The following is a 72,089-nucleotide window of genomic DNA, read 5'->3' as shown; positions in this document are numbered from 1 at the left end:
TTCAAAATGTTAACAAGGTTGCCCAAGGTCTACTCCTTAAATGATCTGAGCTAATCATCCTGCTTGGCCACTCCCTGACATCTCGATTTCAAGAAATAAAAGTTCTAGATGAAAACACATATTGAAAACATGTGCTGAAGTGGTGATTGGAAATCAGGCATATTTCACTTCATCAGCTACACGAAGTATCAGGGATTATGTGATGTTTCTACGTACACCTTGTCCTGATAGAAATAAAGTTGCATTTTTACCTATATTGTGATTTTACGAAAGGATCACTATTTGTCTTCCTCTCTACTCTCAGCTTCATTCTAGCAACTAATACTAATTACAGGAAGGTTGAATCGCCATCACGTGTGATTAACTTCAATGGCGTCCCTTTCTCCTCTACTTCAGACATCCTCTCCTTTCATGGAGTTCTTCTCAAGGCCACTTAGGACATCGGTGACACCTACAGAGAATACTAAAACCAAACTCATTATGAAAAGTAGTAGGGAGAGCCACTGTAGACAGGAGGAGGCATCTGGGGAAACCCAACAATAACAACAAAGGTAGAGCTGGAGCAAATGAAGATTGCAGCTGTGTCCCTACATCCCTTAGCACTATGGGAAAGATGAAGTAGGAAATGCTTTAAAAAAAAATTATACCGAATTTTAAAAAATTGTTTAACACTGTTTAATCCTGTTTAAAGCATACAAGAGAGTATCATTAAAAACTTCTCGAGAAACAGCTGTGTTTTGATGCTTTGCTACTTACAAATGTAACAATGGAAGATGTAGGGTTGGAAGGGTTTAGATTTCATGTGAGCATTCAGGGTAAAGAGAGCGGAGCACTGGGATAAGGCACAAAGAGAAGCTGGAGAGAGAGACAGCAAGAAGATGGCGGACTTGGTATGACATGCCAACCTTAGTGGGCTCAGCTACCACCCTGAAGGGCAGCTTCTGAGTCAGATGACAGGAGAAGAATGAGACACAGCTCAGTCCCTACAGATTCAGTGAGGACTTGGTCTCAGTTCTGAGATTCAGAGGTAAAACCGGTACTGCTGTGCTCTCTGTGGGTGGGTTCTGGCACTTGGCTAACAGCAGAAGAACTACTGCATAGGGGAGAGAGACAAGACTTGCCCCAGGGCTGTATATAGCCAAGGTGTACTTGAAAGTAAATCTGTCTTCATAAACCAGTAAGAAAAAAAAACTTCACTCATAGTGGGCAAGTTAAAACTAGACTTATATATTTTTATTTTCACATCTTGCTTTCTTTTATTTTTAAAAGACTATTTGAGAGACAGAGAGAGAGTGAGCAGGAGGGGCAACGGGAGAGGGGGAGAAGCAGACTCCCCACCAAGCATGCAGCCTGATGTGGGGGCTCGATCCCAGGACTCAGAGATTGTGCCCGGAGCCAGTCAGATGCTTAACCAACTGCGGGGTGAGGCGCCCCTCACATTTTGCTTTAATGTCATTTTGTCTTGTAATGGAAATGTATATATGTTTTATCCATATTTGCCTTTATATTTAATAAACAGCTATTTTTATATAGGTAAAACACTTTGAATTTTAGTAAACTATGACCATATAAAGGACGCTTTCTCAGAGCACTGCTTTTGTCTGTCAAGCAGCTACGTCATTTAGTGGAAACTAAGCCAAACTGTAGCCATAAGCACAAGCATGGTACTCCAATATATATGCTCTTTGAATGCATATTAATCACATATTACACTCTCAAATGGCTACTTGGACCAAGCAAGTAATACACGAATGAAACGAGCCAAGATAAGAAAAATCATGATTGTTGAAATCTATGGTAAACTGATGTGTACTTGCCATGGCTAAAAGGACTCGACTCCAGAAGATTTCTTCCCTGTAGAAAGTGAACTCCATGTTGGCAAATCCCACAATTTTCAAAAGCCAGGTTACATGAAATTTCCCGATTTTTAAAAGTTATTCAATTAAAAAATACTACAGAGGTAAAAACAAAACAATACAACTCACAACAGTCATTGCAATAGAAATACATCTGCTGAATGAATTTGGCTTACAGGCTGCCAGTTTATGACTTCTGATCAAATTTTTGAAATTATCTTTGGGAGGGTGGGGAGGGGAAGACTCAATTTGAAAGGAGCCACATGTAGTTTTGCAAGAGAATTTGTAGACGTCAAGTATGCACTCAGAACATTGCCCAAGGGAAAACGAAAACTAAAATAAGACACATTAAGGTTAATACTCAAAGGAAGGAAAAGTCACTCCTTTGCTATCATGCAGACGTACATTCACACATGATTGCTGGCTGTAAGACCAAATCAGTCTGTGAGACTAAACCAGAAAAAGTAAAAAGAATATAAACAAGCAAAAATAAAAGAAATATAAAAATCTTTCAATTTCTCATAGACAAGGACTAGAAATCCAATGTCAATAAAAACAAACAAACAACCCCACCAAACAACTTCCCTAGGTATTACCTGGCAAACATGGGCATTAATCACAGTTTCACACTAAACTGCAGATTTTATAGCAGTATTTGCTGCAATAAAACTTGCTTAGTCTTAGCGCTAGTTGTAATTTATGTTTTGTTTAGATGAATTCATGAGTTCTCTGTACCTAAATTTAATTAAGGAATGAAAATAAATAGTTTAGCTTATGTGCTTGCTTTGAAAAATAGATATAAATAAAAGGTAATAGTACATGGGTGATGGACACTGGGAAGGGTATGTGTTGTAATGAGCACTGGGTATTATATAAGACGGATGAATCACAGACTGTATCCCTGAAACAAATAATACATTACATGTTAATTAATTGAATTTAAATTAAAAATGTTTTAATAAAAAAATAAAATGTAATAGTACATTTAAAACCACATTTTCATGGTAAGTATGTCCTATCTACTGGTGAGTTGATTACCAGAAAACATAGCAGGTGCCAATGGGGAATGTAAATATAGTTATTGACCTACTGTGTCAGTGACAAGAGATTAGTCTTTTTTTCCAGGAGGTTGTAATTAGCCTTGCAGAAAATATTCATTCCATACCAAATTAGACTACACATTGTATTTCTGTCACTGAATGTTTTCCTTGATGGTTGTCTGAGTAAAACAAATTGGATGTAGGTTGAAGGTATATCATTCAGGCACCTTCTTTCAAAAGTAATTAGGGTCTTACTCACTTGAAACCAGATAACTACATTTAATGTAATCTTAAAAGGGCCCCTAAGGATTGTTTTCCATTGGTAAATGAATGAGAAGTGGAACAAACTGACTTTCATGATCACTAAAGTTTAGAAGAACTAGGAAAAGAAAATAATGCTGAATCGAAAATTTAGTCTCATAAGACTAATAAAGGTAAAATACTTTTTTTCATTTATTCTCATGTAACCCCCAAGGGATTTTTGTCCAGTGAAAGTGGCACATGGAAGGATGTTCCACAGAGACTCATTCAGTGATCAGCTCAGCATGGTTCCACACTAGACCTCCAACCAAATGAGAGCTAGACACTCATCCCCTTGGCTTCAATTCATTTAGGAAAAAAAGTGTATCTTTGGATAGCTCACTGTACTCCATGCTAGCACACCAGGATGATAAGACTTCATTCCTGACTCAGAATATAGGTGGAGACCCATCACTGTCTGACCTAAACCAGGCCACCTGTAATTAGAAAATAAATTCACTACCAGACCAAGAACTAGGTTAGTAGATACACAAAGATTTTAGGAGTAACATCATAAAATTAGAACAGAGGAGATCTTGAAGGGAAAAAAAGGGTTTGGTAATTATTAATGGGCAGAAATGCTAATGATTTTAAAAATTCAGCAATTTTCAGAAGAAATCTTTCCCCAATTTCAAGTATTTCTAGAAAATGAATCTAGATGCAGTTTTGAATAGGTTTGTATACCAGAAAACATAATTATATTTGATTTTTCTTATTTTTCTATGTCCAGTGTAAGAAAAAAATTGTACTAAATCACTGCAGGTACTGTCTAATTAAGTCATATTCAACAATATATTTTAGTCTTCGAATGTACCCTACTAAAAGAAATACAATTTTTGAATCAAATAAAAGCTATTTTAAATTTCACTCTGCCAATTTCTAAAATGTATTCAGAAATTTATATGAAAATTATTTCAATGGCCACCGTGCTTAAATCTCTTATTTTAAAATATACATTTTCTTATTAAATCTATTTATTTGAATTTTAATTAACATTTGAATATGTTAATTTGTAAAGATACTTAAATATGCCAATGCTCCTATTTCCTTCCTCTGGGTGGGTATTTGAAACACATTTCTGTAAATTTAAAGGACCCTTTAAACTTTGAAAACATAGCTATTATTTTGTACTTTCAAAACTTGGTGTTGCCTATGACCCTTTTTAACTGAATGTCTTCTAAGCAGTAAGCCTGCCACACTTCACCCATGTAATGGACACCCTGTGGATAAAATCATGATGCTTCATCTTCCTGACAGCATTCTCTTCTCTCCTGAGGGAACTTCTAATGGGATGACTCCGGTGTCTTGAATGTTTCTTTCAATTTCCTTCATATGATACACAGCCTATTCTTATTATGCTGTTTTTTTTTTGTTTTTTTTTTTTTTTTTGTAAAAATTCTGATCTAGAATTTGGCCTACTGTAGTGTATTGCTTATAGGACTCTCTTTTCAGCAACTTTGAACAGATTATTGAGGTTTAATTGACATACAATTAACCACACATGTTGAAGGATACAATTTGATAAGTTCCGAGTATGTAAATAAACATATATTGGTCAAATTCTAAAAAGATATGTTGAAATATTTGTTTCTTCAGGATGTGAACTTATTTGGAAATAGGGTAACTGCAGATGTAATTAGTTAATATGAGGTCGTATTGGAATTCCAATATGACTAGTGTTTTTTTTTTTTATGTTAGTCACCATACAGTACACCATTAGTTTTTGATGTACTGTTCCATGATTCATTGTGTATAACACCCGGTGCTCCATGCAATACCTGCCCTCCTTAATACCCATCACCGGGCTAACCCATCCCCCACCCCCCTCCCTTCTGAAACCCTCAGATTGTTTCCCGGAATTCATAGTCTCTCATGGTTCGTCTCCCCTCTGATGCCCCCCCCTTCATTTTCCCCTTCCTTTAAGAAGTGGGAACTTTGGAAAAAGACACAGATGCAGGGAAGATGGCCATATGAAGATGGAGGCAGAGACTGCAGGGATGTTGCCCCAAAGCCAGAAACACCCAGGACTATTACAGATTGGAAGAAGCAAGGAAGGATCCTCCCGTAGAGACCTCAGAGGAAGCATGACCCTGGAACACATTGAGTTTGAACTCCTAGTCTCCAGAACTGACGTCATAAAATTCTGTTACTTCAAGCCAACCAGTTTGTGGTAATTTATTATAGTTGCCCTAGGAAACTAATAAAATTTGCAATCAGGAAACTGACAACAAAAATAGCAAACAAATGCATCACCTCAAAGAGTTACATGATCCCCTTGCCATTGACATTTCCCTAACACTCACCCCATCCCCATGAAACCACTGAACATTTTTCTGTCATCCTAGATTGCATTTTCTACAATTTTACATATATTTTACATAAATTTATAAGAATTCTAGAATTATATGAAATATAGACATATGGCATGCACTGGATACTTTCAGCGTAATTATTCTGAGACTCATTCATGGTGTTGTTCATTCACGTGCACATTCACTTGTTGCTCCTTTGTGTTAACAAACAGTATTCCATTACATGACTTTACCACCATCAGTTCATTCACTCACCTGCTGACATACATTTAGATGGTTTACAAAATCCTGGCTATCCGAAATACACCAGCTATATACATCATCCGAGTGTACAAATATCTGTATGGAGTTACACTTTCACTTCCCTTGGGTAGAGAGACCCCTAACTGTGGAATCACTGGGTCACAAAGCAGGTAAATGTTTACATTGTAAAGCAACTACCAAACTGTCTTCCCAAATGTATGAGAATTCCAGTTCCTCCACACCCTTGTCAACACTCGGTATGTGTATTAATTGTTCTTGGTTATTTTCTGTATATTATGACGTTCTGACCTCTCTTGGGAGCCTTCAGACCCGGGAAGAGACTGCCCTTCCCGGAGCTAGAGGATATCTGAAGATAATGACAACCTTCCTACAAGCACGTTTTCACGTACACACCAAGCAGTGCACTGTCCGTGCCCCAACTATGTCTTACCCAGCTCTCCCTCCCACGCCCGTACGGTCGTGTCCCCTTGCTGGGGAGCACACGTGCCAGGACCGCAGCGGTGCCGGAAACCGTGGAGAGTACCGAACCCCGTGGACATGACGCCCTTTCCTATGCCTAAGCCCCTCTGACAAAGCTTAATGCCTACAGGAGGCACTGGAAGAGACACAGCAGTACCCAGTAATAAAATAGCATCATTATAGCAATATACGTTCACAAAAGCTCATGAACGAACGTGGTCCCCCTCTCCCCAAATCCCTTATTACAACACACTCACCCTTGTCTCTGTGACGTGCTACGAAACATCCACAGCAGGACAGGAAGTGGGACGAACGAGACGGGTGCGCCCTGTGAAGCAGCTTCAGCAACCGGCTATTTACGCTCCGACCGGAAGGAGGCGGAGCCACAGCTGCTCCCTGATGCAGGTGCAAGTGCGGAGCTGAAGATGCGGAGTCCGGTGCTTTCTCTGCCCTGAATGGGTTTCAGGCAACTAGAGACCACCTCTGTGGCCCCAGACGCACCAGAGTAATTCGAACCAGCTGAGCCTAAAGTGTTGACTCCTTCTTGCCTTGTCTTTCCTGGGGGAATTCCAAGGCGGCTCTGGCACAACTGCCTTCCTGGTTGGATTTACACTCTATTATTAAAGAAAGTCTTTCGTATTGATTTGTTTTTTCAAAAGTCTTCCCTAATTCATCTGTCTGTTCTGCCTCATCATTCCTTTTTGATAGGCATCGAGCATTCTCGCATCTGCAAGGATGAAAATACGGTAGCTATTTATGAGACCGCCATGAAATTGGAAAGGTTGAAAATCAGTTTTTGATACAGATTTCCATAAATAATTTTATTGTTATATTCCTAATCTCTAACTGCTGAATGCTAGATGAATCTCTTACTTTGTTTTCTTGAAACAGAACATAATTTAAACTATTTTCGGGTTTTTTTGGTTTTGGGGTTTTTTTTGTTTTTGTTTTTTGTTTTTTTTGTAGCTGGTCTGTGATGTCTTTTAGCTTGAACGAAGTTTTGTTTAGAGAAAACATTTCTTCCTTTATCTGTATAGTCACACAGATTATAGTTTTAAGGGTGGGGGAGGGGCATATGAAGAAGGAGACCTAGAATCTCAAGCGGACTCCATGCTGAGCACAGACCTGTCACAGAGCTTGATCTCACAAGCTTCAGGTCATGACCTGAGCCCAGATTAAGAGTAGGACGCTTAACTGACCGAGCCACACAGATGCCCCTCTTAGTAGATCTTATTAGGAGTGTATCAAATCTATTAGTCTATAATTTATAGAGAAATCAACTTTTGGCTGTTTAATACTTTTATTGACTATTTAGTGTTCCATAGATTTTAAATTTTAATTTCTGCTCTTTATGTTTTTCTTCCATTTTCTTAGAATTGATATTATCTAACTCCTTTAGAATAATCATTTTTAGCCTTTCTTTTTTTGTATATATACATTTAATGTAATACCTTCTGTCTAAACAATTTTGCCTGCCTCTGCAGGCAATACTAGATTTTTAAAAAATTGTAATTCAGTTCAAAATATTGTCTGTGGATTATTTAGTAATATATAGCTTTACTGTATAAAGCTTGATCTGTGGATTATTTAGTAATATATAGCTTTATTTTCAAATATAAGGACATATTCTAGTCATCTTTTATGACTGAATTCCAGTTTAACTACATTGTGATCAAAGGACTTTCTGAATTATCTAGTACTTTAACATTTGTTGAGATTTTCTTTTTACTCCAGTCTATATAAAATTTTTTTACAATACTCTTTGATAAATGTTCATGTGAATGTCAAGAGAATCTGTGCTTTCATCTATTTTGTTCTGCAGCACTTCATATATATCAATTAGGTAAATATCTTTTTTTTTTTATTTTTTATTTTTTTAAAGATTTTATTTATTTATGTGACAGAGAGACAGCCAGCGAGAGAGGGAACACAGCAGGGGGAGTGGGAGAGGAAGAAGCAGGCTCATAGCGGAGGAGCCTGACGTGGGACTCGATCCCAGATCACCAGGATCACGCCCTGAGCCGAAGGCAGACGCTTTAACGACTGCGCTACCCAGGCGCCCCCCAATTAGGTAAATATCTTAATAACTCCTATAGATCTTCTATGTGCTTATTGAATTTTTTTCCTGCTTGGACTTAGTTATGAGAAATGTGTGTTAAAATCTTCTTCATTGTGGATTTTTGCACTCCACCTTTTACTTTTGCCACTTTGTTCTGTATATATTTGGAACTTAAATTGTTGGATGCACACAATTTTAGAATTATTAAATCTTCTTGGTAGATTGACCTTTTTCATTATGAAATGTTTTTCTTCTATTTATTTTTTTGCTCTCTCTTTATTTCTAGTGATACTTCTTCCCTTAAAATATTCCCTATTTGACATTGGCATAACTACATAAGACTTCTTTTGGATACTGCTGAAATAACATGTTTTTCCATTCTTTAGTTTTTTTAGCACTTTTACTCTTTTCTGTATTTATTTCTAGGAGTATTTTCCTTCTTCTTGAAGACTTCCTTTTAGTATCTATCTACTACTAGTGAATTCTCTTCACTATAATTTTGTGGACATGTCTTTATTTCACCTTTACTTTGAAGGATATTCTCAGTGGGCATAGAATTATATATTTTAAATTATTTTGTTTAAAATGATAATTGCCATTTTTTAAAAAAATTTCTATTAAGAATTCCACTGTCAGTCTTATTTTTAGTCTTTTGGGTTGCAGTTAAGAAATACACCCTTCCTATAACACTAACTTGACTACTAAGATAAGGAAAAACTGAAAAGTGGGAAAAGTTCATAGTGAGGAAAAAAAACAACTATAAGGGGAAGAAACACCATAGAAAATAATTTATTAGACAATTAAGTGACACTTACTTTTGACCAAAGTTTGTAGACTGGCTGGAATTTGATTATTAGCGGTCAGATGAAAACAAGTAATGCTCCACTCTTTGTCAGAATACCTTCCAGAATGTCCTTTAGTAGAACCTGGATGTTACATGAAACTAATTGCCACAAATGAGGTTATAGTTTTAGTAAAATCCAGCATGGATGTAAATTTTGACTCATACTCCAAACCTAAAATGAAAGTAGAACTATGTTAATAACAGTCATATTTGATGAAAATAATTAATTCACTTATTCATTGATCAATATCATATACCAATGAGGTGACAAAAGTTAATTTTCTTTCATTATAATTCACTTGATATATTTTGTTAAAGATATTTATAATATCAGTCAATAAAAATAAATACTGACTTTCAGTGAAGACACGATGCAGACATGGGTATTACATGAGAACATAAACCCTATGAGACTGTGAACTTTGTGTATCTTGTTCTCTGTGGTATCTCTTGCACTGAGATTAAGGTTTATTTCATAGTGCTCAAAAATATGTGTTGAGGGTGCAGGAATGCATTACACAGGTGATGGGGATTAAGACATGCCCTGGGGATAAGCACCAGGTGTTGTATGTAAGTGTTGATTCACTAAATTGTACACCTGAAACTAATATTACACCGTATGTTAACTGGAATTTCAATAAAAATTTAAAAAATATATATGTGTTGAACAAATGGATCAGTTTTTCTCTAAAAGTTGACTTAAAAACATTAAGGGTGATGATAATAAGCAGTATAATCTAGTTGGAGAGGCATCTAACAGAAGTCTGTAAACATCAATCTCTTATTCACTCTAAACACATAGTCCAGATAGTATTTACAAATGAGGCAAATCTTGAATGTCCCCTGAGATTGGCTCCGTCACTATTTTTAGGGGATACTGAAGTTACCACGTAGCGTGATCTGAGATGTCTTCAGGCCTAGTTTGCTCTAAAAATTATTAACACCTTTCAATGGTATAAACCACCTCTTGAAACTTTGAACTCTTCATCGTTTGCAGCACTTCTGGCGAGGCTACCAAGCTCTGTATATATTCAGTATGTTTTGATGGTAACAATAGTTTGAAAAGAAAAATATGGAAAATAACTACATATATTTGGGTGAGAAAGATAACTCCAAGTTTAGACATATGAGACAGGCCTACGTTTCTCACCAATAGCATTTCATGATTGTCTACAGTTCCTGCCTGGCTTGAAGATCTTTAATGTAAAATACTTATTTGTTTAGATAGTGGTGAGGCTCTTGCCTCCAGACTTATTTAGCAACTACCATAACTTTTACTCTCTTAGCATATTATTAGATTCTATGAGTGGTATAAAAAGTGCATAACACAGTCTGTTTTTATGACCATCACAATTTTGTTTTCTGCAAGGAAAAAATAAAGATATCTGCATTTGCTTGAACATGTATTAGAAATTCTGAAACCTCATATTAGAAGTCTGAAACTTCATAGTGGGATTATATATTTGAGGTCTAAATCTTGACTTAACTTTCCTAAAGATATCCATGGTTGGCAAAGCTGGGAAGTTGTGTTATGTAAAACCTTCCTGGTCTACTACTTCTGGGTTAAATTGAGAGTGTTATCACCCATCCTTGGAAAGAGAAAAGTTTCCTCCCCCCCCCCCTGGAAAAACCGGATTACTTTAACCTTTACAAATGTAAAATAATGCCACCTGAAGGAGCTCCACTGATACAAAACAGAATTAGCATGCAGAATCTACTTTCATGTGAAAAACAGAGCAAAGAAACTATAGTCTGCGTCCTTCACCACTACTTCCCTGGAATAATGGAAAGATCACAGGCTTTTGAATGAGATAAATCTGGATTTGAGTCATGTTTGTGAATTAGCACAGGTTTCTTAGTTTCTCACCTACAAAATGGCCTTAATAATGTCGCCACAGAGCATTCTTGTGAAGATTAAATAAGAGAATGCATGTGAAAGCTCTCAGCAATTAGATTTTCAGTAAAAATGAAGTCTAGTCTTCTGTTGTTCTTATAGTTGTTTCCACAGAGTTTAACAGAAATTGTCTTTCATTTCATACATTAGCGTTGTCTTTCTATTGGGTTAACATATAATTGAGGAAATGGCCAAGAGTTACGAGGAAAAAAATCACTAATCATCAGGGAAATGCAAATCAAAACCACAATGAGATATTACTTCACATCTGTTAGAATGGCTGTCATCAAAAAGAAAACAGGTAACAAGTGCTGGTAAGGATGTGGAGGAAAGGGAAGCCCCCCATACACTGTTGGCAGGAATGTAAATCGGTTCAAACACTATGGGAAACAGTTTAGAGTTTCCTCAAAAAACTAGAAATAGAACTACCATATGATCCAGCAATTCCACTTCTGGCATGCAGCCAAAGGAAATGAAATCTCTATCTTAAAGAGATATTTGCACTCCTGTGTTCATAGCATCCTTATTTACAATAACCAAGATATAGAAACAGCCTAGAGCAATGAGAGATGAATGGATAGAAAAATAGCAAATATACATATATATTTATATATTCCATATATATTCCATATAAATAGATGAATGGATAGAAAAATAGCAAATATACATATATATGGAATATATATATATATATATACACGTATATATGGAATATATATATATTCCATATAAATTGATCAATGTGGAATATTATGCAAACATAAAAAGGAAAGAAATCTGGCCATGTATGACAACCTATATGGACTTTGAGGACATTATGCTAAGTAAAATAAATCAGACAGGGAAAAACAAATACTCATATGTGTAATCTGAAAAAGCCAAATTCAGAATCAGAGAATAGAATGGTGGTTGCCACAGGATGGGAAATGGGAAGAGTTGGTCAAGGAGTACAGACTTCTAGTTATAAGATTAATAAATTCTGGGCATCTAATGATGATTACAGTTAGCAATACTGTGTTATACACTTCAAAGTTGCTAAGAGAGTAGATCTTAAGTGTTCTCACCACAAAAACAAAATGGTAATTATGTGAGATAATGGAGGTGTTAACTAACTTTATTATAGTAGTCATTTCACAAAATATGTGTTCAAATAATCACCTTGTACATCTTAACCTTATACAATGTTATATGTCAATTATATCTCAATACAGTTGGAAAAAATACAATAATAAGGTCTTAGTCTTCTCCTTAGTACCAGTTTTCAGTCAGTTATAACACTGTGGTCTGGAAATACTACTTACCAGTTTGAGAAATAGACTGGTTCTCTCATTGTTTCATTTATGCCTATCTGCCTATCTATCTATCATCTATCTATCTATCCATCCATCCCAGATCTTCTATACCTGATATGGATACAAGTGAACTTCAATATTTCTGTATTTATTGTGAAATTTGGTATTTTATTCCTTAAATACTTGAACAAAATTATCATAAGTGCTATATAAATAGTAGATGCCATTATTATAGCTCACTCAGTAAATACTTCATTTTACAATAATTCATTCAAAAAATTATAGGAGAAAAGATATAAATTTCTTCTGAAAACATGGTTAAAATCAAAATTCAAGTTCTAAGCTGATAAAATTCTTAGTAGTAACAATAAAACTGACAATACTTACTCAACCAGAAAAGTAGTTGACTTATCCCAATCTTACTCAAAGATTTCTGTTAGGTGACTTTAAATATCTCTTCTCACATACAAAAATGTGTACCTCATTTAATTGAGATAAAGATGCTTTCAATTTCCATTTATAAAATAATGGCCCTAAAGACTTTAAAACAAATAGTTAACACCAGTATGATTTATGGTGGGGATTTCAACAAAACTCCATCACAGATAAAGGTCAAAGCGATAAACTTATATTCCTAATGACAGAGAGTTCCAGAAACAGAGGTAAATCGAAGGTCTGTATACATAATCATGGAATGATAATGTACTAGAGAACACCTGCATTATAACTCTGGCAGAAACCCTGCATCCTAAATGGCTAAGCAGGGAGCAGAGAATGAAAAGATGTTGATCACAACATAGTTACCAACAGTCCCTTCACTGCCCCCCCCCCCCAAAAAAAAGGAGTAATCCAGATTTATCAGGCAGTCATGGACATTTTTTTAAAAGGAAGTTTTTTTTTTGTTTTTTGTTTTTAATTTATTTATATTGCATTTTCTTTTAATTTCTGGAAGGATGAATGCACTTACAATAAGTTTTAGCAAACGTATATGATATTTGTAATTCTGTCTTCTTTGTGTAGACCACTCATTATACACATTGGCATTGCCCAGGTGTGTCTTCTTCCCTTGACTACTTGTTTTTCCCATTCTGTGGATTTAACTATCACTTTAGCCATATGTGTGTGTGTGTGTGTGTGTGTGTGTGTGTGTGTGTGTGTCTATACATACAGATATAGAATATATCAGAATCCAGTGTCTCTGTAAGGTATCATTCACAATGTTGGATATAATCCCATATTATTAGCTATACAAAGAAACCTTAAAATGTAACTAATACTCAGAATAAAAGGCAATCAATGAACAACTCTATAAATATACTAAAAACCACTAAATTATAGACTTTAAATGATAAATTCTATCATATGAGTAATTTCTCAAACTATTTCAGCAATAACAAGCAATCACTGGGGTTTCTGAGATGATCCATATGTAATTAGCAGACAAGATTTTAAAAGCATTTATAATAACTAGGCTCAGTATGTAAATTAAAATACACACATAATGATTAAACACATAAATCTTAGCAGATAAACTGAAATGTTCATTGAAGAACCAAATGGAAATTCTAGAAAAAAGTATAGATACATAGATCTTATGTATATGTATACTCCATGTACTTATATCTACATTTATAACTATCTATAGTAAAGTTTTCAACCATAATCATTCTCTACTTGAGACTTCTGTAATAGATACAAGGGTCCAATGGCCATCTTCACTTTGTCTCATATGCACCTTGAAGTCAACACATTTAAAACTGAGCTTAACATCTTGTCTAAAACTCCACCTTCTGTATACCTCCACAGAAACAACAGATTCCACCCATCCCATCCAATATGGAAACTGAGATTTACCTTTGAACTCACATTTTTCTTCTCCACTCACATCTAAACAATCACCCAGTGAACACAGATTTTACTTTCTTAGTTTCCCTTTTCTTTCTTCTGCATCACTACTAGATCTATCATGGGTAATTGGGGGGAAAATCTCCTTTGTTCTCTTCTGCCTCTGGCCTTATTTCTTTAAATCCATTCTCTAAACAAAGCATAGTTACAAACTGAAATATAACTAGGGGCGCCTGGGTGGCGCAGTCATTAAGCGTCTGCCTTCGGCTCAGGGCGTGATCCCGGAGTTATGGGATCGAGCCCCACGTCAGGCTCCTCCGCTATGAGCCTGCTTCTTCCTCTCCCACTCCCCCTGCTTGTGTTCCCTCTCTCGCTGGCTGTCACTATCTCTGTCGAATAAATAAATAAAATAAAAAAAAAAAGAAAAGAAATATAACTATACTACGGTTATGATCAGGTATTTTCAATGACTCTACATATCCTTTGAATTAACTCCAATCTTCCTATATTATGTGCAAAAGAGAAGATACTTCCACATCCCCTTCTTCAACTGGAAGAAAAAGATGGGAAAGGGAAATTTTAACTTTAAATCAACTAGGAATCTTGACTATTTTATGGGACTGGGCATTTTAATAATTGACTGAAGGAACTGACTGGAAAAATCAGGAGGGAAACCCCATCTGAGTTTCAGCTGGAGAAAAGAGAAATGATTAGCCTCATCAAATGAATATAAAGAATAATAAGAGGAGGATCAGGGTCATGTATACTTTCATTCCAAGGAGGATGGATTTGATACACTAGTTATATGTGCAATTTTTTATACTCGATACAAGCTCTGTACTTCATGTTCATTTAAAAAAAGAGAAAGAAAAGCTTTATCCTTAGTTTAGAATGCCCTATCTCCTCCTTCTGCCTTACTTGAATAATTACTCTTCATTCTTTAAAACACAACTGGTGATTTTACTTAGCAATTCCTGATTATTCAAATCTTAGTTTGTATTCTGCATCCTTGTTCCCATCATACCCCTTGATCTACACATGCCATCATCCTTACAGTATTGGATTTTGACCATGTGTTTTGGTTCTGACTATTCCATGAATTCTTTAAAGCCAGAGAATATGGCCCATTCATCTTTGTGTTTTCAAAACTGCAAACTGGACCTGAAATATTAGGTTATCGATAAATAAATGAAATGATGTTGCAGAGAAGGAGAGACAAATGGAACTATCAACAACAATAGAGAAGTAAGTATGATTATTTTTGAGAGGGGATGAAGAACTCCATCTGGGGAAGTTCATACTGGAATGGCAAAAGGTCGTTTTTAAAAATAGAGCTTCCTACAGACCTAATAAGCACTAGTTGAAGTTAAAACAGCACAAAAAGCTAGTTAGCACAATATCATTGGGATGCTTTGAAATTTCACTCTCTTTAGATACAGGAATCTGAACTGGAAATTCTGGGAGTTACAAAAAATAGAAGGTATGGTCCCTTCACTCCTTAACATCTCTGTAACCATGCACCACCTTTGGGGAATAATCATCTTCTGAGAAGATCCATCTGATGACTGAGATACAGAGAATACAAGTGATTCTCTCAATTGCTTAATAACGAAACTAAGACAAAACAAAAAACCTATCTTCTCGAAGGAAAATAACCCAATGCTTTGTGTGAGAGAAAATAGAACTAAGGAATGATTTAGCTATAGAAAACACAAGTATGATGATTATTTCAGTTCCTCTCAGAAGAAAGGAATGTCTTATGATACCACATACAGAAAACCCAAAAGACTACCAAAAATCTATTGGACTAATAAAGGAATTCAGTAAGATCACAGGATATAAAAATCAATATACAAAAATCCATTACATTTCTATACACAATAAAGCAGCAGAAAGAGAGATTGAGAAAATAATCCCATTTACAATTGCACCAAAAATAATAAAATATCTAGAACTAGGGACCCCTGGGTGGCTCAGTCAGTTAAGCGTCTGTCTTTGGCTCAGGTCATGATCCCAGGGTCCTGGGATGGAGGCCCACATCGGGCTTCTTGCTCAGTGAGGAGCCTGCTTCTCCCTCTACTTCTGCTCCTCCCCCTTGTTTGTGCTCTCTCTCTGGCAAATAAATAAGTAAATCTTTAAAAAATATATCTAGGAATAAACTTAACCAAAGTGATGAAAGTCTATACTCTGAAAACTAGAAAACATTGATAAAAGATATCAAAGACAACACAAACGGAAAGATATTCCATGTTCATGAATTGGAAGGACAAATATTGTTTAAATGTCCATACTACCCAAAGAAATCTACACATTAAATGCAAACCCTATAAAAATACCAACAGCATTTTTTACAGAAGTAGAACAAACCAACCTAAAATTTGTATGGAACCACAAAAGACCCTGAATAGCCAAAGCAATCATGAAAAAGAAAAACAAAGAGGAAGTATCACAATCCCAGATTTCAAGTTATACTACAAAATTGTAGTAGTCAAAACAGTATGGTATCAGCATAAAAATAAACACATAGATCAATGGAACAGAATAGAGAGCCCAGAAATAAACCTGTAATTATATGGTCAATTAATCTTTGACAAAGGAGGCAAGAATATGCAAAGGGTAAAAGAGAGTCTCTTCAACAAATGATGTTGGGAAATCTCTATGCAAAAGAATGAAACTGGACCACTTTTTTACTTGGTACACAAAAATAAACTCAAAATGGGTTAAAGACCTAAATGTGAAACCTGAAACAGAAAAATTCTAGAAGAAAGCACAAGCAGTGATTTCTCTAACACTGGCCATAGCAACATTTTCTAGATATTTCTCCTAAGGCAAGGGAAATAAAAGCAAAAATAAACTATTGGAACTACATCAAAATGAAATGCAAAGGAAATGACCAACAAAACTAAAAGACAATCTAATGACTGGGAGAAGGTATTTACAAATGACATAATCAACAAAGGGCTAGTATCCAAAATATATAAAGAACTGATACAACTCAATACCAAAAAAACAAATAATCCAATTAAAAATGGGCAGAAGACATGGGAGGTTACTCAAAAAATTAAAAATAGAAGTACCATATGATGCAGTAATACAAAACCACCAATTCAGCTAGATATATGTACCCCTATGTTTATTGCAGCCTTATTTACAATAGCCAAATATCCTAAAGTGTCCAACACTAGATGAATAGATAAAGAAGTGGGATATATATACAATGGAATATTACTCAGCCATAGAAAAGAATGAAATCTTGCCATTTGCAACATGAATGGATCTAGAGAGTATAATGCTAAGTGCAATAAGTCAGACAGAGAAAGACAAATACCATATGATTTCACCCATATGTGGAATTTAAGAAACAAAACAAAGGAAAAAAGTAACTAACCAAAAACAGACTCTTAACTACAGGGAACAAACTGATGGTTATCAGAAGGGAGTTGGGTAGGGGGATGGGTGAAATAGGTGACAAGGATTAAGAGTACATTTATCACAATGAGCACTGAGTAATGTATGGAATTGTTGAATCACTATATTGTACACCTGAAACTAATATAACACTGTATGTTAACTATATTGAATTAAAATAGAATAAAATAAAAAGTCACTTTCATATTAAAAGAAAGGGGATTTCTTAACATGGGTTTTAACTATTTTTTTTACTTTATTTTTATTTTTTTAAAAGATTTTATTTATTTGAGAGAGAGTGAGAGAGAGAGAAAGAGAGAACATGAGCAGCGGGAGTGGGAGAGGGTGAAGCAGACTCCCTGATGAGCAGAGAGACTGATGCAGGGCTCGATCCTGGGACTCCAGGATCATGACCTGAGCTTAAAGCAGATGCTTAACCAACTGAGCCACCCAGGTGCCCCTTAACTATTTCTTTTGAAAAAACTCTACAAAAAAAACCTATTACCTTTTCACCTAATATAAAAAAGTGAAAAATTACCATATAAATAAAATTAGGTGCATATGTTTCTATTTTCTTTTGAAAATATATCCCAGGGTAGAAAATGTTGCTTTAATAATGTTATGACTATCTATCATCTATCTATCTATCATCTTTGTGTATGTATGCACACATTATATATCAAGGATTATCCCTTTTTTAAAAATTTTCTTATGCTACCCTTTAGTTACTTATTTTGAACATTAAGATACTAAATTTTTAAGAACTTCTTTTAATGAAAAGTTTCAAGTTTATTAATTTAGTTTTTCTAATAAAAATGAAGAAAACAAGGCATTTTACAGAACTGACTATAATCACTGTTATATAGCCAATGGAAGGGAAAGGGGATAAAAAAAAATATCTTATGGAGTTAACAATGGTTAATTAGTATTTCATGTTAAAGTAAAGGCATTCAATTTAAAATAATATTAAATGGCTCAAGTGGCATAAAAATGCTCCCAAGTTTGAGTAACAAAATCTAACAGATTGATTAGAGTTGGTTTGGGTCTTCAGAGTTCAACTCTAGAGGCCTTGTCTCTGCCACCTTACTTTTACAATGACATTTTCAGTGCACAGTGATTACTCATTGGGTTTTCCTTTCCCTCTGAATGGTTTATGGCAACAGGAGTCATCGGCCATGAAATTGCAGGAGGTCTCCGAATAAATACTATCATTGACTGAAGGGAAACAGCTGCACACATTTGTAAAGATTTCTATAACACTTAATGTAAAACAAGGCATCACACTGGACCTGGCGAGGTGGTTCTCCTCCTTCTTCTTCCCCTCCTCCTCCTTCTTCTAATGGAAATATCCTGATTTAGGCAGGCAAAGGCTGGATATGTTTTCTTAAGTGAAAAGCAATGGAGACATCCTGGAACTGCTGCAAAGATTAAGCCCCATTCATATAAACACCCATTTCCTATTCCTTAAAGTAAAAAAAAAAAAAAGCTATAAATTAACTTACTGAAGAAAACCACAGGCAAGTATATGCATATACATATATGCACATATATCTGCATATTTAATTTACCTATTGGAAATCTTTTCCCCATTTAAATTCAAACAAGTCCCTTAATGAGTCTTCATCTGTCCCTTCATTTGTTCATTTGTCATGAGTCCCCAGAAATGAAAGACTCCATTTTATGAATGAAGATAAAATGTTCCTTGAATAGTGAATCTTTCTTAATAAAAGGAGAATTCAGGTTAAAGCAAGGGGGATAATCAGTACTTGAGGGCCTTGGGTTATTTTTTCTAAAGTTTTAATTCATTTATATCTTCACTAAAAAGAAAAATGTAAATTAATCTCTGGGTTACCATTTAGCACACAAGTGAGTTCTAAGCTATTATCTGAGGGAATTAAGACAGCCGAAATTATCCTGATATAAGAGAAAATCAATAGTATTCAGTAATGTGTAATTGCATTTTATTTTAGTGAATGTTAGAATAACGACATATACGTGTTAAACCACAAGCATCTTATGGGCTTTAAAATATGTGGTTAGGGGATTTTCCAGCTGCCACATATCCTGCCAGATGCTTCGGGTTTTTGGTCTATTCCACAGATTTGGAATGAAGAAACTTGCTCTGCAGAAGTGCCAGGGCCTGCATTCAGATGCTTTCCTCCGGCCACGGAGCTGCCTGCAGTTCCCGCCCTCAGGATCTCTGCCCATCAACAACTTTGCCTCGAGTTTCAATGTGCTGATCATAATAACAAAGACGAGGAGAGCTACTTTCAGTCACATGAATTTAGAGCTGAAGAGCTCTAATTTTTTTTTTTTTGGCGTGGTTATTCAGATGAAATTGTATAACACGGTAATGAAACTTACAAGGTAAAATTAAAGGCCAAAATAACATTTAAATAGGATGTGAACCACACAGCATAATCATAAAGCGGTAGACTAGTTTCCAAAAGTCACTACAGAACACTAATCTCATAAACTTATGAGTACTATGTATATAAAGATATGTGTGCATAATAAAATCTTAGATATCTTTGACGCAAACATTTGTAATATAAATAACCTTCTCAGCAAACATGTGCACAGGGATATTTTGAAACTCACAACACTTGTCAAGGGGAAATTAATTTCCACTTGAAATAAGGTAATGTGAATGTCAAAAATGCCCTTTGGAAGTTTAATCACAAAACAAAAGATCATGCCTAAGGAGTAAATTTACATACAAAAAAAAGATCTATCACATGGCCTAAATGTTGCTTTATTGCAACCCAGTTTAGTAAGTAATCTAGCTGTGTGATCTTGGGTGAGTCAGTTTCAGTGTGCGCATATAAATAACTGACTTGTGAGGGTACAGTGAGGCATGTATTCAACAATCATAAAAATAACAAAGCAAGTCCATGATACCTTATTTTAAAAATTGTAAGATATCTTTATATCCATACATCTATACGTATAGACAGGAGTTATTTACATAACTAATGATGGCTATACTTTCCTATTTCCATCTTAAACACAAGTATACATGTACTTATAAAAAATTTAATTTTTAGATTTGATAATAGTTTATAATATTATGAAATATTCTTCATATTAAAGGAAGAAAAGTCCTATAGGATCATCTCTTCCAAGAGTAATAACAAGAGGCAGATTTGTTCAAAATTTTAAAATGACTGTTGAAAAATGTTGAAAAGCTATCAGAGAATTTTTTTAATGATTTTTTTATTATATTATGTTAGTCACCATACAGTACATCCCCGGTTTCCGATGTAAGGCTCAATGATTCATTAGTTGTGTATAACACTCAGTGCACCATGCAATACGTGCCCTCCTTATTACCCATCACCGGTCTATCCCATTCCCCCACGCCCCCTCCCCTCTGAGGCCCTCAGTTTCTTTCTCATAGTCCATAGTCTCTCATGTTTCATTCCCCCTTCTGGTTACCCCCCCCTTTCTTTATCCCTTTCTTCTCCTACCGATCTTCCTAGTTTTTATGTTCCATAGATGAGAGAAATCATATGATAGAGTCTTTCTCTGCTTGACTTATTTCACTTAGCATTATCTCCTCCAGTGCCGTCCATGTTGTAGCAAATGTTGAGAACTCGTTCTTTCTGATAGCTGAGTAATATTCCATTGTATATATGGACCACAACTTCTTAATCCAGTCGTCTGTTGAAGGGCATCTCAGCTCCTTCCACGATTTAGCTATTGTGGACATTGCTGCTATGAACATTGGGGTGCATATGGCCCTTCTCTTCACCACGTCTGTATCTTTGGGGTAAACACCCAGTAGTGCAATGGCTGGATCATAGGGTAGCTCAATTTTTAACATTTTAAGGGACCTCCACACTGTTTTCCAGAGTGGCTGTACCAACTTGCATTCCCACCAACAGTGTGGGAGGGATCCCCTTTCTCCACATCCTCTCCAACAATTGTTGTTTCTTGCCTTGTCTATTTTTGCCATTCTAACTGGCGTAAGGTGGTATCTCAGTGAAGTTTTGATTTGAATTTCCTTGATGGCTAATGATTTTGAACATTTTTTCATGTGTCTGTTAGCCATTTGTATGTCTTCATTGAAAAAGTGTCTGTTCATATCTTCTGCCCATTTTTTGATTTATTTGTTTCTCGTGTATTGAGTTTGAGAAGTTCTTTGTAGATCTTGGATACCAGTCCTTTATCTGTAGTGTCATTTGCAAATATCTTCTCCCATTCAGTGGGCTGCCTCTTAGTTTTTCTGACTGTTTCCTTGGCTGTGCAGAAACTTTTAATCTTTTTTTTTTTTAAGATTTTATTTATTTATTCGACAGAGATAGAGACAGCCAGCGAGAGAGGGAACACAAGCAGGGGGAGTGGGAGAGGAAGAAGCAGGCTCATAGCAGAGGAGCCTGATGTGGGGCTCGATCCCATAACGCCGGGATCACGCCCTGAGCTGAAGGCAGACGCTTAACCGCTGTGCCACCCAGGCGCCCCAGAAACTTTTAATCTTGATGAAGTCCCATGAATTCATTTTATCTTTTGTTTCTCTTGCCTTTGGGGATGTATCATGAAAAAGGTTGCTTTGGCCGATGTCGTAGAGGTTGCTGCCTATGTTCTCCTCTAGAATTTTGATGGATTCCTGTCTCACATCGAGGTCTTTCATCCATTTGGAGTTTATTTTTGTGTATGGTGTGAGATAGTGGTCAAGTTTCATTCTTTTGCATGTAGCTGTCCAATTTTCCCAGCACCATTTATTGAAGAGACTGTCTTTTTCCCACCGGATGTTTTTTCCTGCTTTATCAAATATTAGTTGCCCAAAGAGCCGAGGGTCCATTTCTGGGCTCTCTATTCTGTTCCATTGGTCTATGTGTCTGTTTTTGTGCCAGTACCATGCTGTCTTTGTGATCACAGCTTTGTAGTACAGCTCAAAATCTGGCATTGTGATGCCCCCAGCTTTGTTTTTCCTTTTCAACAGTTCCTTGGAGATTCGGGGCCTTTTCTGGTTCCATACAAATTTAAGGACTATTTGTTCCAGTTCTTTGAAAAATGTCCTCGGTATTTTGATCGGGATAGCATTGAAAGAGTAGATTGCTCTGGGTAGCATGGACATTTTAACTATGTTAATTCTTCCGATCCATGAGCACGGAATATCTTTCCATCTTTTTATGTCTTCCTCAATGTCTTTCAAGAGGGATTTATAGTTTCTAGAATATAGGTCCTTTACGTCTCTGGTTAAGTTAATTCCAAGGTAACGTATGGTTTTTGGTGCTATTGTAAATGGGATGGATTCCCTAATTTCTCTTTCTTCGGTCTCGCTGTTCGTGTACAGAAATGCAACTGATTTCTGAGCATTGATTTTGTATCCCGCCACGTTTCTGAATTACTCTATAACTTCTAATGGTTTGGGAGCGGCTTCTTTGGGGTTTTCCACATAGAGTAACATGTCATCTGTGAAGAGAGACATTTTGACTTCTTCTTTGCCGATTTGAATACCTTTGATCCCTTTTTGTCGTCTGATTGCTGTTGCAAGGACTTCTAGTACTATGTTGAATAATAGTGGCGAGAGTGGGCATCCTTGTCGAGTTCCTGATCTTAAAGGGAAGGCTTTCAGCTTTTCCCCATTGAGAATAATATTTGCAGTAGGCTTTTCATAGATGGCTTTTATGAGATTGAGAAATGTACCCTCTATTCCTACACTCTGAAGGGTTTTAATCAGGAAAGGATGCTGTATTTTGTCAAATGCTTTTTCGGCATTGATTGAGAGGATCATATGGTTCCTGAGTCTTTTCTTGTTGATATGATGTATCATGCTGATGGATTTGCGAATATTGAACAACGCTTGCATCCCAGGTATGAATCCCACTTGATCGGGATGGATAATCCTTTTAATGAACTGTTGGATTCTATTAGCAAGTATCTTGTTGAGGATTTTGGCGTCCATATTCATTATGGAAATCGGTCTGTAATTCTCCTTTTTGAGGGGGTCTTTGCCTGGTTTGGGGATCAAGGTAATATTGGCCTCATAGAATGAGTTTGGTAGCTTTCCTTCTGTTTCTATTTTTTGAAATAGCTTTAGGAGAATAGGTATTATTTCTTCTTTGAAAGTTTGGTAGAATTCCCCAGGAAAACCGTCCGGGCCTGGAGTTTTGTTATTTGGAAGGTTGTTTATCACTGACTCAATTTCTTCATCATTAATTGGCCTGTTTAAGAAATCAATTTCTTCCTGTTTCAATCTTGGTAGTTTATAGGTTTCCAGGAAGGATTCCATCTCTTCCGGATTGCTTAGTTTATTGGCATATAGCTGTTGATAAAAATTTCTAATAATCCTTCCAATTTCAATGGTGTTCGTCGTGACCTCTCCTTTTTCATTCATAATTTTAATAATCTGGGTCCTTTCTCTTTTGTTTTGGATAAGTGTTGCCAGTGGTCTGTCAATTTTATTGATTCTCTCAAAGAACCAGCTTCTAGTCCTGTTGATCTGCTCTACTGTACTTCTGGTTTCTGCTTGATTGATTTCAGCTCTAATTTTGGTCAACTGCTTCCTCGTGCGTGGATTAGGCCTGTCCCTCTGTTGCTGTTCCAGCTTCTTGAGGTGAGAATATAAAAACTGCATTTTAGATTTTTCTATTCTTTTGAGTGAGGCTTGGATGGCTATGTATTTCCCCATTAGGACTGCCTTTGCAGTATCCCATAGTTTTGGACTGTTGTATATTCATTCTCATTGGTCTCTATAAATTGTTTGATTTTTGATTTCCTGGTTTATCGAGTCATTCCTGAGCAGGATGGTTCTTAGTCTCCAAGTGTTTGAGTTTCTCCCAAATTTTTCCTTGTGGTTGAGTTCCAATTTCAGAGCGTTGTGGTCTGAGAATATGCACAGGATAATTTCAATCTTTTGGTATCGGTTGAGGCCTGTTTTGTGTCCCAGAACATGGTCTATTCTTGAGAATGTTCCATGGGCATTAGAATAGAATGAGTATTCTTTGATTCTGGGGTGTAGTGTTCTCTATATATCTATGGGGTCCAACTCGTCGAGTATGGCATTCAAAGCCTTTGATTCTTTGCTTAGTTTTTGCCAGGGTGTTCTGTCTATTTCTGAGAGTGGAGTGTTGAGGTCCCCTACTATTAATGTATTTTATTTGTATGTCTCTTTATTCTGGTTAAGAGTTGGCTTGTGTATCTTGCTGCTCCCCTGTTGGGGGCATATATATTTATAATTGTCATATCCACTTGTTGAATACTTCCTTTAAGAATAATATAGTGCCCTTCTGCATCTCTAACTATAGTCTGTAGTTTAAAATCCAATTTATCTGATATGAGAATTGCTACCCCAGCTTTCTTTTGAGGTCCATTTGCGTGAAAGATGGTACTCCATCCCCTTACTCTCAGTCTGAATGCATCTTTGGGTTCAAAATGAGTCTCTTGTAGACAGCAAATGGATGGGTCATTTCTTTTTATCCAATCTGCAACCCTGTGGTGTTGTAAGGGAGAATTTAAGCCATTAACATTAAGACTGAGTACTGAGAGATATGATTTTAATGATGCCATGTTGCCAGTAAAGTCTTTGTTTGTATTGGCTGTGACTTTCTGTTCTGTATCACTCTTGGGGCCTTTTTACTTTTATAGAACCCCCCGTAATATCTCCTGTAGGGCTGGTTTCATGGTTACAAAATTGGTTAGTGACTGGCGATTCTGAGATGTCTTTATTTCTCCATCAATTCTGAATGACAGCCTTGCTGGGTAAAGGATCCTTGGCTGCATGTTTTTCTCTGAAAGAGTTTAAATATGCTCCCCCAACCCTTTCTCTCATTCCAGGTCTGTGTAGACAGGTCTGACGTAATTTTGATGCCTTTGCCTTGGTACGTGAGAAATTTCTTTGCCCTGGCCGCTTTCAATACTGTATCCTTGGATGTAATATTTGCGAAATGCACTATGACGTGACGTGGCGTAGGTTTGTCGTGGTTGAGCTTGGGAGGGGTCCTCTCTGCCTCTTGGACACAAATGTTTGTTTCCCTTGCTAGATTAGGGAAGTTTTCAGCTACAATTTGTTCAAATATCTCTTCTAGACCTCTGTTTTTCTCCACCCCCTCGGGGATGCCGATGATTCTAACATTGGATCGTTTCATTGAGTCAGTAATCTCCCATAACCTACATTCGTGGGCTTAGATTTTTTTAAGAGAAGCTTCTATTTTGTTTTTTTCCTCTATTAACCCATCCTCCAATTCACTAACCCGTTCCTCTGCTTCTGTGACCCTGGCCGCAGAGCCTCTAGTTTTTTTTTTTTTTTTAATGATTTTTTATTATATTATGTTAGTCACCACACAGTACATCCCCGGTTTCCGATGAGAGCCTCTAGTTTTGCCTGCGTTTGGCTCATGGAATTTTTAATTTCTGCCAGATTTGCTCTCATTTCTGTTCTTAGGGATTCTATATTCTCAGTAACCTTTTTGTTAATAGTTTTTTCAATTCTACTCGTCATTTTGACCATCGTTACTCTGAATTCCATTTCTGATACTTTGGTTACATCCATATCCATTATTTCTGTGGCAGAGGCCACAGACTCACTGTCTTTTCATTGCTGGGGGGGGCTTCTCCTTCTTGTCATTCTGATGAGGAGAGGTTGCGGGGTTGTCCAGAGCCCAAATTATTGACTGGGTCCCAGGCCGTGCCCCTTGTTTTATAGGGATCTTAGGGATGTGGGCTTCTTCTTTAAAGATTTTATTTATTTATTTATGTGGCAGCCAACCAGCAAGAGAGGGAACAGAAGCAGGGGAGTGGGAGAGGAAGAAGCAGGCTCCCAGCAGAGGAGCCCGATGAGGGACTCCTTTCCGGAACGCTAGGATCACTCCCTAAGCCAAAGACAGGTGCTGAATGATTGCGCCACCCAGGTGCCCCGGGTTGTGGGCTTCTTGATTTTTCAGCCTGCCTTCTGTGGTCTGGGGGAGGGGCCTGCCGCGCCGAGACTCAGGCAACCCTGTTTGGGTAGAGTCTCCGTGTCCTCTGCGAGGGGGGATGGGGATGGGCACTCTCTGAACCGGTATTTCCAGGCTTTTGTTCTCTGGCGGCTTTCCCTGGCGGTTTGCTATGCCTCTTTTGAGAGTCAGAGCAGCCAGCCGAATTTCAGCCTCTGTCACAGAACAGAGGGATTGCGGCCCGTTCTCTACTAATGTTCTGGCCACTTTAACTCTGTTACTGTTGGTGCTGCTCAACCCTGCAATGTCCTGGGATGTGCGCCCCACACCCGGCGTCCCAGCCCTCACTTCCAGGGCCGGCGTGTCTCTGTCCTTTGTGTTTCTAACGCCGCAAGTCGCCAGCCGCCCCACACGCTCTCCGGAAGCTCCTGGTCTCAGTCTGGTTCCAGCGAGCGCACGGGGATTCCGGTGTTCCGTGAGATGCCTGGTGGCGCGCGCACCCGTCTCACGGTCTCAGTCTGCTGTTTTGCGGGTGCCGTCCGCCCAGCGCCCAAATACGGCGGCTCCCTCCCCCTTCCGTTTATCTTCCGATATCTGTGCACGGTTTCATGGCTCCCCGCTTCGTACCTCAATACTCAGCGCCGGAGATGTTCATTTGTAGAGATCCAGATGCATCTTCCTGCGTCTCAGGCTGGTTCCGTGATTGTTTAGGCTGGTCTAGTACCTATCCAGCTCGACTCGGGGACCGGCTGAAAAAGGTGTCTCCTACTCCTTCGCCATCTTTGACCTCTCTGAACTTCTAAAACCTGAGTTTGGATGAGCTGTTCCCTTTTGTGTGCTCGGTCTTGCTAGGTATAAATTAGAACTGCAACTTTTGTTCTGCAATTCCTCAGAGTGGATGAGAATATAGGTTCAGATTTTTAATAAATCCTAGAAGCCTTCTTGGAGGTTCATTTCCTTCCAACTTAATGGTCCTTTGTTATTTGGTGTCTTTTCTTTTCCAATTTTCAAGCTCTGCCCAGACTCGTCTGCTCTGGGATCTGGCACATCCGTGTGACCAAAACTAATCATCATCCCATTGATTAGTGGAGGTAGGCATGTGACCCAGGTGTTCCCAATGCCACGGGAGGTTTGCTGAGGAAGCAGGATGCTGACTCCGGATTCCTGGGATTGAATGCTGGTATTCTTCCATTAAATGGAAATAGTAATGCTGTTATAAGTGAGAGTTTCCAGTGAGGTCATCTGGGTCAGATATGCAGAGCACCAATCAGGAAGGAGTCAAAGAACATTTCCAGTTTCCTTACAGGTCCCAGAAAGAGAAGGCCTCTTTTAAGTTTTTGATGGTTTCTTTTGCCGTGTGGAAGATTTCAGTTTGATGTTGTTCCACTTGTTTATTTTTGCTTTTGTTGCCTTTGCATTTGGTGTCTGATCTGAAGACTCTTTGCCAAAACCAATGTCGAGAGACTTAGTACCTGTGTCTTCTTGGAGGTTTATGGATTCGGGTCTTATGTTCAAATCATTCATCCATTAAAAATTTTGTGTGTGGTGTAAGAAAGTGACCCAGTTATATTCTTCTGCATTTAGTGTCCAGTTTGCCTGCTACCGCTCACTGAAGAGACAGTCCTTCCCTCATGGCATATCTTCTGCTGCTGTGTCGTAAGTTAGGATCATCTACGTGTGGGTAAGTTTCTGAGCTTTCTGTTCTTTTTTTTTTTTTTAAGATTTTATTTATTTATGTGACAGAGAGACAGCCAGTGAGAGAGGGAACACAGCAGGGGGAGTGGAAGAGGAAGAAGCAGGCTCACAGCGGAGGAGCCTGATGTGGGACTCGATCCTGGCACGCCGGGATCACGCCCTGAGCCGAATGCATACGCTTTAACGACTGCGCTACCCAGGCGCCACTGAGCTTTCTGTTCTGTTCCACTGACCTGGTGTCTGTGTTTCTGCCAGTACCACCCTGTTTTGATGACAACAGCTTTGTAATCTAGCTTGAAATCCAGGAGTGTGTTGACTGCACCTTTCTTTCTCCAGGTTGCTTTGGGTATTTGGGGTCTTTTGTGATTCCATACAAGTTTGAGGACTGTTTTCTATTTCCTCGAATAATGCCACTGGAATTCAGATGGGGATTTCATCACATCTGTCGATTGCTTTGGGTACGATGGACATGTTCACATAATTAACTCTTCCAGTTAAGGAGCATGGCGTATGCTTCCATTTGTTTGTGTTGCCTTCCAAATCTTTGGCCCATACATTCTGCCCCCCTCGACACACATGTTTTTCATTTCTTTTCTGCCATGTGTTGAGTGTACTATGTCTTTCTCATTGTTGGTTACTTTTATTCCTAGGGGTTTTTTTTGATGCATTTGTAAATGGCATTGCTTTTTAAATTTCTCTTTGCGAAAGTGTGTCATCAGTATACAGAAATGCAAGAAGTTGGGTCATCTGGGTGGCTCCATAGGTGAAGCGTCTGCCTTCTGCTCAGGTCATGATCCCAGAGTTCTGGGATCGAGCCCCGTGTTGGGCTCCCCGCTTAGCGAGGGTCTGCTTCTCCGTCTTTCTGACACTCCCCCGGCTCGTGCTTTTTCTCTTCCTGTCAAATAAATAAGTAAAATCTGAAAAAAAATAAAGACAACAGGTCTCTGTATATTGACTTTATATCCTGCAGCTTTCTTGAATTTGTTTATTCTAACAGTTTTTTTTTTTTTTTTGTGGAATCTTTTGGGATTTCATGTCATTTGCAAATAGTGACAGTTTTCCTGTATGGATTTCATATCTTTCTCTTTTTTTAAAATTATGTTAGTCACCCTACAGTACTTCATTTGTTTTTGATGTAGCGTTCCAGGATTCATTGTTTGCATATAACACCTAGTGCTCATTATGACACGTGCCCTCCTTAATACCCATCACCAGGATAACCCATTCCCCTACCCCTCCCTTTCTGCAACCTTCAGTTTGTTTCCCAGTGTCAATAGTCTCTCATGGTTCATCTCCCCCTCTCATTCCCCACCTTCACTTTTCCCTTCCTTCTCCTAATGTCCTCCATGCTATTCCTTCCATTCCACATAGGAGTGAAACCATATGATAATTGTCTTTCTCTGCTTGACTTAGTTTCACTTAGCATAATCCCCTCCTGGTCCATCCACGTTGGTGCAAATGGTGGGTATTCATCCTTTCTGATGACTGAGTAATATTCCATTGTATAGATGAACCACATCTTCTTTGTCCATTCATCTGCTGAAGGACATCTTGGCTCCTTCCACAGTTTGGCTATTAGGGACATTGCTGCTATGAACATTGGGATACAGGTGCCCCTTCTTTTCATTACTCTGTGTCTATGGGGTAAATACCCAGTAGTGCAATTGGTGGGTCGTAGGATAGCCCTGTGTTCAACGTCTTGAGGAATCTCCATATTGTTTTCAAAAGTGGCTGTACCAGCTTGAATTCTCACGAGTAGTGTTAGAGGGCTCCCCTTTCTCCACATCCTCTCTGACTTTTTTTTATTTCCTGTCTTGTTAATTTCTTTTCAAGATTTTATTTATTTATTCCACAGAGATAGAGACAGCCAGCGAGAGAGGGAACACAAGCAGGGGGAGTGGGAGAGGAAGAAGCAGGCTCATAGCGGAGGAGCCTGATGTGGGGCTCCATCTCATAATGCCGGGATCACGCCCTGAGCCGAAGGCAGACGCTTAACCGCTGTGCCACCCAGGTGCCCCCTGCCTTGTTAATTTTAACCATTCTAACTGGTGTAAGGTGGTATCTCATTGTAGTTTTGATTTGTATTTGCCTGATGGCAAGTGATGTGGAGCATTTTTTCATGTGTCTGTTGGCCATTTGTATGTCTTCTCTGGACAAGTATCTCTTTGTGTCTTCTGCCCATTTTTTGGGTGTCGAGTTTGAGGAGTTCTTTATAGATCTTGGATACCGGCCCTTTATCTGTAATATCATTTGCAGATATCTTCTTCGATTCCATAGGTTGCCTTTTTGTTTTGTTGATCGTTTGCTTTGCCGTGCAGAAACTTTTTATCTTGATGAAGTGCCAATAGTTCATTTTTGCGTTTATTTCCTTTGCCTTTAGAGACGTGGCTTGCAAGAAGTTGTTGTGTCCAAGGTTGAAGAGTTCTTTTGATTTTGATATGAGACAGGAATCCATTATCTTTCTTTCCTGATTGTATTCGAGTGCTCTGTCTTTCTTGGTGCGTCTAGCTAAGTTTGTCAATTTTATCTTTCCAAAGAAGGCAGCTCTTATTTTCTTTTTTTTTTTTTTTTTTTGTCTTTTTAGTCTCTGTTGGATTTATTTATGCATTCCTTTTTGTTATTTCCTTATTTCTACTAATTTGGGCTTTGTTGTTTTTTTTTTTTTCTACTTCTTTACCACAGAAATCAGGTTGTTTATTGGAGAGCATTCTCATGGATTGATGAAGACTTGAATTTCTATGAACGTCCCCCCCGTAGAGCTACTTTTGCTGCATCCCATAAGTTTTTGTAGGTTGTCTTTTTCATCAGTGTCAAGGTATTTCTAAAAATTTTTTTGATTTCTTCTTTGACTGTTGGTTGTTCAGTAGCATGTTGTTAAATCTCCACATATTTTTTTTAAGATTATTTAAGTATCTGGCAGAGAGTGAGACAGCGAGAGAGGGAACGCAAGCAGGGGGGTGGGAGAGGGAGAAGCGGGCTTCCCACTGAGCAAGGAGCCTGATTCGGGGCTAGATCCCAGGCTCCTGGGATCACGACCTGAGCTGAAGGCAGATCCTTAATGACTGAGCCACCCAGGCCCCCCAATCTCCACCTGTTTTTGACTGTCCCATTTTTTTTTCTTGAGACTGATTTCTAGTTTCATATCATTGTGGTTGGACAAGATTTGTAGCAGAAGGTGAAGAGAGCATTCAGATGAAAGGTTTGTTTCCTGGAGGGTTTTCTGAGGGCAGACCATGAGTTCCGTGGGGACGGAGGAAGGTTTTGTGAGACGGGGGGTGGGGTTAACCCTTGTTAGAATTACTGACTACTACCATGCAGGCTGTGTGCTACCGTTCACACCGTAGTCCTGATGGGCTTGTACTTCATTAGAAATATTTTCTAGGAGGTGTAGGCATAGGCTTCTCTAAAAGAAAGGTGCCATGTGGGTTCATGGCATGACCCCAGGTCAGCAACCAGGATGTATGCTATTGTGGGGGATCAGAACCAGGCTTTCTGTGGGAAGTGACGGAAATAGGGTATGGTGAGCTCCATGACCTCATAGGTGAGGTCCCGAGTGACCCACTGGGTGTTGGGTTCCGTGGATCTGTTTCATCAGGTGCTGTGGAATTCAGGGACACCCTCCTGTCTGTGGATTTGTGTGGAGACAGGTAGACATCAGTGTCTGGCCAGGCACGAGGGTCGCACTGGACCACCACCAGAGGTGCAGCATGCGGGGGAGCCACTGCTTGGTTTCCACGAAAGCTGACCAGGGTCTGTGACCGTGATTCCTAGCAGCTGCAAGGGGAGAGGAGGCCGGGGGTGGTGCACACTTCCTAGACTTGTGGTCAGGACTAGTCTGGAGCCCACTGAAGTCAGCCACACCTGGCACAGAAGGCCCCCAGTCAGTGTAGCTGTGGGCACTGCTCCCATGGCACTTTCGGGCCGGCTCCATGCTGCCACCTCCTGCTTTTCATCATCATCTTCAAGGTCGTGTGCCTCTGCTCTTGCCCCATGGCCTCCGGGGTATTGTCCGTCCTCCATCTGGCCCTCGTCCCTGGTGCCCTGTGCAGTCCGATGCCAGGGTAGCCTTCTCGAGGCAAACATCTGGCCCTGATGGAACACTTCCATGGATCTCGTGTGATGCGAGGATGATGTCCTGCCCTGGAAGGGGGCTGCAGGTCCCCAATCAGGAGAGCCATGTCTCCCTTTTCAGCATGGCCTGCCCTCCCCTCAGTCTTCTTCAGGGAAGCTCTCCCCACTTCCTGAGATGACAGCTCTGAACTTAAAAGTGAATGTTATTTTACATATCTCTATGCCTTAGTTCATCCATGGCATGTCTTTCAACGCCGTTAGTGGGTTTTTTTTTTTTTTTTTTTTTTTTAGCAATTCTGAAGGGCTGTCTGCTCAAGGAGGGGATGACCTGGGTGGGGCAGCTTTCCCTCTCATCTCCCTCAGCCTGTCTCTGAGCCCTGGGGCCAGCTGTCCCACTGAGGATTGAGGGACCCGAGCCAGCCCATCCTGAGCCCAGGCTGTGTGTCAGCTGTGTAGACTGATGCGTGTCGGAGCGGTGGGCAGCTGGCATAGGCCAGGGGCAGGCAGTGTCTCCCCATTCCTTCCCTCCCTTCCTCCCAGAGGTAGCTCAGAGCAGCCTTCAACCCCTGCATCTCCAGATCCCTTGACCTATGCCTCCTGTGTTCAGCTGGTGACCTTGGAGTTTCGCATGGATTCTACCTCCCGAACCCTCTCCCATAGCAGTTGCTGGATCAGGGGAGGGGTCGGACCCTTGTCTGATTTTGGTCTTCTTCCTGTCCCGCACCAAGCCCACTCACCTTTGCATCTTCCATGTATGTGCTTGGAAGCAAGCCCATCCACAGGGAACCTATTAGCCAAATGGATCCAGGTAATGAACATTGAAGTAGAGATCCAGGATCCATAATAAACCTGCTCTGAAACCTGTCCCAAAGTCTGTGACTCTCTCACACTGAAACAGAAACAATAATAGCTTTCTGGACTGTGAAGTGACATGTGTCTCTACTTCCAATCTTGAAGGCATAGGTGCTGAGCCTGGACAGAAAAGGACCATGGCTCCCGTGGGCTGGGATCCACAGTAAGAACTCAGTGAAATCTGAATTCGAGGCATAGAGTGAATAATTATTGTAGAGTGAATCCTCCCAAGTAGGGCTTATGCACATTGCAGAGGAAAAGCTTTTTCAAAGAGGTTCCTGAAAGAAAAATCTTTTTAAAAAATTTATTTTAATTCCAGTAGAGCTAACATACAGTGTTACATTCGTTTCAGGTGTACAAGAGAGTGATTCAGTAATTCTATATATTACTCAGTGGTCATCAAGAAAAGTGTCCTCTTAATCCGCTTCACCTATTTCACTCATCCCTCTATCCACCTCCTCCTCTCTGGTAACCATCCGTTTGTTCTCTATTGTTAAGAGTTTGTATTTTGCCAGGCCCATACTCAGGCAACCCTGTTTGGGTAGAGTTTCCGTGTCCCCTGCGAGGGGGGATGGGGGTGGGCACGCTGTGAGCCGGTATTTCCAGGCTTTTGTTCCCTGGCGGCTTTCTCTGGCGGTCGGCTGTGCCTCTTCTGAGAGTCAGAGCAGCAGAGGCTGCATTGTCACAGAACAGAGGGATTGCGGCCCATTCTCCACCGATGTTCTGGCCACTTTAACTCCGTTACTGTTGGTGCTGCTCAACCCTGTAGCGTCCTGGGATGTGCGCCCCGCACCCGGCGTCCCTGCCCTCACTTCCAGGGCAGGCGCGTCTCTGTCCTTTGTGTTTCTAATGCCGCCAGCCACCAGCCGCCCCCGCGCGCTCCCGGGTCTCCCAGTCTCAGTCTGGATCCCGTGAGCACACCAGGATTCCGGAGTTCCGTGAGAAGCCTGGTGGCGCGCGCACCCGGTTCAGGGTCTCAGTCTGCTGTTTCGCGGGTGCCGACCGCGAGTCCGCCCGCTCCCCCGTGCAGGTGGCCCGCCAACCGCCAGCCGCCCTGCGCGTGCTCCAGAAGCTCCTGGTCTCAGTCTGGATCCCGTGAGCACACCGGGATTCAGGAATTCCGTGAGAAGCCTGGTGGCGTGCGCACCTGGTTCAGGGTCTCAGTCTGCTGTTTCGCGGGTGCCGACCGTGAGTCCGCCCGCTCCCCCGTGCAGGTGGCCTGCCAGCTGCCAGCTGCCCCGCATGCGCTCCGGGAGCTCCCGGTCTCAGTCTGGATCCCGTGAGCACACGGGATTCCCGCCCGGGTTCCGCGAGATGCCTGGTGGCGCGCGCTCCCGGCTCACCGGTCTCAGTCCGCTCTCTCGCGGGTGCCCTCTGTGAGTCCGCCCGCTCCCCCCGTGCAGGTGGCTGCCGCTTCCCGGCGCCCGAACGCGGCGGCTCCCTCCCCCTTCCGTTTATCTTCCGATATCTGTGCCCGGTTTCACGGCTCCCCGCTTCGTACCTCAATACTCAGCGCTGGAGATGTTCATTTGTAGAGATCCAGATGTATCTTCCTGCGTCTCAGGCTGATTCCGTGGTTGTTTAGGCTGGTCTGGTACCTATCCAGCTCGACTCAGGGGACCTGTGAAAAAGGGGTCCCCTACTCCTCCGCCATCTTAACTCCTCTCTTGTACCTGAAATAGTATTTAAAAACACTCAGCTCAGCCTCTTCTACAAAGTGAGCCAATGCTTATAAACATGGCTAAAATATTCCCTTACCGACGATGACTTCCCAGCCATCGTAGTGTTTAACTGGTATGACTGTGACTTACATTAGTCAACATTTGCAGAGAAAGAACTTAGTGCATCCAGGGGGCACTTCATGTTGAAATTAGTTTGTGACAATGAGCTACTGTGTTTTATACTGCAGTCCAAGGGAATGGTGCCAGACATCTCTAAGGTGTCTAGCAGTTCTACAATTCTGATTTTAAGTGGTCTGTGTGCTTCAGAGATTTGGGCAGGAGAAGGGCAGGAGTCCAGAGACTGTGAACACTTCTGTTACCTGTGCCGACCACGGAGCAGGTAGCCTTCTGTGGGCATCATTTTGATTTCTTGGTACTCTTGTGAAAGGTGCTTTTGTCTCAAATTCCTCCATTTAGGAGCAATTATAATGATAAAAGTAATGTTTATCTTATATCATCTGTGGGCCCTGATCCTGGGCTCCCAGGGAAGCTATCCTTTAACATTTTACCCGGCTCAAAATGACTGGGCAAAACCTCAAAGCATGGGCCCTATTTCTGCCCCAAGCCCATGTTGTACATCTGTTTCGAGAAGAAAACAATAACCCAAAATGCCAACATGAAGATAAGAAAAAATAAAGAACCTCTTTGGCTCCCATAAGATTAAAGTCATACTGACATGTACATACTGAAAATGCATGAAATCATTGCATGTCCTAAAGCCCAAGCCTTGGAGGGTCTGAGAGCCACTGACCTTGCCCAGAACCAGGCACACCCCAGCAGGGAGGGCTGGTGCAGAAAGGGAAGGGGCAGGACGCTGAGGGTGGTCTGCAGCTAGAGGGGTCCCTGGAAGGGGCCAGGTGTGTGGGGGGAGCCCGGCCCACGACCCCACCCATGCCTGTGCTGGGTGTTGAGTAGAGGAGGCGCCTCTTGGACCCCCTGCACTTTCAGGGTTCCAGGGGCTTGAGGGCGGGTTGCCCGGCATCCAAGGGGCTAGGGCACCACCCTCCCCGACCAATCACCGCTTGGGGGTGGAGCTACGTCTCTGTGGGCGGTCCCAGAGTTGCAGCGGGTTGCAGACCTGGGGCAGAAGAAGGGGCACTGGGAGAGAGAGAGTTGCCCTGCGGAGGTCCGGGCTGGTGAGTGAGCAGCATGCCCCGGGGTGGGGGTCGGGGGGTAGGGTGCGCCCCAGGTGGGAGGCAGGGTTCTGGAAGGGCACGTGGAGAGGGTTCATTGTGGGGACTCAGGTGAGTTTTCTTTTTCCCTTTAAAGTCTCTTCCGCCCCATGTCCTCAACTGGCCTTATTCCCCATACCCGTGAACTCCAGGGCGCCCACTCACCTGAGCTTTTGTGGGATGGGTTGCAGAATTTCAGGGTTCCCCCTGTTCCCCGGGAAGAGTGCGGGTAAGGACCTCACAGAATCCCCACCTTCAGTGGGGTGTCCCCCGGTTCTCTGACACAGTGCAGGTGATGCATCTTGAGCAGTACCCCGAGTTCAGCAGGGTGTGCCCTGGTCCCCCAGGCACAGGGGTGGCAGTAGCAAGCCCCAGAGCCATCCCCCAACTTCAGCATTATGCCCCGTGTGCCCCCGAGTTAGTGGTAATTGGCTGTTAGAATCATGCAGGAAAATCCTCCAGGTGGGGGCCTGGAGGCGGGCGTAAACCAGACCCCACTCTAGTTGCATTGGGAATAGACGAATTGAGGGTTTCTTTAGAAGAGTAAGTCTGCTTTCCAGAAAAGGCAAGGTCATTGGTCTATTGAGAATGAAGATAATTACTGCTAAACAACAACTATGTGTTGCCCCTTCGTCCAGAAACCGAAGCAGGTGTGCAGGCTTTAGGTCAGAGGTGCCTTCTTCTCCCCAGCTGACAGCACTTCTCTGCTCTGGCTCCATGAGACCCGAGGTTTTGAACGTCAGCATCTGAGTCAGGGAGGCAGCTTGTCAGAGGACGCCAGTGTTCAGAGAAAACACAGCTATTTTGGCATAATGTCCTATCTATGTCAGGACTGGAGGTAAAACCTCTCATTATCCCAAAACCTCCTGGGCTTTTCTCTTTTCTCTTTAGTTGAGCCACAAAGTAAAATTGAAGTAGCTGTCAGCATTCTGGGTTTGGTGCAAGAATTACTTAGTTTCCCTGCAGGTAGAACTTTGCAGGGGATCACAATTTCTCTGTCCATTTATTGCTTACAAATGTATTTTGACTATCTGTTTCCTAGGAACCCTCTTTTATTAGAAAGGGAAGGTGAGATTCACTCTGTGCCTGTTTGTAACATCTAATTTGTTCCTTCATCTAACAATGTTTATTCAATTGGGCCTAAGATATGGTTGAGTGGCCAGCATCTGGAGTTAGGTGGCTTTTTTTCATCTGATACAGACTTGGATGATGTCATTTGACAAAGGTGATGTTTCATCATTGATTAGTTTATTCATCAGAAGAGTTAAAATTAGGGTGGAGGGAAAATTCAAAATTATCCAAATGGGCCTGTTCCTGTTTAAAAGTTGAGCTTGACTTTCTAGTTTTACTATTATCTCGATATTTTGAGGTGCCATATTCTGTCTGTAGTTTCTTTGGTGGTGGAGTCAGAAGGAGAGTCTGGGAATTCTTTTGGATAGTGGCATGCTGGTGGCTTCAAGGGGCTTGGCGTCAGGAGCCTTGGGGTGAATTCTGCAACTGCTTGCCTGACCCTGGGTGCATCTTCCAGAGGTTTTGTTTCCTCTTATGAAATTGCCAGCAGATAATGTTCTGCTTAAAGGGGAACCCTCCCACCATCCTGTTGGTGGGAATGCAGAGTGGTGCAGACAGTCTGGGAAACAGTGTGGGGGTTCCTCAAAAAGTTAAACATTGAACAACCACATGATCCAGCAATTGCTCTCCTAGGTGCTTACCCAAAAGATACAAAAATGCACATTCGAAGGGGGTACATGCACCATGATGTTTATAGCAACAATGTCCACAGTGGCCAAACTATGGAGAGAATCCCAAAGTCCATGCACTGATGAATGGATAAAGCAGATGTGGGATACGTATATATATGCGTATATATATATATATGGGAATATGACCCAGCTTCAAAAAGAATGAAATCTTACCATTTGCAAGGATGTGGATGGATCTAGAGTGTATTAAGCTAAGCAAAATTAGTGAGGAAAGACAAATATCCTATGCTCTCACGCTTGTGGAATTTCAGAAAGAAAACAGATGAACAGAGTTGAGGGGTGATGAGAAAGGCAAACAAGGAAATAGACTCAACCTTGGAGAACAAACTGAGTGTTGCTGCAGGACAGGGGCGTGGGGGGAAGAGTTAAATGGGTGAGGGGTATTAAGGAGGGCGCTTGTGATGAGCACTGGGTACTGTATGCAGGTGAGGAATCACTAAATCCTACCCCTGAAGCGAATATTCCATGGCATGTGAACTAACTGGAATTTAAGTAAAAGAAGAAAGGAAAAAGTGTTCTGCTTCATGAAGAGTGAGGTAAAATTGTAGTGATTTGGGCTGTACTGTTCTATAGATGATAGTTGTAAAACACCCTGTTGTAAGATACACTAGTTTCTTATCGCATAAGGAGTCCTCAGAAAGCTGCAATGAAAGATTCAGATCTCAGAGCATGTTCATGTTCCACTGATATGTTACAGTTTGCACAGGTAGGACAGAAGGAGAGAAAGGCAACAGAAGGGGAAAGTAGGTGTGAACCTTTCATTAGTTAGCATTATAGCTTTCTCATGAAAGCCTTGCGCCAGTGTGATTTTGCAAGAAGAGGGGGAATCCGGGAGCTTTGCAGGAGACGGGGGAGTTCCAGGTCTTGGTAAAGCTGACAGGGGTCCCAGAGGAGAGCTGAATGCATTCTGCAGCAGGGTGTGGGCAGGGTGGGCTCCAGGGGTGGCTGTGGGTCTCCTGTGTGAGAGTTGTGACAGGTGAGGGCTGTGTGCAAGTTCCTGGCTGAGGACAAGTGAGGCACAGGTGGAGAGCTGGCAGAAAACCTTTTTCTGGGCCACCAGCCTCACCCAACACACACAGCCTCACCTTCTGTCCCTGTCACTCCAATTCAGACTTCTCAGAAGGCGAGTGAGAACACATCAAGAGCATTCGAAACAGAAGGGAAAGCATGTGCAAAGGCTCTGGGGCAGGAGAATTCCAGATATGTCCAGGAGCAGCAAGAAGGCCCTGTGGCCACAGGGGACAGCTTAGGACATGACCTCAGGGAGGTGACAGAGGGCGACAGAAAGCCATTCCAGGGCTATAACCCCATGAGACCCTGTTTCACTAGGCCATCGTGGCTACAGTGTTGAGAACAGATGACAGAGGGTTGAAGATGGCAAGGCAGGTCAATGACGAAGCTTTTCCAGGAACTCAGGCACTGTGGACCAGACAGGTGGCCTTGGATGGAGTGGTTAGACCTATTCTGGGTCCATTTTGAAGATGGAGCTCACAGGATTTGCTGATGAGTTAGATATTAGGAGCAGGAGAACGGAGGAATTGGGGTAACTCCCAGCTGTTGTGGGTTGTCCTGGTCGAGGGGAAGGAGAGGGTTTCTGGGGTAAGGAGGTAGTCCGTGTTCCGCATGCTGAGGAAGGTGCCTTTCCCGGTGGATCTGCTGAGGTTTGTGTCTGGGAGAACCTTTCACATCTCCTCCCTCAGCAATGCTCAAGTACAAGTATCCCCCAGCTTTTAAACGTTCACAGTAAGACACCTGGCTTTCTTGAAAGAACTACGTTATTACCCAGCTTCAGTGAGAGGAAGAGACCTAAAGAGGATTTCCCTCTTATGAAAAAAGGTGAACAGTGAGAATCGCGTTCAGCATCTGTTTTGGGGAGAAGCACGACAGAGGCGGCGTGCACCCCAACCAGCTCCTTCCGCTGGGAACCGCTCTCCGCATCCAGCCACCAGCACTTTGAATTGTGTCTGTGAGCCTCTGCTGTGCTTTATCTTCATTTATGCTGGGCCTCCGTTAGAAACTTGTGTCCTGAGGCCTAAGAAAAGCCAAAGAGAAGGAATCTTGGAGTCTGAGCACACGGTCTAATTTTTCCGTGTAAATGAATGGTCATTCCTTCTTTACACCATTTCTGCTGTGCAAGGTTTCTCAGAAGCCCTGTACTTTCAAAGAGCAGGGAAACCTATACCCCATGCTGCGGGGTTAGTTTTAGTCTCCATGCTGGACAGAACATTTCATGACTGTCGGATTTTCTCACTCAAACATTGAGACTTGGACCACCTTCACCCGTTTCTACCACCCCATCCCCGAATCTGGCACCTACCAATCTGCTCTCAGTATCTATGCGTTCAGTATTTGTTTATTCCACGTGGAATGTACATGAGAGCATCTGGTATTTGTCTTTCTGTGTCTGAGTTACTTGGCATAAGGCCCCCAAGGTCTGTGTTTCCATGTCTGGTTCTTGTGAATAATGCTGCAGTGAACGTGGGAGTGCATCTGTCTTTTTGAGGCAGTATTTTTGTGTTCTCCAAATCAATACTCAGTAGAGCCATTACTGGGTCATGTGGTAGTTGTATTTATTTTTTCAGGAACCTCCATACCGTTTGTCACAGTGGCTGCACCAATTTCCATTCCCACCAACAGCGCACAGTGTCTCCTCGTCTGCACACCCTTGACCCCACCTGGTGTCTGTCTCTGGGACAATTGCTGTTCCAACAGTTGTGAGGGGATAGCCAATTGTGGGTTTGACTGATGTTTCCCTGACGATGATTAGTGATGTCGAACAACTTTTTCTGTCTGTTGGCACCTGTGTGCCATCTTTGGACAGTATCTATTCACATATTCACCCCATTTTTTATACAGTTTTTTTTTGTTTTGATTTGTATGAGTGTTGTGTGCATTTTGGATATTAGCCTCTTCTCACACATATGATTCGCAGATATTTTTTTCTTATTGGGTCAGTGGGGCCTTTTAAGTTTTTGATGGTTTCTTTTGCCGTGTGGAAGATTTCAGTTTGATGTTGTTCCACTTGTTTATTTTTGCTTTTGTTGCCTTTGCATTTGGTGTCCGATCTGAAGACTCTTTGCCAAAACCAATGTCGAGAGACTTAGTACCTGTGTCTTCTTGGAGGTTTATGGATTCGGGTCTTATGTTCAAATCATTCATCCATTAAAAATTTTGTGTGTGGTGTAAAAAAGTGACCCAGTTATATTCTTCTGCATTTAGTGTCCAGTTTGCCTGCTACCGCTCACTGAAGAGACAGTCCTTCCCTCATGGCATATCTTCTGCTGCTGTGTCGTAAGTTAGGATCATCTACGTGTGGGTAAGTTTCTGAGCTTTCTGTTCTGTTCCACTGACCTGGTGTCTGTGTTTCTGCCAGTACCACCCTGTTTTGATGACAACAGCTTTGTAATCTAGCTTGAAATCCAGGAGTGTGTTGACTGCACCTTTCTTTCTCCAGGTTGCTTTGGGTATTTGGGGTCTTTTGTGATTCCATACAAGTTTGAGGACTGTTTTCTATTTCCTCGAATAATGCCACTGGAATTCAGATGGGGATTTCATCACATCTGTCGATTGCTTTGGGTACGATGGACATGTTCACATAATTAACTCTTCCAGTTAAGGAGCATGGCGTATGCTTCCATTTGTTTGTGTTGCCTTCCAAATCTTTGGCCCATACATTCTGCCCCCCTCGACACACATGTTTTTCATTTCTTTTCTGCCATGTGTTGAGTGTACTATGTCTTTCTCATTGTTGGTTACTTTTATTCCTAGGGGGTTTTTTTGATGCATTTGTAAATGGCATTGCTTTTTTAATTTCTCTTTGCGAAAGTGTGTCATCAGTATACAGAAATGCAAGAAGTTGGGTCATCTGGGTGGCTCCATAGGTGAAGCGTCTGCCTTCTGCTCAGGTCATGATCCCAGAGTTCTGGGATCGAGCCCCGTGTTGGGCTCCCCGCTTAGCGAGGGTCTGCTTCTCCGTCTTTCTGACACTCCCCCGGCTCGTGCTTTTTCTCTTCCTGTCAAATAAATAAGTAAAATCTGAAAAAAAATAAAGACAACAGGTCTCTGTATATTGACTTTATATCCTGCAGCTTTCTTGAATTTGTTTATTCTAACAGTTTTTTTTTTTTTTTTGTGGAATCTTTTGGGATTTCATGTCATTTGCAAATAGTGACAGTTTTCCTGTATGGATTTCATATCTTTCTCTTTTTTTAAAATTATGTTAGTCACCCTACAGTACTTCATTTGTTTTTGATGTAGCGTTCCAGGATTCATTGTTTGCATATAACACCTAGTGCTCATTATGACACGTGCCCTCCTTAATACCCATCACCAGGATAACCCATTCCCCTACCCCTCCCTTTCTGCAACCTTCAGTTTGTTTCCCAGTGTCAATAGTCTCTCATGGTTCATCTCCCCCTCTCATTCCCCACCTTCACTTTTCCCTTCCTTCTCCTAATGTCCTCCATGCTATTCCTTCCATTCCACATAGGAGTGAAACCATATGATAATTGTCTTTCTCTGCTTGACTTAGTTTCACTTAGCATAATCCCCTCCTGGTCCATCCACGTTGGTGCAAATGGTGGGTATTCATCCTTTCTGATGACTGAGTAATATTCCATTGTATAGATGAACCACATCTTCTTTGTCCATTCATCTGCTGAAGGACATCTTGGCTCCTTCCACAGTTTGGCTATTAGGGACATTGCTGCTATGAACATTGGGATACAGGTGCCCCTTCTTTTCATTACTCTGTGTCTATGGGGTAAATACCCAGTAGTGCAATTGGTGGGTCGTAGGATAGCCCTGTGTTCAACGTCTTGAGGAATCTCCATATTGTTTTCAAAAGTGGCTGTACCAGCTTGAATTCTCACGAGTAGTGTTAGAGGGCTCCCCTTTCTCCACATCCTCTCTGACTTTTTTTTATTTCCTGTCTTGTTAATTTCTTTTCAAGATTTTATTTATTTATTCCACAGAGATAGAGACAGCCAGCGAGAGAGGGAACACAAGCAGGGGGAGTGGGAGAGGAAGAAGCAGGCTCATAGCGGAGGAGCCTGATGTGGGGCTCCATCTCATAATGCCGGGATCACGCCCTGAGCCGAAGGCAGACGCTTAACCGCTGTGCCACCCAGGTGCCCCCTGCCTTGTTAATTTTAACCATTCTAACTGGTGTAAGGTGGTATCTCATTGTAGTTTTGATTTGTATTTGCCTGATGGCAAGTGATGTGGAGCATTTTTTCATGTGTCTGTTGGCCATTTGTATGTCTTCTCTGGACAAGTATCTCTTTGTGTCTTCTGCCCATTTTTTGGGTGTCGAGTTTGAGGAGTTCTTTATAGATCTTGGATACCAGCCCTTTATCTGTAATATCATTTGCAGATATCTTCTTCGATTCCATAGGTTGCCTTTTTGTTTTGTTGATCGTTTGCTTTGCCGTGCAGAAACTTTTTATCTTGATGAAGTGCCAATAGTTCATTTTTGCGTTTATTTCCTTTGCCTTTAGAGACGTGGCTTGCAAGAAGTTGTTGTGTCCAAGGTTGAAGAGTTCTTTTGATTTTGATATGAGACAGGAATCCATTATCTTTCTTTCCTGATTGTATTCGAGTGCTCTGTCTTTCTTGGTGCGTCTAGCTAAGTTTGTCAATTTTATCTTTCCAAAGAAGGCAGCTCTTATTTTCTTTTTTTTTTTTTTTTTTTGTCTTTTTAGTCTCTGTTGGATTTATTTATGCATTCCTTTTTGTTATTTCCTTATTTCTACTAATTTGGGCTTTGTTGTTTTTTTTTTTTTCTACTTCTTTACCACAGAAATCAGGTTGTTTATTGGAGAGCATTCTCATGGATTGATGAAGACTTGAATTTCTATGAACGTCCCCCCCGTAGAGCTACTTTTGCTGCATCCCATAAGTTTTTGTAGGTTGTCTTTTTCATCAGTGTCAAGGTATTTCTAAAAATTTTTTTGATTTCTTCTTTGACTGTTGGTTGTTCAGTAGCATGTTGTTAAATCTCCACATATTTTTTTTAAGATTATTTAAGTATCTGGCAGAGAGTGAGACAGCGAGAGAGGGAACGCAAGCAGGGGGGTGGGAGAGGGAGAAGCGGGCTTCCCACTGAGCAAGGAGCCTGATTCGGGGCTAGATCCCAGGCTCCTGGGATCACGACCTGAGCTGAAGGCAGATCCTTAATGACTGAGCCACCCAGGCCCCCCAATCTCCACCTGTTTTTGACTGTCCCATTTTTTTTTCTTGAGACTGATTTCTAGTTTCATATCATTGTGGTTGGACAAGATTTGTAGCAGAAGGTGAAGAGAGCATTCAGATGAAAGGTTTGTTTCCTGGAGGGTTTTCTGAGGGCAGACCATGAGTTCCGTGGGGACGGAGGAAGGTTTTGTGAGACGGGGGGTGGGGTTAACCCTTGTTAGAATTACTGACTACTACCATGCAGGCTGTGTGCTACCGTTCACACCGTAGTCCTGATGGGCTTGTACTTCATTAGAAATATTTTCTAGGAGGTGTAGGCATAGGCTTCTCTAAAAGAAAGGTGCCATGTGGGTTCATGGCATGACCCCAGGTCAGCAACCAGGATGTATGCTATTGTGGGGGATCAGAACCAGGCTTTCTGTGGGAAGTGACGGAAATAGGGTATGGTGAGCTCCATGACCTCATAGGTGAGGTCCCGAGTGACCCACTGGGTGTTGGGTTCCGTGGATCTGTTTCATCAGGTGCTGTGGAATTCAGGGACACCCTCCTGTCTGTGGATTTGTGTGGAGACAGGTAGACATCAGTGTCTGGCCAGGCACGAGGGTCGCACTGGACCACCACCAGAGGTGCAGCATGCGGGGGAGCCACTGCTTGGTTTCCACGAAAGCTGACCAGGGTCTGTGACCGTGATTCCTAGCAGCTGCAAGGGGAGAGGAGGCCGGGGGTGGTGCACACTTCCTAGACTTGTGGTCAGGACTAGTCTGGAGCCCACTGAAGTCAGCCACACCTGGCACAGAAGGCCCCCAGTCAGTGTAGCTGTGGGCACTGCTCCCATGGCACTTTCGGGCCGGCTCCATGCTGCCACCTCCTGCTTTTCATCATCATCTTCAAGGTCGTGTGCCTCTGCTCTTGCCCCATGGCCTCCGGGGTATTGTCCGTCCTCCATCTGGCCCTCGTCCCTGGTGCCCTGTGCAGTCCGATGCCAGGGTAGCCTTCTCGAGGCAAACATCTGGCCCTGATGGAACACTTCCATGGATCTCGTGTGATGCGAGGATGATGTCCTGCCCTGGAAGGGGGCTGCAGGTCCCCAATCAGGAGAGCCATGTCTCCCTTTTCAGCATGGCCTGCCCTCCCCTCAGTCTTCTTCAGGGAAGCTCTCCCCACTTCCTGAGATGACAGCTCTGAACTTAAAAGTGAATGTTATTTTACATATCTCTATGCCTTAGTTCATCCATGGCATGTCTTTCAACGCCGTTAGTGGGTTTTTTTTTTTTTTTTTTTTTTTTTTTTTTTAGCAATTCTGAAGGGCTGTCTGCTCAAGGAGGGGATGACCTGGGTGGGGCAGCTTTCCCTCTCATCTCCCTCAGCCTGTCTCTGAGCCCTGGGGCCAGCTGTCCCACTGAGGATTGAGGGACCCGAGCCAGCCCATCCTGAGCCCAGGCTGTGTGTCAGCTGTGTAGACGGATGCGTGTCGGAGCGGTGGGCAGCTGGCATAGGCCAGGGGCAGGCAGTGTTTCCTTCTCATTCCTTCCCTCCCTTCCTCCCAGAGGTAGCTCAGAGCAGCCTTCAACCCCTGCATCTCCAGATCCCTTGACCTATGCCTCCTGTGTTCAGCTGGTGACCTTGGAGTTTCGCATGGATTCTACCTCCCGAACCCTCTCCCATAGCAGTTGCTGGATCAGGGGAGGGGTCAGACCCTTGTCTGATTTTGGTCTTCTTCCTGTCCCACACCAAGCCCACCCCTTTGCATCTTCCATGTATGTGCTTGGAAGCAAGCCCATCCACAGGGAACCTATTAGCCAAATGGATCCAGGTAATGAACATTGAAGTAGAGATCCAGGATCCATAATAAACCTGCTCTGAAACCTGTCCCAAAGTCTGTGACTCTCTCACACTGAAACAGAAACAATAATAGCTTTCTGGACTGTGAAGTGACATGTGTCTCTACTTCCAATCTTGAATGCATAGGTGCTGAGCCTGGACAGAAAAGGACCATGGCTCCCGTGGGCTGGGATCCACAGTAAGAACTCAGTGAAATCTGAATTCGAGGCATAGAGTGAATAATTATTGTAGAGTGAATCCTCCCAAGTAGGGCTTATGCACATTGCAGAGGAAAAGCTTTTTCAAAGAGGTTCCTGAAAGAAAAATCTTTTTAAAAAATTTATTTTAATTCCAGTAGAGCTAACATACAGTGTTACATTCGTTTCAGGTGTAGAAGAGAGTGATTCAGTAATTCTATATATTACTCAGTGGTCATCAAGAAAAGTGTCCTCTTAATGCGCTTCATCTATTTCACTCATCCCTCTATCGACCTCCTCTCTGGTAACCATCCGTTTGTTCTCTCTTGTTAAGAGTTTGTATTTTGGTGTGTCTCCTTTTCTCTTTTATTTATTTAGTTTTGTTTGTTTTTTAAGTTCCCTATAAGAGTGACATCATATGGGATTTGTCTTTCTCTGACTGACTGATTTCAGTTAGGATAATACTCTCTAGCTCCATCCATGTGGCTGCAAATGGCAAGGTTTCATTCGTTTTCAAGCCTAGTAATACTCCATTGTGTGTGTGTGTGTGTGTGAATACACACATCTATCATCTCATTTGTCAATTTTTCTACAGACACTTGGGTTGCTTCCATATTGTGATATTGTAAATAATGGTGCAAGAAACATAGTGGTGCATGTATCCTTTTAAGTTGCTGTTTTCATAGTCTTTGGGCAAATACCAGTAGTGTGATTGTTGGATCGTAGGGTAGTTCTATATTTAATTTTTTGAGGAACCTTCATACTGTTTTCCACGGTGGCCACCACAGTTTGCATTCCCACCCACAGTTCGCGAGGATTCTCCTTTATCCACATCCTCCCAACGCCTGCTCTTTCTTGTGCTTTTGATGTTAGCCATTCTGACAGGTGTGAGGTAATACCTCATTGTCCTTTGGATTTACATTTTTCTGATGATGGGTGATGGTGAACATCTTTTCACGGGACTGTTGGCCATTTGTATTTCTTCTTTGGAGAAATGTCTGTTCATGTCTTCTGCCTATTTTTTAACTGAATTATTTGTTTTTTGGGGGTCGAGTAGTATCAGTTCTATATGTTTTGGACACTATCCTTTTATTGCGTATGATCTTTGCAAACATCTCCCTTTGAGTAGGTTGTCTTATTATTTTTACGTTTTCATTGTTCTTCTGCCGTGTGGAAACTTTTTATTTTGCTCTATTCCCAATAGTTTATTTTTGCTTTCATTTCCTTTGCCTCAGGAGACAGTCTAGAAAAACGTTGGTATGGTCCATGTCAAGAAGTTACTGTCTTCCCTCCTGTAGAATTTTTGTGGATTTAGGTCTCATATTGAGGTCTTGAAACTGTTTTGTGTTTGTCTGTATTGTGTAAAAAAGCAGTCTAATTTCATTCTTTTGTGCGTAGCTGTCTAGTTTTCTCAACACCATTTGTTGTAGAGACTGTCCTTTTCCCTTTTGATATCATTGCTTGCCTTGTGGAAGATTCATGGACCACATAATTGTGGGTTTCTGTCTGAACTCGTATCCTGTTCCTTTGGTCGCTGTGTCTATTTTTGTGCCGTACTCTCTTGTTAGGATGACTGCAGCTTTGTAGTATAACCTGAAATCTGAAATTGTGAGTCCTCCAGCTTTGTTTTTCTTTTCCACATTGCACTGGCTGTTCAGTATCTTTAGTGGTTCCATACAAATGTTTAGGATTGTTTATTCGAGGTCTTTTATTCTTTAATTTAAATTCAATTAGCCAACTTACAGTACATCATTAGTTTCAGATGTAGTCTTCAATAAATTACCAGTCGTGTGGAACACCCAGTGCTCATTGTATCGTGTGTCCTCCTTAATGCCACTCACCCAGTTACCCCCCCCCAACTTCTCCTCCAGCAATCATCAGTTTGTTGCGATAGTTAAGAGTCTATCATGGGTTTTCTCCCTCTGATGACTTCCCTTTCTATTTTCCCTCCCTATGGTCTTCTTCCCTGTTTCTGATATTCCACATAGGAGTGAAAGCATATGATCATTGTCTTTCTTTCATTGGCTTATTCCACTCAGCGTAATACCCTCCAGCTCCACCCAGGTCGGTGTGATGGTAAGTATTCATCCTTTCTGATGGCTGAGTAATATTCCATTATATATATGATCCACATCTTCTTTATCCATTCATCTGTCCATGGTCATCTGCACTCTTTCCACAGTTTGTCTATTATGGATATTGCTGCTATGAACACTGGGGTGCATGTGTCCCGTCTTCACTACCTCTGTCTCTTTGGGGTAAATCCCCAGTAGTGCGATTGCTGGGACATAGGGTAGCTTTATTTATAACGTCTTGAGGAAACTCCGTACCATTTTCCAGAGTGGCTGTACCGGACTGCATTCGCACAGGGGTGTAAGAGGGTTCCCGTTTCTCCACATCCTCTCCAACATGTATAGTTTCATGTCTTCTTATTTTTAGATATTCGGCCTCGTGTGATATGGCATCTATAGGGGTTTAGATTTGCATTTCCCTGAAGCCAAGTGATATGAAGCATTTATGCCTGTATCTTTTGGTCACCAGTACATCGTCATCAGTGAAATGACTTCCCATTTTAATCCATCTCAAGACATAAAGCTGGGTAAGCACTGAAGCTGGATGATGCCATCGGTTGGAATTGTGGAGAATTTCAAAAGATCTCCATGGAGAGCAAGTTTAAAGGTCAGTGTGAAGCTACTAATTGGATCCGGGGAGATCTCTGAAAGTGGGGGTTCCCTGGGATGGGCTGAGGGGGGCCCTCCGATTTTCCTGCTATGAATCCTTTCTGCAGCCCCAAACGGACAGTTTCCTGCAGTGGGGCAGGCTGAGTCCTCTAGTCGTGCAGAGGTGAGCCCAATGCCTGGTACCTTGGAGGCAGGCAAACGGGGAGGGGACCCTCAGCAGAAGACCCAGGGTTAGGTTAGGCCTCAAGAGACAGCAGGTGCGAACTGCCCAGTGCTCAGAGAACTCCCAGGCCGACTGAGATGAGGGCACAAGGGCGGGTGAGTGTGAGCCTTGGGGTTTGATCCAGAAGGGCTCACAAAGGTCGGGGTTCACCAGCAGGGGCTCTGAGGGGGTGTCCCAGTTCTCTTGCCCTGAATGCTCTATTGTGCCCCCAAACGGTACAGTTTCCTGTGGGCTGCAGGCTGAGTCCTACGGTGGGGCTTGGGTGTCCCCAATCCCCCGGAGTTGGGCGCCAGGATCCTGGGGAGGGGCCCCTCTGTGGCCAAACTAGGGTAAGGATTAGGGTCCAGGGGCCCGGCAGGGCCAATCTAGCAAGCTGTGCGGCAAGCTCCGTGGAGGGCTGAGATGAGGCCATGGGGGAGGGTGAGCATGGGCCTCAGGGTTGGGGCACGGGGGTTGCCAAAGGTGGGGACGGGCTCCGGGGGCCTCCCCAAGTTCTCGTGCCCTGTATGCTCTGTAGCACCCCAAGGGGCACGGTTTCCTGTGGACTGGCAAGCTGAGTCCTGAGGCGGGGCACAGGTATCCCAATTCCCCGGGGCTGCGGTGTAAGGCTCCTGGGGAGGCCACCAAACCCGCGGCTGACCTAGGGTTAGGGTTAGGCCCCAGGAGCCCCGCAGGCCCGATCTGCTGGCTGTATGGTGAGCTACACGGGCTGAGGTGAGGGTGTGGGGAGGGTGAGCGTGGGCCTCAGGGTTGGGGTGCGGGAGGCCGCCAAAGTTCACTGGGGGCTCAGGGGGGCCCTCCTGGATCTCCCGCCCTGAATGCTCTATGGACTCCCAAGGGGCATGGTTTCCTGCAGGGTGGCAGACTGAGTCCTGCGGTGGGGCTCAGGTGTCCCGAATCCCCGCGGCTGCGGCTCCAGGCTCCTGGGGAGGGGCCCCTCCACAGATGAACTAGGGTTAGGGTTGGGGCCCAGGAACCCCGCAGGCCAGATCTGCCCGCTATGTGGTGAGCTCTGCCACGGGTTGAGGTGAGGGTACGGGGTGGGGTGAGCATGGGCATCAAGGTTGGGGCTTAGGGATCGCTGAAGTTCTCCGGGGGCTCTGGGGGCCCTCCCGGTTCTCCCACCCTGAATGCTCTACAGCCTCCCAAGGGGCACGGTTTCCTGCGGGGTGGCAGGCTTTGTCCTGCAGTGGGGCTCAGGTGTCCCCAGTCCCCGGGGCTGCGGCACCGGGCCCTGGGGGAGGGGCCCTCCCTAGCCGACCTAGGGTCAGGACTAGGCCCCAGGAACCGGGCAGGACTGATCTGCAGGCTCTGCGACGAGCTTGGTGGCAGGCTGAAGGGAAGGCGCGGGGCGGGATGAGCGTGGGCCTCAGAGTTGGGGTGTAGGGGGCCGCCGAGGATCGCTGGGGGCTCAGGGGGGCCCTACTAGTTCTCCTGCACGGGATGCTCTGCGGCGCCCCAAGGGGCATGGTTTCCTGAGAGGTGGCAGGCTGAGTCCCATGGTGGGGCTCAGGTGTACCCAATCCCCGGGGTTAGGGTACGGATTAGGGTACGGGTTAGGGTTAGTGTACGGGTTACGGTTAGTGTTCGGGTGAGGGTAGGGGTTAGGGTTAGGGTAAGGTGAGGTTACGGGTTAGGGTTGGCTTTAGGGGTTACAGGTTAGGGGTTATGGGTTAGGGTACGGATTAGGGTTTAGGGTACGGGTTAGGGTTTAGGGTTTGGGTTTAGTGTACGGGTTAGGGTACGGGTTAGGGTATGGGTTAGGGTTAGGGTACAGGTTAGGGTACGCGTTAGGGTACAGTTTAGGGACGGGTTAGGGTACGGTTTAGGGTGCAGGTTAGGGTTAGGATATGGGTTAAGGTTAGGGTATGTGTTAGGGTTACGGTACGGGTTAGGTTACGGTTTAGGATTAGGGTTAGGGTACGGGTTAGGGTTAGGGTATGGATTAGGGTATGGGTTAGGGTTAGGGTATGGGTTATCGTTAGGGTTATGTTTTGTGTTAGGGATAGGGTACGGGTTTGGGTTTGGGTGTGGTTTAGGGTATGGGTTAGGACACGGGTTAGGTTTAGGTTAGGGTTAGGGTACGGTTTAGGGAACGGGTTAGGTTTAGGGTTCAGTTTAGGGTTAGGGTATGGGTTAGGGTACAGGTTAAGTTACTAGTTAGGGTTAGGGTTCGGGTTAGGGTATGGGTTAGGGTCCGGGTTAGGGATAGGGTACGGGTTAGGGTAAGGGTTAAGGTACGGGATAGGCTGCGGGTTAGTGTTAAGGCAGGGTACTTGTTAGGGTTAGGGTTTAGGGTTAGGGTTAGTATACGGGTAGTGTTAGGCTACAGGTTAGTGTACGGGTTAGGGTTAGGGTACGGGTTAGGCTCAGGGTTTAGGGTTTAGGGTTAGGGTACGAGTTAGGGTACGGTTTAGGGATAGTGTTAGGGTATGGGTTTGGGTTAGGGTTAGGGTATGGATTAGGGTACGTGTTAGGGTTAGGGTACAGGATAGGGTATGTGTTAGGGTTAGAATACGGGTTAGGGTACAGGTTAGGGTACGGTTTAGGGTTAGGGTAAGGGTTAGGGTACGAGTTAGGGTTAGGGTACGGGTTATGGGTAGGTTTAGGGGAAGGTGTAGGTTTGAGGGTAGGGTTAGGTTTAGGGGTTAGGGTTAGGGTTAAGGTTAGGGTTTAGGTTTAGAGTTAGGGTTAGGGTTAGACCCCAGGAGGCCAGCAGGCCTGATCTGCCGGCTCTGCGGTGAGCGGTGGGAAAGGCTGAGGTGAGGGCGCTGGCGATGGGAGCGTGGGTCTCAGTGTTTTGGCGTGGGGGGCCTTCGAAGGTCACGGTGGCTCGGAGGGCCCTGCCCGTTCTCCCACCCTGAATGAATGGCGGTACCCCTAGCGGCTCGGGTGCCAGCAGGGCAGCAGGGTGAGTTCGGTGCTGAGGCTCGGGGGTCCCCAATCCCCAGCGTTCAGCGCCAGTCTCCTTGAGAGGGGCCCCTCGGGGGCCGAACTAGGGTTAGGGATTGCCCCCAGGAGGCTGACAGGCCCGATCCGCCAGCTGTGCAGTGAGCGGAGGGGCGGGCCGAGGTGAGGGCGCTGGCGAGTGGGAGCATGGGCCAAAGCATTTTGACTCAGGGGCATTCAGAGTTTGCCAGGGTCTTGGAGGGCCCTGCCTGTTCCTCCGCCCTGAATGACTGGTGGCGCCCCTAGCGGCCCAGGTGGCAGCAGGGCGGCAGGGTGAGTCTGGTGCTGGGGCGCGGGGGTCGCCAATCCCCGGCTTTATGGCGCAGGCCCTTTGGGAGGGGCCCCTCGGGGGCTGACCTAGGGTTAGGGTTAGCCCCCAGAAGGCCGGCAGGCCCGATCCGCTGCTGTGCGGCGAGCGGATGGGCGGGCCGAGGTGAGGGCGCTGGCGAGCGGGAGCGTGGGCCCCAGTGTTTTGGCACAGGCTGCTATCGAAAGTCGCCGAGGGCTCAGAGGGCCCTGCCCATTCTCCCGCCCTGAACGATCAGCGGCACCCTAGGGGCCCGGGTGTCGGCGGGGCATAAGAGTGAGTCCAGCGTTGCGACTCGGTGGTCCCCAATCCCCGGCGTTGTGGCGCCAGGCCCCTTGGGAGGGGCCCCTCGTGGGCCGATCTAGGGTTAGGGTTAGCCCCCAGGAGGCTGGCAGGCCCGATCCGCTGCTGTGCGGGGAGCGGAGGGGCGGGCCGAGGTGAGGGCTCTGGCGAGCAGGAGCGTGGGCCCCAGCGTTTTAGCTCGGCTGCTATCGAAGGTCACCGAGGGCTCGGAGGGCCCTGCCCATTTTCCCACCCTGAATGAATGACGGCAGCCTTAGCAGCCTGGGTGGCGGCGGGGCGGCAGGGTAATTCCGGTGCTGAGCCTTGGGGGTCCCCAATCCCCGGCGTTGCGGCGGCAGGCCCCTTCAGATGGGCCCCTCTGGGGCCAACGTAGGGTTAGAGTTACCCCCAGGAGGCCGGTAGGCCGGATCCACCGACTCTGCGGTGAGCGGAGGGGCGGGCCGAGTTGAGGGTGCTGGTGAGCGCGAGCTTGGGACCCAGCGTTTTGGTGCGGATGATCTTCGAAAGTCGCCAGAGTCTCGAGGGCCCTGCCCGTTTACCAACCCTGAATGACCGGCGACGCCCCAGCGGGCCCGGTGTGGGTTTGGCGGCAGGGTGATTCCGGCGCTGCAGCTCGGGGGTCTCCAATCCCCTGAGTTCGGTGCCAGGCCCCTTGGGAGGGGCCCCTCGGGGGCCGACCAAGGGTTAGAGTTAGCTCCCAGGAGGCCATCAGGCTCAATACTCCGGCTAGGCCGCGAGCGGAGGGGCAGGCCGAGGTTAAGGCGCTGGCGAGCGAAAGCGTGGGCCCTGGCGTTTTGGCACAACGGCCCTTCGAAGATCACCGGGGCCTCGGAGGGCCCTGCCTGTTCTCCCGCCCTGAATGAAAGGCAGCACCCCTAGCGGCCTGAGTGGCGGCGGGGCTGCAGGGTGAGTCCGACGCTGGGGCTCGGTCGTCCCCAATCCCCGGCGTTGTGGCACCAGGTCCCTTGGGAGGGACGCCTCGGGGGCCGACCTAGGGTTAGGGTTAGCCCCCAGGAGGTCGGCAGGCCTGATCTGCCGGCTGTACAGCAAGCGGAGGGGCGGGCCAAGGTGAGGGCGCTGGCGAGAGGGAGTGTGGGCCCAAGCGTTTTGGCGTGGGAGGCCTTCAAATGTCGCTGGGGGCTCGGAGGGCCCTGCCCCTCCTCCCTCCCTGAATGACTGGAGGCGCCCCTAGCGGCCTGAGTGGCGGCGAGGCAGCAGGGTGAATCTGGCGCTGAGGCTCAGGGGTCCCCAATGCCAGGCGTTGTGGCTCCAGGCCCCTTGGGAGGGGCCCTTGCGGGGCCGACCTAAGGTAAAAGTTAGCCCCTGGAGGCTGGCAGGCACGATCTGCCGTCTGTGGCGAGTGGAGGCGCGGTCGAAGATCAGGGAGCTGACGAGCAGGAGAGTGGGCCCCAGCGTTTTGGCGCTGGGGGCCTTCGAAGGTCACCGGGGCAGGGAGAGCCCTGCCTGTTCTCCCACCCTGAATGATCGGTGGTGCCCTAGCGGCCCAGTGTTGGCGGGGTGGAAGGGTGAGTCCAGCGTTGCAACTCGGGGGTCCCCAATCCCTGGCGTTCCGCGGCAGTCCCTTTGGGAGGGGCCCCTTGGGGGCCAACCTAGGGTTAGGGTTAGCCCCCAGGAGGCCGGCAGGCTCAATCCACCGGCTCTGCGGCGAATGGAGGGGTGAGCCAAGATGAGGTCTCTGGCGAGTGGGAGCGTGGGCCCCAACATTTTGGCTTGGGGGGCCTTCGAAGGTCACAGGGGCCTCGGAGGGCCCTGCCCGTTCTCCCGCCATGAAGGACCGGCGACGCCCCTAGCGCCCCGGGTGGCGGCGGGGTGGCAGGGTCAGTCCGGCGCTGGGGCTCGGGGGTCCCCAATCCCCAGCGTTGCAGCACCAGGCCCTTTGGGAGGGGCCCCTCGGGGACTGTCCTAAGGTTAGGTTAGCCCCCAGGAGGCCGGCAGACCCGATCCGCCGGCTGTGCGGTGAGCGGAGGGATGGACCGTGGTAGGGCGCAGTCGAACGGTAGCGTGGTATCCAGCATTTTGGCGTGGGGGGCCTTCGTATTTCACCAGGGGCTCAGAGGGCCCTACCGGTTATCCCGCCCTGAATGACCGGCGGCGCCCCTAGCGGCCCGCGTGGCGGCGGGGCGGCAGGGTGAGCCCGGCGCTGTGGCTTGCGGGTCCTCAATCCCTGGCGTTGCGGCACCAGGCCTCTTGGGAGAGGCCACTCTGGGGCCCACCTAGGGTTAGGGTTATCCCCGAGGAGCCTGGCAGGCTGGATCCGCCGGCTGTGCGGCTAGAGGGGGGGGGGCCGAGGTGAGGGCGCTGGAGAGCGGGAGCGTGGGCCTCAGCGTTTTGGCGCGGGGGACCTACGAACGTCGCCGGGGGCTCGGAGGGCCCTGCCCGTTCCCCCACCCTAAATGACCGGCGGCGCCCCAAGTGGCCTGGGTGGTGGCGGAGCGGCAGGTTGAGTACATTGCTGGGGCTCAGGGGTCCCCATCCCGGGCCTTGCGGGGCCACGCCCCTTGGGAGTGGACCCTCAGGGACTGACCTAGGGTATGTGTTAGCACCCAGGAAGCCAGCAGGCCCGATCTGCCGCTGTGTGGTGAGCGGAGGGGTGGGCTGAGGTGAGAGCGCTGGCGAGCGGGAGTGTAGTACCCAGCGTTTTGGCACGGGGGGGCCTTGGAAGGCCTCCAGGGCCTAGTTGGGCCTTACCCGTTCTCCTGCCCTGAATGACCGGCGGCGCCCCTAGGGGCCCAGGTGGTGGTGGGGCGGCATGGTGAGTCCGGCGCTGTGGCTCTGGAATCCCCAATCCCAGGCGTTGTGGCGCCAGGCCCCTAGGATGGGCCCCTCGGGGGGAAAACCTAGGGTTAGGGTTACCCTCCAGGAGGCGGCAGGCTCAATCCGCCGGCTGTGCGGCGAGTGGAGGGGTGGGCCGAGGTGAGGTCGCTGGAGAGCAGGAGCGTGGGCCCCAGCGTTTTGGCTCCGGGGGTCTTCGAATGTCACTGGGGGCTCGGAGGGCCCTGCCCGTTCTCCTGACCTGAATGACTGACGGCGCCCCTAGCAGCCCGGGTGGCAGTGGGGCAGCAGGGTGAGTCCGGCGTTATGGTTTGGGGATCCCCAATCCCCAGCGTTGCGGCGCCAGGCCCCTTGGAGGGAACCCTCTGGGGCCGACCTAGGGTTAGAGTTAGCCCCCAGGAGGCCGGAAGTCCCGATCCGCCGGCTGTGCGGTGAGCGGAGAGGCGGGCCGAGTTGAGGGCGCTGTCGAGCGTGAGCATCGGCCCCAGCGTTTTGGCGCGGATGGCATTCGAAAGACGCCGAAGTCTTGAGGGCCCTGCCGGATCTCCCACCGTGAATGACCGGCGACGCCCCAGCAGGCCCGGTGTCGGCTTGGCGGCAGGGTGAGTCCGGCGCTGCAGCTCAGGGGTCCCCAATCCCCTGCGTTTGGCGCCAAGCCACTTGGGAAGGGCCCCTTGGGGGCCGACCTAGGGTCAGGCTTAGCCCCCAGGAGGCCGGCAGGCCCGATCCCTCTGCTGTTCCACAAGCGGAGGGGCAAGCCGATGTGAGGGCGCTGGCGAGGGAAGCGTAGGCCCAAGCGTTTGGCGGGGGGCCTTAGAAGGTCGCCGGGCCTCGGAGGGCCCTGCCAGTTCTCCCGCCATGAATGATCAGCAGCGCCCCTAGCGGCCCGGGTGACGGCGGGGTGGCAGGATGAGTCCGGCGCTGGGGCTCGGGGGTCCCCAATCCCCAGCGTTGCAGCGCCAGGCCCCTTGGGAGGGGCCCCTCAGGGGCCGACCTAGGGTAAAGTTTAGCCCCTGGAGGCCGGCAGGCACGATCCGCCGTCTGGGGCGAGCGGAGGCACAGTCGAAGATCAGGGCTCTGGCGAGCGGGAGAGTGGGCCCCAGCTTTTTGGTGCTGGGGGCCTTCGAAGGTTACCGGGGCAGGGAGGGCCCTGCCTGTTCTCCCGCCCTGAATGATCGGCGGTGCCCTAGTGGCCCGGGTGTCGGCGGGGCGCAAGGGTGAGTCCATCATTGCAACTCGGGGGTCCCCAATCCCCGGCGTTCGGCGGCAGTCTCTTTGGGAGGGGCCCCTCGGGGGCCGACCTAGGGTTAGGGTTAGCCCCCAGGAGGCCGGCAGCCCCGATTCACCAGCTGTGCAGCGAGCGGAGGGCAGGCCGAAGTGAGGGCGCAGGTTAGCGGGAGCATGGGCCCCATCGTTTTGGCGCGGGGGTCCTCCGAAGGTCGCTGGGGGCTCCTAGGGCCCTGCCCGTTCTCCCGCCCTGAATGACCAGCAGTGCCCCTAGCGGCCCGGGTGGCGGCAGTGCGGCAGGGTGAGTCCGGCGCTGTGGCTCAGAGGTCCACAATCCCCAGCATTCCTGCGCCAGACCCCTTGGGAGTGGCCCCTCTTGGGCCGATCTTGGGTTAGGGTTAGCTCCCAGGAGGCCGGCAGGCCCGATACGCCAGCTAGATGGCGAGCGGAGGGATGGGCTGAAGTAAAGGCGCTGGTGAGCGGGAGCGTGGGCCCCCGCGATTTGGCGCGGGGGGCCTTCAAAGTTAACTGGGGGCTCAGAGGGCCCTGCCCCTTCTCCCACCCTGAATGACCGGCGGCACACCTAGCGGCCCGGGTGGTGGCACGGCGGCAGGGTTAGTCCAGTGTGAGGCTCGAGGGTCCCCAATCCCCAGCGTTGCAGCACCAGGCTCCTTGGGATGGGTCCCTCTGGGGCTGGCCTAGGGTTAGGGTTAGCCTCCAGGAGGCCAGCAGGCCCGATCCGCGGCTGTGCGGCTCCCGGAGTGTTGGGCCGAGGTGAGGGCGCTGGCGAGCCTGAGCAATAGCCCAAGCTTGTTTGTGCGGGTGCCTTCGAAGGTCGGGGGCGGCTCGGAGGGCCCTGCCCTTTCTCCCGCCCTGAATGACCGGCGGCGCCCCTAGTGGCGGAGGGGCAGCAGGGTGAGTCCCGCGCTGGGGCTCTGGGGTTCCCAATCCCTGGCATTGTGGTGCCAGGCCCCTTGGGAGGGGCCTCTCGGGGGCCAACCTAGGGTCAGGGTTAGCCCCCAGGAGGCTGGCAGGCCCGAACCGCTGGCTGTGCGCCGAGTGGAGCACAGGCCCAGGTGAACGCGCTGGCAAACCGGAGCGTGAGCCCCAGCGTTTTGGTGCCGGGGGCCTTTGAAAGTCGCCGTGGGCATGGTGAGCCTTGCCTGTTCTCCCGCCCTGAATGAACGGTGGTACCCCTAGCGGCTCGTGTGCCAGCGGTGCAGCAGGGTGAGGCCGGTGCTGTGGCTCGGGGGTCCCCAATCCCTGGCGTTGTGGCAGCAGGCCCCTTCGGAGGGGCCCCTCTGGGGCCGACCTAGGGTTAGAGTTAGCCCCCAGGAGGCTGGCAGGCCCGATCCGCCAGCTGTGCGGAGAGCGCAGAGCGGAGGGCCGGGCCGAGGTGAGGGTGCTGGCAAGCTCCAGCGTGGGCCCCAGTGTTTTGGCGCAGATGGCCTTCAAAATTCACCGGAGTCTTGAGGGCTCTGCCTGTTCTCCCACCCTGAATGACCAGCGACGCACCAGCGGGCCCGATGTCGGTGGGGAGGCAGGGTGAGTCCGGCACTCACGTAGACGTGAGTTGAAAGATGGCTTTGATACAATTTTTTTTTAAGTTTTTTTTTAATATTATGTTAGTCACCATACAGTACATCCCGGGTTTCCAATGTAAAGTTCGATGATTCATTAGTTGCGTATGACACCCAAGGCACCATGCAATACGTGCCCTCCTTACTACCCATCACCAGTCTATCCCAATCCCCCACCGCAATCCTCTCTGAAGCCCTCAGTTTGTTTCTCAGAGTCCATGGTCTCTCATGCTTCATTCCCCCTTCTGATTACCCCCTTTCTTTATCCCTTTCTTCCCCTACCGATCTTCCGAGGTCTTATGTTCCATAGATGAGAGAAATCATATGATAATTGTCTTTCTCTGCTTGACTTATTTCACTTAGCATTATCTCCTCCAGTGCCGTCCATGTTGCAGCAAATGTTGAGAACTCGTTCTTTCTGTTACCTGAGTAATATGCCATTGTATATATGGACCACAACTTCTTACTCCAGTCATCTCTTGAAGGGCATGTCGGTTCCTTCCACGATTTAGCTATTGTGGACATTGCTGCTATGAACATTGGGGTGCATATGGCCCTTCTCTTCACCACGTCTGTATCTTTGAGGTAAATACCCAGTAGTGCAATGGCTGGATCATAGGGTAGCTCACTTTTTAACTTTATAAGGGACCTCCACACTGTTTTCCAGAGTGGCTATACCAACTTGCATTCCCACCAACAGTGTGGGAGGGATCCCCTTTCTCCACATCCTCTCCAACAATTGTTGTTTCTTGCCTTGTCAATTTTTGCCATTCTAACTGGCATAAGGTATTATCTCAGTGTGGTTTTGATTTGAATTTCCCTGATGGCTAATGATTTTGAACATTTTTTCATGTGTCTGTTAGCCATTTGTACATCTTCATTGGAAAAGTGTCTGTTCACATTTTCTGCCCATATTATAATTTGCTTATTTTTTTCTTGTGTATTGAGTTTGAGGAGTTCTTTGTAGATCTTGAATACCAGTCTTTTATCTATAGTGTCATTTAAAAATAAATTCTCCCATTCCGTGGGCTGGTGCTTAGTTTTTTTTACTGTTTCCTTGGCAGTGCAGAAGCTTTTTCTCTTGATGAAGCCCCACAAATTCGTTTTATCTTCTGTCTCTCTTGCCTTTGGATATGTGTCATGAAAAAGTTTATTTTGGCCGATCTCGTATAGATTGCTGCCTATGTTCTCCTCTAGGATTTTGATGGATTCCTGTCTCACTTCGAGGTCTTTCATCCATTTGGAGTTTATTTTTGTGTATGGTGTGAGTGAGTGGTCATGTTTCATTCTTTTGCATGTAGCTGTCCAATTTTCCCAGCACCATTTATTGAAGAGACTCTTTTTCCACCGGATGTTTTTTCCTGCTTTATCAAAGATTAGTTGCCCAAAGAGTTGAAGGTCCATTTCTGAGTTCTCTATTCTGTTCCATTGGTCTATGTGTCTGTTCTTGTACATGCTGTCTTTGTGATTACAGCTTTGTAGTACAGCTCGAAATCCGGCATTATGATGCCCTCAGCTTTGTTTTTCCTTATCAACAGTTCCTTGGAGATTTGGGGCCTTTTCTGGTTCCATACAAATTTAAGGACTATTTGTTCCAGTTCTTTGAAAAATGTCATCGGTATTTTGATCAGGATAGTATTGAATGTGTAGATTGCTCTGGATAGCATGGACATTTTAACTATGTTAGTTCTTCTGATCCATGAGCATGGAATATTATTCCATCTTGTCTTCCTCAATGTCTTTCAAGAGTGATTTGTAGTTTTAGAATACAGATCCTTTAAGTCTCGGTTAACTTAATGCAAAGGTAACGTATGGTTTTTGGTGCTCTTGCAAATGGGATGGATTCCCTAATTTCTCTTTCTTCAGTCGCATTATTTGTTTATAGAAATGCAACTGATTTCTGAGCATTGATTTTGTATCCTGCCACATTGTTCTTTCTTAAAGACTGGTTAATGGCCCTTTCCTTATGCTTTCATTCCCACTCGGAAACATGCATCCATCATCGTGACAGACGTTAGGATTCGGAGGACCCTTTCCATACCCTCTTCTTACTGAGAGTTACGTCTATGGCAGTTTAATTAATGTTCAACACACATACTGGGAAACACTGGTGCCTTCACTAATCGATGTTGCTGTCTCTCTGCACAAACTTGGTTCGCTGAATTAAATAATGGCACTTTCTTTTCCTTTTCACAAAACCTTTTCAAACGGCTTTCCTCCTCATGACAGATGTGAGTTGAGAGATGCTTTCTGTGTAGTGTTCTTAAGTAGTTAAACGAAGGGCATTATCTTGATGCTTGCAGACCCCATTTTGCACAATGCTCCCAATCCATGACACCAGATGTGAGGTGCAAGATGCTTTTATATAGAGTGTTCTCTCCTAGCGTAAAGCAGGTGACACCTTACTTATGCATTCATGGACACTTTTGAAAAACTTGCCACCTTCGTAAGAGAAGACTTGACTTGGACAATGGTGTCTATTCGGTGTTCTGACTGAGATTTGTGAAAATTGCCCTTTCCTTAAGGTTCATCACACTTTTTGGAAAACTTGGGTGTGTTCATCGGTCCTGATGTTGGTTTGATGTTGCCTTCTATCAACACTGAGTTGGTTCTCACAACTACTTAGATAGGACCTCTCCTTCTGCTTTCACTTGCACTTCTGCAAGTACTTCTTCTTCATTACAGAAGATGTGAATTGGAAGATCTTTTCCCAAGGGTGTCCTTACCTGAGCATACAGCATGTTCCTTACGTTTTCATACACACTTTTGGAACATACATCCATCCTCCTGAACGTAGATATGATTTGGAATGTTGTCTCTAGATGGTGCTCTTTCACATCTATGGCAGTTCCCTTAAGGTTCAACACATGTAATGGGAAACCCTGCTCTCTTCACTGATCAACGTTGCCGTCTCTCTACCCAAACTTGGTTCTCTGAACTGACTGATGGCACTTTCTTTTCGTGTTCACACAACCTTTTCTAATGGCTTTCCTCCTTTTCTTTGGAAATTTTGTTTGGAAATTTTAATATGCCTTTCTTAATATTTGATAGAGCAGACAAAACTCGGTCACAAATGTGACCTAATTGACGTCTATGGAACATTCGATAATAAGTGCAGAATACATTATTTTCCAGCGGTCATAGACTATTTACCCAAACAGATGATATGTTGGACCATGAATCATGTCTACATTTTAAAATACTGAAAATAACTAGATTCTATTCTTAGGCCTCCAAGGAATAGAGCCCTAGTCCTCATCAAAAGAAGACCAGGCAGTCCCTCTATGTTTAAAAATTCAATGTAACTTTGCTGCATATCTTAAGGGTCAGAGAGGGGATCGCAGTGGATATTTGCCACCTTTTCTACATCAGGGCTCACACACAATGGCCCTTTGTCTCTGAAGAACACTGACTATCCTAACGTAGACAGGAGTTAAGCCTCCTATCAGAGTTCTGCATGTGCCAGCCACACCTGGCAGCCTTGGCCTGGGCCCACCACCACCTCCCTCCAGCTTTCCTTCTTGGTGGCATTGAGTTAAGGGAGTCAACATAGCCATATGGAGATGGGAGCTCCCCTCTCCTAGTGATGATGGTGCTATTGTCCCCACCAGTCTATCAACATGATTTCTGAGAGAATTACGACACAATAGCAGCTTCTTGACCTTCCTTAAGGTTTAAAAATCATCTTGTGAGTCATCTTTTCAAAAAACGGTTTCACCATGTGTTCTTTTCTCTGGAAAAGAAATAGACCCAATGGTAATTATGGCTCCTGAGCACCTGCTCTTGGGAGATTGCATAGTGGCTCTGTGTAGCATTCTCCCTCTTAAACTTCTCAACTAGGGTGTATATAGAATGAGTCCCATTTCCTAGATGGATAGACAAGGGCTCAGAGATTATATGAATTACAGAGGATTTTAGTGTCAGAAACCTAAGTGGGATCTCCAAACTGACTCCAAAACCCTTGTTCTTCCATACAGGGTACCATTTCGCTCTTACCTCTGGTCTTGTTGATCTGGAAACCTAGGAAGTATTAGGATTTTCTTGTTGTGTGGCCAAATGGAATGAATTCGGCTGCCTTTTCACCTCTGCCCATCATGACCATGAAGATAATTATCTCAGTGGAGGACCTTTGAGTAAGAGACTTAAAGATCCCTTAGAATAGAGATACTATACTATTTTTCTGATATTAAAGTGCCTGAAAGAACTATCCTTTTTTAATTGATGGAAGCTCTTGGTGGAAAGGTCGGAAAGACTATTTGAAAACACTCAGCCTCTTCTACAGAGTGAGACAATGCCCCTAAAGATTGCTAAAATATTCCCTTACCTCTGATTATTTACTTCCCAACTATCGCAGTGTTTCTATGTTAGGATTACGATTTCCATGAGGCAAAAGTTGTGGAGAAAGAACTTAGTGTATCCAGGGGCACTTTCGTATTGTGACAGTGAGCTATTCTGTTGTATTCTGTAGTCCAAGGGAATGGTGCCAGACATCTCTAAGATGTCTAAAATTCTGACTGTAAATGATCTCTATGCTTCAGAGATTTGGGCAGGACAAGGGAGGAGTCCAGAGACTGTGAACGCCTCTGTTACCTGTGTTGACCATGGAGCAGGTAACCTTCTGTAGGGGTCCTTTTGATGTCTCTGAGCTATGGGAAAGGTGCTTTCATCTCAAGCTCCTCCATTTGGTAGTGGTGATAAGGATAAGAGTAATTTTTATCTCATACCATCTGTGGACCCTGATCTTGACCTCCTAGGGAAACCCTCCTTTATCATTTCACGCAGCTCAAAATGACCAGGCAAACCCTCAAAGCATGGGCCCTATTTCTGCCCCCAGCACATATTGTCCATCTGTTTCAAAAAGAAAAAAGAGAACAAAAAAATGCCCTTGCCAACATCAAGGTGAGAACACAAAAGAACCTCTCTGTCCCCCGTAAGATTAAAGTCATACCGACTTGTACATACTGAAAAGATAAGAAAAGTCTGTCACTTTCTGGAATCTTCTGCCTCATCGTGATGGGTAACTGTACCTAACACAAAACAGAACAAATATATAACCCTGCCCTAAATGTTCCTTCCCTGGAGCACTCTCTTCTTTGTGAAGACTGTGTCTCCCAGGCATCTGACCTGATTTGGGTTTGAATAAAACTCTCTTCATTTCTCTCTAAAATGTTTTAAAATGTTCCTTCCTTTAGTGTTGACAATAACACTATGTTTTCTTTTCAAGTGAAAAATAAATGTTCCTGGTTCACAACCGTGACAGCACAGAAGGCCGGCTGTTCCTCCTGGCCCCTACCCTGCAGAACCAAGCATGTGTATATAGATTCCAGCACAAATGGGCTCATCCTAGAAGGATGCTTTGAAGGTCTGAGAAGCACTATCCACTCCATGGGTGAGACAAGAAGGCAAAGCTATTCCCGCTTGGAGCATTCCTTTTGGGGCTTAAAATTGCCTTGGACATGCATGAAAGCATTGCCATTTACTAAAGCCCAAAGCTGGAACAGTCTGAGAGCAGCTGACCTAGCCAGAATCCAGGCACACACCTGTAGGAAGGGTTGGTGCAGAAGGGAAGGGGCAGGGCTCTGAGGGTGTTCTGCAGCTAGAGGGGTCCGCGGAAGGGGCAGTGTGTGTGTGTGTGTGTGTGTGTGTGTGTGTGTGTGTGTGTGCGCGCGTGCTTGGGGCCCTGCCCGTGATCACAGTCATGCCTGCGCTGGGCATTGAGCCAAGGAGGCAGGTCTTGGACCCCTTGCACTCCCAGAGTTGTGAGTCATGGGGCTGGTTGCCCCGCATTCAAGGGGCTGGAAACCACACACTCCCAAACCAATCACCCCATGGGGGTGGAGCTACGTCTCTGTGGGCAAACCCAGAGCAGACCTAGGATGCAGACTGGGAACCAGGGAAGGGGAGCTCTGAGAGATTCAACGTGTGGAGTTCCTGGCTGAGTGAATGCATGCTGTGTGCCTGTGTGGGGCATGGTCTGGGAGTAGGGGCACCCCGGGTGAGAGGTGGGGTTCTGGAAGGGCATGTGGAGGGAGTTCATTTGGAGACTCAGTTGAGTTTTCTTTTTCCCTTGATAGTCTCTTCTGCCTACTCTCTGTCAACTGGCCTTACATAGCAAACCCATGGACTCCAGGGCACCTGCTCAGCAGAGCTTTTGTGGTATTGGTCGCAGACAATACAGGGTTTCACTTGTTCCCCAGCAAGAGCGAGAGTAAGGACCGCACGGTCCCCAACTTCAGTGCGGTGCCCCTGTACCCCGACACAGTGCAGGTAATGGACATTGAGCAGTTCCCCAAGTTCAGCAGGGTGTTCCCTGTTCCTTCAGGCACATGTGTGGCACTAGGAAACCCCAGAGCCGTTACCCAACTTCAGCATTGTGCTGCTTGTTCCCTGGGAATGGTGGCAATGGGCTGGAAGATAATTACTACTAAAAGACAAGTCTGTGTTTCCCCTTCTCCCAGAAACTGCAGCAGGCATGCTGGCTTTAGGTCCGAGGAGCCGCCTTCTCCCCACCTAACAACACTTCTCTTCTCTGGCTCCATGAGACCCGAGGTTTTGAACGTCTGCATCTGAGTCAGTGAGGCAGCTTGACACAGGACACCAGCATTCAGAGAAAGCGGCAGGTCCATTTGGAGAAATGTCATATCCACGTCAGGACTGGAGGTAACACCTCTCATTAACCCATTATCTCCTGGGCTTTTCTCTTTTCTCTAGTTGAGCCATGAAGTAAAACTTAAGTAATAGTTGTCAGTGTTCTGAATTTGGTGAAGGAGGTACTTAGTTTCTGAGCTTAGAGCACTTTGCAGGGGATCCCATTTTCTCTGTTCATTGACTGCTTATGAATGTATTTTGAACAGCTGTTTCCTAGAAACACTCTTTCATTAGAAAGGGAAGGTTAGATTTACTCTTTGTGTATTTTTAAGATATACATCTAACAGTGTTTATTCAGTTGGGCCTACGATATGGGTGAGTGGCCACCATTTAATGTTAGATGGCTTTTTGTCGTCAGATACAGATATGGATGATGTCTTGTCATTTGTCAAAGGTGATGTTTCATTACTGATTAGTCTTTTCATCCCAAGAATTACAATGAGGGTCGAGGGAAAATTCAAAATTATTCAAAGCAGCCTTTTCCTGTTTAAAAGTTAAGCTTGACTATCTAGCTTTACTAGATGTATCAACTCAATATTTTGAGGTGCCATATTCTCTCTGTCATTTCTTTGGTGGTGCAGTCAGAAGGAGAGTCTTTGGGAATTCCTTTGGATAGAGTCATGCTGGTGGCTTCAAGGGGCCTGGTGACGGGAGCCCTGGGCTGAGTTCTGGAACTACTTGCTTGACGCTGGGTGAGTCAGGTTATCCCACAGAGTTTCTGTTTCCTCCTTATGAGATTGCTGGAAGGTGAAATAAGTCAAGCAGAGAAAGGCAATTTTGATACGGATTCACTCATTTATGGAACAGGAGAAATAGCAGGGAGCTCAGTAGGAGAAGGAAGGGAAGAATGAAGGGTGGGGTAAACAGAAGGGGGAATGAACCACGACAGACTATGGACTCTGGGAAACAAACTGAGGGCTTCAGAGGGGTTTGGTGGGGGGTTGGGATAGGCCGGTGATGGGTATTAAGGAGGGCACATATTGCATGGAGCCCTGGGTGTTGTATGCAAACAATGAATCATGGAACACTACATCAAAAACTAAGGATGTAGTGTATGGTGACTAACATAACATAATAAAAAAAAATTTAAAAAAGAAAATAAAGAAATTGATGGAAGGTCATATCTGTGGAAAGTCTTTACACAGAAACTGTTCTGCCTATTGAAGAGCAACTAAAAACGAGGTGATTTGGGCTCTATTATTCTGTAAATAATAATTTTAAAACTCCCTGTCCTAGGGATATGGTATTTTATTGCATAAGGAGGCCTGAGAAGGCTGCAATGAAAGATTGCGATCTCAGAACACGTTCATGTTCCATGCATACATCACTTAACAGTTTGCACAGGTAGGAAGGTAAGTGGAGATAAATATGAAAGAAAGGGAAAGAAGGTGTGAACCATCCATTAGGTAGCCTTCTCCCTTTCTCAGGAAAGCCTTGGGCCAGTGTAATTTTGGGAAAGGAGGGGGAATCCTGGAGCTTTGCAGCAGATGGGGGTTCCAGGTCTGGGTAGAGGTGACGGGTCCCAGAGGAGAGCTGAGTGCATTCTGCAGCAGGGTATGGGCAGGGCGCGCTCCTGGGGTGGCTGTGGTCTCCCATGTGAACATTGTGACAGGTGAGGGCTGTGAGCTGGTTCCTGGCTGAGGACAGTTGAGGCACAGGTGGAGAGCTGGCCGAGTCCCTTCTTCAGGGCCACCAGCCTCAGCCAGCACACACAGAATCATCGTTTGTCCCTGTCACTCCAATTCAGGCAGTCAGAGTTGCCAGGCCGAGATGTTTGCTGGAGCTTCTTTCCTTGCATGTGTGTGAAGTTTCAAACCTGAAGTGATGGACATGATGGGTCCTCAGAAAATCCGTAACTCTTTTATTTCCTGCTCTTATATCGACCAGTGAAGTGAATCGGACCGGCTAGTAGAAGGGGCTATCTGTGCGTTTTTATTTCCCAGTTTAATTAAAGAATGGGAAAACAGTCTTGTGAAATATTAAAAGAATCCTTTGTTGGTGTTCATGTCCCCCCGGGGTGGGGGTGCTTACCTGGAGACCCATCCAGGGCTCTGGAAGCTTGACCCGGTGAGTCACTTGCGACTTGAGCTGGGGAATTAATGAAGAAAACAGAATGAATGCTGGAGTTTGCCTGTATCGTTTGGACTCAGACAAGTCCATGTAGCATCGGAACTCTTCACCCATGAGGCGTGGCGGGATCCTTGAGGTTGTGGGCTTTGCTTTATGGGCTGAGGTTTTGTCTTCATCCTTATCTGGACAAGAGCCATGCCATCTGGCAATGGAGATCCAAATCCTTAGGTGACCATATCATCATCATCATTATCATGATTATTAATTATTAATTATTATTATTTTAAGAAGCAAGAGAGACATTGACTTTGAAATAAAATTATCAAAAGAAAGAACACAAGGTCAAATATATACGTGATGATTGAACTTGTGGTATCTCTCATTGGTGTGGGTCTTGTAGGGCTGCCCGAATGAGAAAGACCAAGGAATTCTATGTGGATAAAAGTGTGCTGTACACAGGGAGTGTTTTATTCCATCATTTGACCTCTCTCTCTGAAGGGAAAATAGAGTGGTGACTGGAGCTTGGTTCTGATTGGAAGGCCTGGGAGGTCAGTGAATCGAAAGAGCAGTGTTCATGCTTACATGGTTCTCAGTGCCCAGTGAGCGAAGTTTGGACACTTGGACTCGGAAGCATTGGTGTTCAGGGAGGATGTTGTCCGAGTTTGCAGCACATCAAATCACTTGGCTGGTCTGCCTAATTGGGCCAGTTTCTGCCTTTCTAAGGGCAGCTTGAAAGTGGCTTGTAAACCTAGGACATTTGTGGAGTGTTCTGCATGGGACCACTGTGTGGGCCAGTGTAGACACAACACAGGGAATTCCAGAGCTAATGATGAGCATGTTTGTGAGGCTGGAGTTTGCTTCTCTGTGAGAAGGATTGAGCTGGAGTGGAAAGAAGTCTCTGGGTCTTAGGACTCACTGAGCCGATCCAAGCCTGGCAGGGTGCTGAGATCAGATGTCTGTTTCCCAGGATTTTGGCCAGAGGGATATTTGGGCTCTGGGCAGCATCTCTGCTCAGGTTTCTTGGATGAGCACCTCAGGGAAGAGGAGTAAATGTGTGTGCTCACCTGTCATCGAGGAAGGTTTCTGGTTTCAGGTTTCGTGTACAGGTGAATTCCTCATATGGCTCCCTTACCTGATGGTGTTCAGGGTGCAGGAGGTGGATGGACCCCCTCGTCCCGGGCATCCTGGCTGTGTAAGAGTCCTGGGGCACCTTTTCCCCTGGACTTTGGACCAGGAAATTGGGAGCAGTAGGTGATGAAGCCATCAGTTGATGCCTCAGTTTCTTCCCTGCCAAGATGAACTGGAGATTATAATAAGTGCTATGGAAATATAAAGGAGGAGACAGGACTGGGGTGCTGAAGGGAAGGTGGGGGTGGTGTTTGGTATTCACATAGGGGTCAGGTGGTACTTCACTAGGAGGGTGATGCTTGAGTCAAGATCTAGGGAAGGTCAGTGATATCACATGAAGAGCATTCTAAACAGAATGGAAAGCATGTGCAAAGGCCCCAGGGAAGGAGCATACCAGGTGCATCCATGAGCTACAAGATGGCCCTGTGACCACAGGCGACAGCTTAGGACTTGCATCATCAAGGTGACAGAGTGTGACAGAAAGCCCTAGCAGGGCTGTGACCCCATGGGACCCTGTTTCACTGGGTCATCCTGGCTGCAGGGTTGAGAACAGATGACAGAGGGTTGAGGTTGGGCAAGGGAGGTCAATGATGACTCTTTTCCAGGAACTCAGGCAAGAGATGGGCTCCAGTGTGGTCCAGACAGGCGGCCTTGAAAGGAGTGGTGAGTCCTACGGTGGGTACGTCTTGAAGATGGAGCTCACAGAATTTGCCGACAGCTTAGATATTGAGGATGGGAGAAAGGAGGAACTGGGGTAACTCCCAGCTGTTGTGGGTTGTCCTGAGCGAGGGGAAGGAGAAGGTATCTGGGGGTAGGAGGTAGTCCGCGTTCAGCATGCTGAGGAAGATGCCTTTCTGGGTGGATCTGCTGAGGTTTGTTTCCAGGAGAAGCTTTCACATCTCCTCCCTCAGCAACGGTGAAGTATAAGTATTCCCCATTTTTTAAAAGTTCATGGGAAGACACTTGGCTTTTTGGAAAGATCTCCGTTATCACCTGGTTTCACTAATGAGAAGAAACCTGAAGAGGATGTTCCTTATGAAAAGAGTTGAACGGTGAGCTTTGCATTCAGCATCTGTTTGGGGAGAAGCACGACAGATGCAGCGTGCACCGTAACCAGCTCCTTCCTGTAAACCGCTCTCCGTGTCCAGCCACCAGCGCTTTGAATTCTGTTTGTGAGCATCTGCTGTGCTTTCTCTCCATTTATTTTCGGCATCCATTAGGAATTGTGTCCTGGGTCCTGAGAAATGCCAACAATAAGTAAATTTAGGAGTCTGAGCATGGTCACTAATTTTTCCATATTAATTAATGGTCATTCCTTCTTTATACCCTTTCTGCTCTGAAAGGTTTCCTAGGAGTACTGTACTTTCAAGAGCTGGGGAACCTGTACCCCATCCTGCGGGGTTCACTTTAGTCTCCATGCTGCACAGAACATTCCATGGCTGTTGGATTTTAACACACAAACCTGTATCTTTGACCACCTTCACCCTTCCCATCCTCCTCTGAATCAGGCACCCACAAATCTATTCTCCGTATCTATGCATTCAGTAATTTCTCTCCCCATGTTGTATGTACATGTGAGCATCTGTAATTGTCTTTCTGTGTCTGAGTTCTTCAGGAGGGAGCCCCATCAGTCATCTGATAGAACACTTTCATGGATCCCCTGTGAGGCAAGGATGATGCCCGGCCTTGGAGGGGGGCCACAGGTCCGCCCTCAGGATCCATGTCTCCCACTCCAGCCTTTTCAGAATGGACCTCTCACACCAAATCTAGGGTTAGGGGTAAGGCATAGGAGAATGAGAGTTCCAATAGGGTGGATGTGTCCAGAATTTCCACAGTGGGGGCGGGGATTGATGGCATGGGTTGGGGTGAGTGTGAAGCAGTGGGTTTGTGCCCATGAGCCAGTGAATGCAGGGGATCGAGGGAATCAAGTACAGAAGTAATTAGGATTTCTCCCCCTCGACCTCCTTTCTGGAGTCCCAAATAAAACGGTTTCGCTTTGGGTGGCATACTGAGGCCTTAGGTATGACTCAGGCTTCTTCATCTCCGTATCTTTGGAGGCAGACCTCTGGGAGTGGACTACTCAGAATCCAACCTATGATTACTGTCATGGAGGGAAGGATGGAAAGCCCGATTGACCGGCTCTAAACAAACTGACCTGGGGGCTGAGGAGAGTGCCAGTGTCACGGATGAGGGCCTAGAGTTCCGCTGAAAGTGGAGATTCGCTGGGCTTAGGTCAGGTGTTCACTTAGGTTTCTTCTCGCAAAACTTTCTGGAGTCCCAAATGGCATATTTTAGTTCTGTGTGGCAGGCTACTGCCTAACATTGCTCAATGGTACCTGATCCCTGTGCTTTGGAGTCAGGCGTACGGGAATAAACCTAACAGACCCCAAACTAGAATTAAGGCGTGGGTCTAGGGGCATGGCCCTAAAGATCAGCCAGCAGATGCGACCTTCCAGGGGCCAAGAGTAGGGTGTGATTTGGGTTGCATCTGAAACACAGCAGTTGCAGGCAGGGGGGCTTTGAATGTGGGGTTCGTTGGGGGGCTTTGAATGTGGGGTTCGTTGGGTTTGGAACAGCTGGGAATTCATAACTTTTGCTCTGCATTCCTTCTGAGGGTCCAAATGGCACAGTTTCCATCTGCATGGCATGCTGATTTGCAGGTATGACTCAGGTTTCCCCAGTCGCTGTGTGTTTGCCTCCTGGAAAGACCTCTTGGAAGCCAACGGAACATTTGGCTTAGGGCTCAGGAGCCTGGGAGGGACCATCTCCTGGTTTTGAGCTCACCATTGCTGTGTCCTGATTTGAGTAGGTGGGTTGTGGAGAAGGGAAGGCTCAGGGTTTTGGTCCAAGGGGACCCTGAATGCGGGAGCCAGCTAGAATTGATTCAGTGGGATATGCAGATTTTTCAGCCCCCGAATACCTCTGCATCCCAGATGGTACGTTTTCTTTCTGTGTGGCATGCTGAGGCCTCAGATAGGGCTCAGGTTTCCCAAATCCCTATATCTTTGTGCCATCTCGCTAGGAGTGGACCCCTGAGTACCCAAACTATGGTGAGTGTCACGCCCTAGGAGGCTGCAAAGCCCAATCGACTGGCTCTGCCACCCTGTTGAGGCTCAGGAGAGTGGGCTGGAGAGACTGTCGGCACAGTGTTTAGGGGTCAGGAATCCACTGGAAGTGATTTTCTCTTTGCTTTGGTCAGGTGTTCCCTGAGGTTTCTCCTTCTCAGAGTGCTATCTGGAGTCCCAGATGACAACCTTTCCTTCTGTGTGGCAGGCTTTGTGTCCTGACATTGCTCAGCAGTCCCCATTCCCTGGTCCTTGGAGCTAGATGTCTCGGAATGGACCTCACACTACTCAACGTGTAGTAAGGGCACGGGTCTAGGTGTATGGCTGTTCAGATGAGCCATCCGATGTGAGATTCCAGGGGCCTAAGAGGAGGGTGTGCTTTGGGTTGAATGTCAGACACAGGAGTTGCCCACAGGGGGTCTGTGGAAGTGGTGTCTCGCTGGGATTGGATCAGGTAGGCATTCTTATTTCTCTTCCTCTGCAGGTCCAAATGGTATGGTTTCCCTCTCTGTGGCATGCTGATTCACCAATGTGGCTCAGGTTTCCCCAGTCCCTGTGTGTTTGGTGCTTGGCTCCTGGAATGGTCTCTGGGAACCCAACGGAGCATTTGGCTTAGGGCTCAGGAGCATGGAAAAGACCATATCTTGATTTTGAACTCAGCATTGCCGTGTCCTGATTTGAGTAGGTGGGTTGTGGAGAAAGGAAGGCTCAGGGTTTTCATCCAAGGGTCTCCTGAATGCGGGAGCTGGACGGGATTGACTGTGTGGGATATGCAGATTTCTCCTGCTCCTAATAGCCTCTAGAGTCCCAGATGGCACTCTTTCTTTCTGTGTGGCATGCTTTGGCCCCAATCGGGCTCAGGCTTCCCCAATACCTATATCTTTGTGCTGTGTCTCTAGGAGTGAAGCCCTGAGAACCCAACCTAATGTTAATGTCAGGCCCTAGGAGGATGGAAATCTCAATCGGCTGGCTCTGCGACCCTATCGGGGCTGAGGAGAGTGGGTTGGGGAGACTGTCGGCACAGTGTTTAGGGGCCAGGAATCTGCTGGAATTGGTTTCGTCTGGGCTTGGGTCAGGTGTTCCCTGAGGTTTCTCCGTCTCAGAGTGCTTTCTGGAGTCCCAAATGGCAGCCATGTATAGTGTTGTGTCTTTCCTTGTATAGTGTTGTGTCTCAGAGAT

At 45.4% G+C, this 72,089-nt stretch overlaps 1 long non-coding RNA gene across 1 annotated transcript; it reads left to right on the top strand.

Annotated features, from left to right (window-relative positions):
• Positions 1 to 48,380: 48,380 nt before the first annotated feature.
• Positions 48,381 to 64,508, top strand: LOC130542698 (uncharacterized). Its single transcript, XR_008957413.1, has 3 exons — positions 48,381 to 48,615; positions 63,224 to 63,388; positions 64,458 to 64,508. It is a non-coding gene; the product is annotated as an uncharacterized LOC130542698 (long non-coding RNA).
• The last annotated feature ends 7,581 nt before the right edge of the window (positions 64,509 to 72,089 follow it).

The sequence above is a fragment of the Ursus arctos genome, unplaced genomic scaffold (assembly GCF_023065955.2).
Source record: "Ursus arctos isolate Adak ecotype North America unplaced genomic scaffold, UrsArc2.0 scaffold_40, whole genome shotgun sequence".
NCBI lineage: Eukaryota > Metazoa > Chordata > Mammalia > Carnivora > Ursidae > Ursus > Ursus arctos.
Note: the sequence above shows the minus strand (reverse complement) of the source record. Positions and strands in the feature narration are given on the sequence as shown.